Source organism: Solanum verrucosum, unplaced genomic scaffold, assembly GCF_900185275.1.
Source record: "Solanum verrucosum unplaced genomic scaffold, falcon-dt-bn FXZP01000287.1, whole genome shotgun sequence".
NCBI classification, from domain to species: domain Eukaryota; kingdom Viridiplantae; phylum Streptophyta; class Magnoliopsida; order Solanales; family Solanaceae; genus Solanum; species Solanum verrucosum.
Genome location: NW_026020292.1, coordinates 1,491,316 through 1,555,671, shown reverse-complemented (window position 1 = coordinate 1,555,671; position 64,356 = coordinate 1,491,316). Strand labels below are relative to the sequence as shown.

At 34.1% G+C, this 64,356-nt stretch overlaps 4 protein-coding genes across 4 annotated transcripts; 2 read left to right on the top strand and 2 right to left on the bottom strand.

Annotated features, from left to right (window-relative positions):
• The first annotated feature begins 3,620 nt into the window (after positions 1-3,620).
• LOC125834572 (WRKY transcription factor 6-like) lies at positions 3,621-5,839 on the top strand. The gene is made up of 5 exons (XM_049513713.1): positions 3,621-3,897; positions 4,142-4,237; positions 4,351-4,824; positions 4,922-5,035; positions 5,152-5,839. The coding sequence occupies exons 1-5, from the start codon at positions 3,679-3,681 to the stop codon at positions 5,743-5,745; spliced, it is 1,497 nt and encodes a 498-aa protein (XP_049369670.1). The 5' UTR covers positions 3,621-3,678; the 3' UTR covers positions 5,746-5,839.
• Positions 5,840-18,087: 12,248 nt separating this feature from the next.
• Positions 18,088-24,305, top strand: LOC125834570 (aspartic proteinase-like). The gene is made up of 14 exons (XM_049513710.1): positions 18,088-18,167; positions 19,041-19,409; positions 19,509-19,569; positions 20,714-20,808; positions 20,886-20,998; positions 21,191-21,359; positions 21,443-21,482; positions 21,609-21,673; positions 22,319-22,432; positions 22,548-22,612; positions 22,716-22,869; positions 22,934-23,053; positions 23,802-23,890; positions 23,975-24,305. Exons 2-14 carry the CDS (start codon positions 19,047-19,049, stop codon positions 24,057-24,059), a joined length of 1,533 nt encoding a protein of 510 aa, XP_049369667.1. The 5' UTR covers positions 18,088-18,167; positions 19,041-19,046; the 3' UTR covers positions 24,060-24,305.
• A 610-nt stretch (positions 24,306-24,915) lies between these two features.
• On the bottom strand, positions 24,916-36,346 carry LOC125834585 (uncharacterized). The gene is made up of 2 exons (XM_049513725.1): positions 35,958-36,346; positions 24,916-25,645 (listed from the first exon to the last, which is right to left on the bottom strand). Exons 1-2 carry the CDS (start codon positions 36,241-36,243, stop codon positions 25,263-25,265), a joined length of 669 nt encoding a protein of 222 aa, XP_049369682.1. The 5' UTR covers positions 36,244-36,346; the 3' UTR covers positions 24,916-25,262.
• A 6,107-nt stretch (positions 36,347-42,453) lies between these two features.
• On the bottom strand, positions 42,454-48,901 carry LOC125834557 (uncharacterized). Its single transcript, XM_049513698.1, has 6 exons — positions 48,390-48,901; positions 46,966-47,622; positions 45,821-46,276; positions 44,551-44,723; positions 43,801-43,984; positions 42,454-43,015 (listed from the first exon to the last, which is right to left on the bottom strand). Exons 1-6 carry the CDS (start codon positions 48,783-48,785, stop codon positions 42,923-42,925), a joined length of 1,959 nt encoding a protein of 652 aa, XP_049369655.1. The 5' UTR covers positions 48,786-48,901; the 3' UTR covers positions 42,454-42,922.
• Positions 48,902-64,356: the final 15,455 nt, after the last annotated feature.

The window sequence follows — 64,356 nt, the reverse complement described above, 5'->3', positions numbered from 1 at the left end:
GCCGTGGTCTGACCTACGGTCCGTGGATGGTGACCGTAAGTTGCACCTGCAACTTCTCAAAATCTGCATTTTTGTCTATTTTGAATATGGGGTGTTACATTGAATATTTGTTCACTTTTTTCAGCCTTTTAAATTTTATTTTTTATCCCTTCACCAACAATTATACCCCAGGTTGATGTTCATTTGATTCCCCAAAAAAATCACATAGTAACACTTTCTGGAAGCAAAAGGATAAATTATAAAATCAAATTAAAGATGATTGATTGAAGGATAAATGATAAGATGTTATAATTATCATTTTCCTTTACATTATTAATGTTCGCTACTACGTAATCTTGTATGTAAGATAATATAGTGTTTTAGCTTTAATGACTGATAGGTTGTAAGATAATACAATGTCTTAGTTTTAATGACCAATAGGTTAAGTATTATTTTATAAACTCTGTAATATCAAATTCCCGCGCGAGGCGCGGATAATTTTACTAGTTTAACATATTTGTGATTGTTTGCTTCGGGTGTCGAAGAGTTAACTTTAAGATGATTTTTGAATTACCTTTTAGAAAATATTATTTATTTTAATTTATGTGAAAGTGTTTGATTGTGTACAAAATTCAAAAAAAAGAAAAAGAAAATTTAAAAAAAATTGTGATATAAAAAAGTACTCTCTTTAATTCATATTAAGTGAATTATTTTGATTTTTTCAAAAATCAAACTAATTGAATTATTCAAAATTCAAGAGAATTGTTACAAAAGATTTAAATATATTTATCCTTCATTAATTGATGAGGTTCTTAACTACTTTTCAGCTTCAAGAATAATAATATCAAAATAATTAAAAGGATAATAGTGAAAAGTAGTACTACCTCCATCCACTTTTAATTGTCATAGTTTTCTTTTTAGAGTCAAACTATAAAAACTTTGACTAACATTTTGTGATGTATTTTTTCATCATATTGTTATGCAAAAAATTGTAATTTATAGTACTTTTCATATAGTTTTTGAATATCTAATTTTTTTTGTTTAAAATATCGAATTAATGTAATCTAATTTAACTTTAAAAATTAGTCAAATTGACTTTCGAAAAGTGTAATTTGACAAATAAAAATAGACGGAGGGAGTATTTGATTTATGTCATTAAATAGATTTGTTAAAGAGGTATCTCATCTCTCAATAATTCACTAAATATAAGCTAGAAAGAGTAATATTAAGTATGTGTGTAGTTAAAAATTATCTCACTGAAATTAGAATGAACATTTTAAATTTAGATTATTCCTAAATATAAGAAATTATTATAGACTAAATATAAAATTGTCACTAAAACTAGAATGAACATTTTAACATTAGATTATTTCTAAATATAAGAAATTATTATAGACTAAATATTAAAGTGTCACTAAAACTAGAATGAACATTTTAACATTAGATTATTCCTAAATATAAGCAATTATTATAGACTAAATATAAAAGTTTCACACGAATTAGAACAGAGTATTTATAAAAAGTTTATTTTGGAGCACCATCCTAATAGAGAAAAAGAGTCAACAAATGGTCCCCTCTAACGTGATCGGTGTACTGCTCTTTTGTTGGCTTTGTGTAGAAACCGTGGCTCCTCGGGAAGTTTCCTACTCTGTAGGAACATGTGTTCCTTATAACTCCACAAACCCTCCAAACCAAATTATTCCAAAACTAAAAATAGATTTCAACGTGTTCACTTTTATTTTTAAATGATAAAAACTTTGCATTCGATTATGTTAAATGTCCCGTAACAAAAAATAAATGGATACCGTATTAAAAACAAATAATAATATAATAAAATTTATATAGTAATCTTTTTTTTCCAATTTATGTAATTCATTTTTTGGTAGTCCGTCCAAAAAGAATGCCATATTTTTGGCGGTTCAAGTTAATTAGTAGCCTAAAGCCAAAAATAAATTAGAGGTCTAAGTTTTAATTATTTTTTGTTTATAAGTTGCAAAGTTGTTTCTTTCGTTTTAATTAAAAAAAACTTTATTTTTGTATGGCCTTAAACTAAAAGATATATATATATATATCTTTTAGTTTAAACCTAGTTTCTAAAATAATGGTACTAGACAGAAATCTAGTAAAACCTTTATGGTATATAGAATATGAAACTTTAGTGACGATACTAAAGGTAATAAAAAATTTAGATGAAGATCTAAAAAGAAAAATAGTGTCTATAATCGCTCTTAGAATAAGGAAAGAGGAAGAAAGACAAGAATTAATATACAATTCTTATAGTTTTCATAGTGAAACTAATATGATGGATACTTCTGATTATTACTATTCAGAATAATGAGTTTAAAAGAAGTTTCTGAACTTCTAAAAGACTTATATATATATATATATATATATACCGAAATATTTTTTAATCTTATGGTCTTAAATATATCATGTGGAAGTAAAATTGAAAATTGACAAAAAAGAAAAAGTAATATTTAATATTTTGAAACAAACTAAAAAAGGACAAATAAATTAAAAAATATAGTATAACTTTTTGTTAAAAAGGCTTATAATAATTTTATTATTACTAAAAAAAATTGGGCCCTTCAAATTTTGGGGCCTAAGGCAAATGTCTCAGTTTTAAAGGGATTGAGTCGTCTCTGCATATTTTTATATTTAGTCTTTCGGAGCGACTCAATTAGTTTGGAGGGTGGTCATCCACATGAATGATCCCTTAATGCACTCTGAGTCGAGTCTGTCGCATATGTCCCACTTAGTGTGGTTTACATCCACTGTGTTGTTTGCAGTCTATTATACAGTGGGGAGTGCGCAGATAGTGGCTCACCACAGAGTGCCCACCCAAAGGACAAAGATTGTGGCAGAGGTTGTCACAGTTGCGATTTATCATGGGTGTGGAGGGGGGGCTGGTAGGGGGTGGGGTGATAAAAAAATTTTAAAAAAAAATTAATGAAAAAATCGAAATTTTTTTTTTGGGATGGGGTGTGGGGGGAGGGGCTGATAATTTTTTAAAACAAAAAATTAAAAAATTTTAATGAAAAAATTTAAAATTTTGTTAATTTTTTTTTGGATGGGGTGTGGAGGGGTGGGGTGGTAATTTTTTTAATTTTTCAAATTTTAATGAAAAAATTGAAATTGTTAATTATTTTTTTTGGGATGGGGTGTGGGTGGAGTGGTAATTTTTTTTTTTACATTTTTTTGGGATATTTATTTCAGACTATAAATTTGAAAAATCATTATTTCCTTCTAAAATTTTATATGAATTTAAACTAATTTATATAAATTGAAACGGGTGGATAAATTAGGTAATAACCAAGTCGTAAGTGAGGTGAGAAATTTGTGCTTAAAACTAGTTGACTTTGTTGTCACTACTAGCTACCTTTTCATTTTCATTTTCATCACGCCTTACTAGTCGGGCCGGTGGGTTTCATCTTCTTCTTCTTTCTCTTTCTCTTTACTTTAATGCGAACAAGTCAATCTCAGTCTTGACAATTTTTTATACTTGGTCCCACTTGCCCACCCTTGACGCACCACCTTACGTTATTATTTTATCAAAATCTGCTCTTTGACCACACTTTTTTTTTAGTCTTCATCTCAACCTTTTATATACCTCTTTCCATTTCATCTCTCAAAAAAAAAAGTCTTCACAATCATCTTTTTTTTTCTCTTCAATATTGTTTCATAATTAATTGGTTTCTTATGGATAAAGGATGGGGACTTACACTTGAGAATAAGCCATTTTTCGGGTTTAATCATATGATGAACCGTAGAGAAGAGCAATTAGTAGCTGATCATCATGACAAAAAAGAAGTTGATTTCTTCTCTCATCATAACAGAAAGCCTATACATCATGATTTTATAAAGAAGGAAGATTCGAATGCTACTACTATTACTACGCCATCTGAATTCATCGTAAATGTAAGTAAACCACAGTCATTTAATCTTTGATGAATCTTGTATTTATATTATGGACCCTTCCTTTGCCATATGAACTTCTGAACCCATCGTATGCTCAGTAAAATGTTGTTTCGATGAGTTCAGATGATAAATGGATATATACAAGGGTCCATCAGACCATTTTGCATTAATCTTTGTACTTGACAGCTTGTAAACTAATTAAAATTGTTCCTAATGATCTAATGTATGGCTATATTATATATAGACTGGTTTGCAGCTTGTGACTGCAAGTGATCAATCAACGGTAGATGATGGGATTTCGTCGGAGATAATACTAGAAGAAGAAAGAGCCAAAAATGAGGTAAAGGACTGGACTATAAATTAAATTATGGCTTCAATTCATTTTCTTATTGAATTTATTATATATATATATATATATATATCTAATTTCAGTTTCTCTTAATAATAAAACAGTTAGCACAACTACAAGTTGAATTGAGAAGGATGAACGCCGAAAATCAACGTTTGAGAGGGATGCTTACCCAAGTCACCAACAATTATACGGCACTTCAGATGCATCTTGCTACACTCATGCAACAACAGCAGATTTCAACAACTCAAAATACACATGACCAGATTGTGGAAGCAAAGTTTGATCAAGAAAACATAGTTCCAAGAAGATTCTTGGAATTAGGTCGAAGTGGTAACGATCTATCTCATAATTCCCATTCTTCATCAGAAGAAAGAACAGTTTCTAAATCACCTCGAAACGATACACAAGTTACAAGGCATAATAAGGCCGCCGGCAGAGAAGAAAGCCCAGAATCTGAAAGTTGGGTACCTAACAAGGTCCCCAAATTGAATTCCTCAATGCCAATTGATCAAACAACAGATGCAACCATGAGGAAAACTCGTGTCTCCGTTCGTGCCCGATCAGAAGCTCCCATGGTATATATATCACTTTACTATAAAGAATTTTTACAATATTCCATATGTATGTTATTGGAAACAAAAATTAATGTAATAGTTGCAATATTAATTACAGATTAGTGATGGATGCCAATGGAGAAAATACGGGCAAAAAATGGCGAAAGGCAATCCATGTCCCCGAGCTTATTATCGCTGCACCATGGCTGTTGGTTGCCCCGTGCGCAAACAGGTAACTAGTAATTAATGATGTTCATATATATCAAGCCTGAGATGAAAAATAATGCGATAATTAACTTGGTATACATATATAATCTAAAAAGTTGCATTCTTTGTATTATTCTTAAGGTTCAAAGGTGTGCTGAGGATCGGACAATTTTGAATACAACTTATGAAGGTACACACAACCACCCCCTACCACCAGCAGCGATGGCCATGGCATCAACTACATCAGCTGCAGCAAATATGTTGCTATCAGGTTCGATGTCAAGTGCAGATGAGACGTTAATGAATCCGAATTTCCTAGCAAGGACTATGCTTCCATGTTCGTCAAGTATGGCGACTATTTCAGCATCAGCTCCATTTCCCACTATAACATTGGACCTAACTCAAAACCAAAACTCATTGACTTATAATCAAAGAAGTACTCCAATTTCTCAATTTCAAATTCCTTTCCAATCAAGCCCTCAACATCCGAACTTTATTACATCAATGCCGCCACCACCAATGCCTCAGGTTTTACATAACCAGTCAAAGTTTTCAGGCCTACAAATTTCTCAAGACATTCATCAACCTCAACAATTACAACATGTTCAAAACAACCGATCATTTTCCGACACGCTCACGGCCGCCACTGCTGCCATCACCGCCGATCCCAATTTCACTGCCGCTCTGGCAGCGGCCATCTCGTCCATAATTACTGGTCCTGGAAAAGAACAGTAGTTTTGATATCATCTTTGTAAAATTGTTAATTAAATAATTAGTACTGTAATATTAGTAATTTTCTTCCTTCTTTGATTTACGAGGCTATTTTGGGCTGAAACTTGAGATTGAATATATACATGTTCATATCTTTATTATTTTTTGGTAAAAGGGTTTGAGGAGATGAAGAAGAGTATATATTTTCATTCTTTCATATTTTGTTACCATCAAAATAATATGGTATTGTATAGGTAAAGAAATGAATCTCGAGTTTAACTAACTCCAAAACTAGTTTAAGAGGTTAGGATTTCTAAGTCATATTAAAGAGATTGAGCACCAACATGGGTTGTGGTGCATTGGTGGGAGTGCTTCACCCTTAACCTGTAGGGAGCGCCACCCCCAAATGGGCCCTGCAGTGCGCGATCCGAATTAGTTGAAGCTCCAACGTGGGCTCCAGACACTGAGTGGAAAACCAAAAAAAAAAAAAAAGATTTAGCATCAATTAGGGCGTTCTAAAATCGAACCAAATTCAATATTTCAAATCGAAAAAAAGTTATTAGTTTATATATAATTACTAATGAGTTGTTGGTTTAACGATTTTGATAACAATTTTGATTTTTTTTTATATTGGGTTATCAGTACGTACTTAACGATTTGAGGTTTTCCCTTAATAGGTTAATCAGTAACTCGATAGTAAATTAATCAATTATACTTCTATTTTTCAGTATATAAAGTCCTTGACAACTTAGAATTTAGTTTCATACTTTCAGTTCTGAGTATCTCAAACTCTCGATTATTCTACAAGGTGTCAATATTTCTTTTGAGCAAGATGCAATCTATCAACTCAGGTACATGATTCATTTAAAATGTTACAACATTCAACTTTGAGATCTCTATCAATGATAAATTTGATATTTCATCTATCCAACCACGTAGACGCCCTTAGTCTTTAAATTGGAGCACTCAAATAGGTCATTCAATATTATATCAGTTTTAAATTTCTTGATCGAACGTGTAAGTTGTGACTTTGTGGTCACCGTACTTATTACACCTTATAACAACGTTTACCAACTACCTTATAGTTCCACATGCTTCATGTGATGATTAGCTGCTCGTAAATATTTATTTATATTGGGTGATATAAAGTCATGCAACTTTATTATAAGTAATTTCATAACGTGAAAATATATACTAATAATATTATTTAAATATGATAATGCGGTAAAAGATATGTAAAAATGTATGTCATGTATCTGTTAATTTGATATAAACACTCGAGGGGTATAAAATTCTACTTTTTCCTTTGATTTTCTGTTTTCTTAAAATATCTAAGTATTTATTTCAGTTGAAAATAATTCGCTTATGAATATGAATAAAATTTGGTATAATTATATAGTTTCATCTATTTGTTTGACCCAATTACTGCCTTCGTTTTGTTTGATTCATATTGACTTGATTTTCTTCTTAAAATTTTACTAAATAATATCTTTATTCATTATGCTTTAAAAATCTAAGTTTGAGTAGTACTATTGTATAGTACAGTTATTTAATAATAACTGATAATAGTGTGAAAAATAACAATCTCTGTTAATTTGCTAAAATGGACAAATTAAAAAAAATCTCATTCATATACTAGATAAGTATGAACTAGATTGCTATTTTAAAGTATCCATTATTGACCACAGGAGCCTTAGCAGTGTATATTTATATTATTTCGATCGTGATGCTTTTAATTAGCAGTAATTGATATCCAACGTGTCTATCTAGCAGTTGATGATATATTGAGCATGTCTAACTAGCATAGTTCTTGATATTTAAAATATTTTGATTTAACAGTTGTGATACTTTCTATGAATTTGCATTGTGTAATTACATTTCTCTCGATAAAATATTGGAATAACTATTTCATACTATTGAGAGCTTATCGAGTAAGATGAGTGGTTTTTTTATGACAAGGGAAATCTGCAGCCCTACCAACACACAGGGTAAAAACTCCGTTCCTATGCAATAGCTCACAAACTACATAGGAGAGGTAACCCGCACTAGGCAAGTCCGGTGCGATGAGCTCGATCCAGAAGGCATGCAAACTCCTTGCTTTCGCTTGTAAGGGATTTCAAACTTGAGACCTCCAACATGGAAGTCCCAAGCCCAAACCACTTGGCCACCCCGAAGGGTAAGATGTGAATAATGCATGTGAACTAACGCTATCTCCAGATGTTTTAGTAACTTTATAATAGCTTTAAGTGTCCGATTTGAATCTGACAAAATCTGGTAAATTTTTAGTTTTGTGGAGGATGAAGACTAAGAGCGTAAACTTCTCTGTCAAAAAGGATGGCCCACAAGAGAAGAATAATTCATGCATATTATTGGAAAAAGATTAGGCCCACATCATTGAATGAAAAAGCTCTTAGTCTACACTAATAAATGTGAAAGAAATGAAGTGCAATAACAATGTAATGTCAAATTTATTTCAAGACCAAGTTGCCATTTGTTGGGCCCAATTTTCTTAATTGTTCTTTTGGATAGAGGACCCCATTATTGACTCTAGCCATTTTTGAACTTCTTTGTGTTTTTGGACTAAATCTCATTGTTGAATTTTGCTATAATTAATGGAGGATTCACATTGACTTGTAGTCAATAGGAGGCCATTGCAAGTCTTTGGCATAATTATTTGGATGGTTGGATTGGATAGCCCATTCAATTTGCTATTTATATAGTTATTCAGGGCTATAAACTTTGAACAAAATATCTACTTTATAATAATGTACTAAAAGATTAGAATTGGCTTTGTAGGTTGGTTGCAATTTCTTTTTAGTTTTATATCATTTATACAAGAAATCTTCATTTTTATAATAAGAGATCTAGAAATGTCTTTTTTTTTTTCAATTTATTTTATAAAAGTGGTCAAAAGATCATAATTTCTCAACTTTTTGTTAGAGAGACTTCACATTAACGGTTCTTCGATCCTAATAGCCATAGGAGTTCAAAACGTAAATGACGTCTAAAAACAAAAATTGCAAATTGTTGTGAACTCTCTCCTACTCAGGCTAGTGCTTATCCTGAGATGAATGTTTATGAAGACATTCTTTAATTTAACCAAAAAAAAAAAAAAAAGACATTCTTTAAGGGTTAAATTTCAATTAAAGCATTATAACTACTACTATTACTACTATACTTCACCTAAAAGGCTCGCAAAATACTCGGTAACAAGGCAAGTTGAACTTTTTGTATGTAGTGAATGTTGAACTTTTTTTTTTTATTTCGTTGTGTATTAATTTTTGTATTTTAAAAATTTTAGTGATAAATTCTTTCATATATATATAAATTTTACAAAAATTTACTTATGATAATTTTACAAAAGAGTAGTGAAAAGATAAATTTGACTAAAATAATAAATTCAAGTTAGCCGTTGATTCAAAAAATCCAGAAAAATATGTGTAAGAAGGATAAAAAAAATAGGCCTTCATGAATTTTTTTGATTTTTTTTTTTTAAAAAATTTATAATTGTTTTTTTTTTTTACGGAAAAATGGTATATTTGAGCCATTTGTGTATAAGTGGGAGTATATATGAGTCACTTTTATAACGAGGGATATATCATGTCTAAATGACAAAGTTGAGAATATATTAGACCCTTTTTCCTTAAATTAAAGTACTATATATATCACTAAAGTAGCATCAAGTTTGCAAGATTTTCTAACCTTAGCTTACAGGTTGTCCTATTTTGTATGTTTTGATTTTTATTTTATATCATAGAGACAGTCCAATAATATATGTACCATTTAAGATTTATCATTTTTGCAATATCAAATTTGTGTCAAGTTGTCATGACCTAACCCACCGGGCCGTGTGAGCATCTACTCTAACACCTAGATATATAAGAGAACTCTTCCACCCAATTTAAAAATGGGCAATGTGAAAATTAACTAATTTACTATAGAATTTCTTTAACACTTTAAAACTCATGAAAACATCAATCTTTAAATAAAACTTTTTACATTTGACCGAAAAACCTCTCTTAAGGAACTAGTCTGAACATGTACAAGAGCTACTAAAGAAGTACAGTTTATACAAGAAAATAAGACACAACTCCCACCATAAGGAAAACAAATGAAAGTTGCTGGAGATCATCCTTGTCTAGACCTATGAAACATCACTGACCATACAACTAGACTATGACAAGTGACATAGCAAGAATAGTATTAGTACAAACACGCATACTGGTAGACATCATCGATCGACCTGAACCTACCACATAATATAATATATATAGATAATCATATAAGAAACATGCAATATGAAGGTTCCACCACCCAAGTTTATATCCACTTGTTTCCACTCTTCCAGGTATAATACTCATAGCTAATGCAACTTGATCCCAACCTCCTACCTCATTTCATTGTCAACTCTACCATTAAATATTCAATCGATCTTCTTGCCACTTTAACCTTCCCAAGCCCACTTGTATGCAACCCTCATATCAGATCATAATCTAACCCCTCTATCACGTAGAGATTCCCGAATACAAAACCATCACTAACTCTGTTAACCAACCTACTATCTTGGTCCTTTCATACCAATACTTGTAATTGACACCTTAGATCAACTCGGCCATCTTGACTCAAATCCCCCTCTCAGGTGTGTTCTAACCACCGAACAACCATAACCAGTCCCCTAGTATAACATTGCCTAAACTCTTAGTTTTCACCTTGGATTCATATGCACAATGGCAGATCCAGGATTTTACGGCTATGGGTGCTCACTATTTTTAACATAAACTTGTATCAATCAAAGAGCGTAATTGCGAGCTAAAATTCTTCAACATAGGCGTTATTTTTTTTCAATTCAATGTAATAGACATACGGACTCTTTGGATTGGTTCAAGAAAAAAAGGAGGCAAAACAATATGCCTTCACATACAATAGTAATTACCAAAAAGGCAAACCAGCGAGAAGGAGGACTTTTGCTGTTGAATTGGAGAACTGAAATGAAGGCACTAGAGCAAATTATTTTTTTCCTTACCTTTTCATTTTTCCTAATTATACTAATGAGAAAGAAGGAGTAAATAGACATGGAAGATCATGAATTGTTTATATTTGGGAGACTAAGTTGCACAATAGACATGAACAATGACCGATTCAAGATTTTAAGATCGTGGTTACTTTTTAAGCTATCAATCATAAAATATAAATGTACAATTTAACACTTGTCATAAGAAAGACAATTATATTTAATATGAGAGCCAAAAAAAATCAATAAGAAACACTAACTAGAATAGAAATTATCTTGAAAAAGACATTTTGTTTAAGAAAAGTTAGAAAGTTTAGTGAAAAGATAATTATATTTAAATATGAGAGCCAAAAAAATCAATACAAAAAATTAGAATAAAAATTATCTTGAAAAAGAAATTTTGTTTAAGAAAAGTTAGAAAAAGACAGTTGGTGAAAAGAAAAAAAAAAAAAAAGGTAGAAAAAAAAAGTTGGATTTTAAAATAAAAGAATCGGCCCTGCAAGAAATCAAACTTGGGAATACACAAGCAATTTATGACCTTCAGCACCCACTTACAACCACTGCATAAACTAAGTCATTTGTTCATTGCGTGCTCGTCTTTTCTGTATACGATACTGTCATAATTTCAATATAAGTATATATAGTTCGATAAGAGGTTAATGGGTGCTCGAGCACCCAGATAGCCCCATGTGGGTCAGCTCCTGCATATGCACAATTTCCAATACCGTAAAAATATGCCAGTCACATATAACAACAATCACGAATACATAGACTCCTAGTCACAATATCATGAAACCAACCAATTCTTAGAACCAACCAATTAATGCATGAAACATGTCCCACATGATAAAATGCACATATCTGGTACTCTTATGGAACCAACACACAAAATGTTAGTTTACCGGCGTGATACCCAAAGCCAACCATTATTTGTGTACTAATATGATACCCGAGCCAACCAAAGTTAGTACTCATATCAAATGTGGTATCCGATTCAATCATTAGTATTCATATACCAACATGCATGGTATCTGAATCAATCAACAATCACAATGAACAATACTTAAAACCACAAGTGACATAAACAGATTCATCGCATGAAATTATCAGCATGATGTCATTACATATCCTCCCCTATGATTTCCCCATTATACATTACACAAGTGATAAAAAAAAGTAGTAAACATGCAAACATATATCAATTGGACAACCCCAAACATCACTAATATATCAGTGACCCAAATACTAGTGTCACGCCCCGAACCTACACCCTGGGCGGGACCGGCACCCGGAGACCATTTCTGGCCCCAAGCGAACCCTTGGCCTGGCTTTATTAACTCAGCGAAAACTTAACTCAACAGAATAGATCAATGCAAATGCAAGGTTACAAAACAACTTAACTTATAAAAACTGGCCACAAAGGCAGCTCAAATCTCAAAATAGAATATTTACATATATACATAGATGAGAGACTCAAAACTAACTGACTAACTGTCTATGAAGCCTCTAAAATACTGAGATGGATGTTGGGACAAACACCGCAACACCCTAATAAAACAAAACTAAGAACACAAAATGATTGAGTCCTCCAGAATGCAAGGAGGCTCACCACTGACTCTGGAGTGCTCAGTTGGATCAACGACGTGCAGGATGCTGATCTGGGGTACCTGAATCTGCATCATCATAAGATGCAGGCCAACTGGCATCAGTACATTGAATGTACGAGTATGCGAGATGGAAAGCTAAACTGCAACTTAAACTTGAAAATAGTGCAAGAGAACACTTACCTTGGCTCTGTTCGACTTATGAATAACTGAACTCAATATATAAAGCAATAAGACATATGCAATATATAAAGGTTGCAAAAATAGTGTAAACAACTTAACTCGTTAATGATAAAACAATAACACACTCAACTTTACTTAAATAAAAGTAATATAACTTTAGTGGGAGATTCTTTAACCAACAATCATCACCATGAGCCCTAGTGGTGATACAAAGTTTTACCTCACGTTGCCCAAGGACCATCCTATACCTGACCGTGGTATAGGAAGCTATCTTTACTAAGTAGATCCACTAGCTTAACTTTCGTGATCATCTAAAAAGTATGACCCGAGAAAATCCCATGTTGGCCGCATGGTTCTTAAGGAGAGTTGAGTTAATATGAACTCGTGTCCCCAACTCGGTGCTCAAGACTACTCCCAACAAAATATACTTTATCTCATAAGTGTTTTAAAAACATCTTTCTTTAGTTTGAGATAATTGCTCAAAAACTAGCCCAAAGGCTTTCTTGGAATTGATGTTCCTTTCTTACTCAAATGTAAAAACATTTAGAAACTTCTTTGGGAAATACATAGTTCCCTAATAACTTTTGAGAAATGGACTCGACTTAACTTGAAACTTGAGACTCTTCACTTGGCTTGAACTCTATACTCTTTACTCGACTTGAACTTGAACCTTAAACAAAGATAAAACGTTCAATAACGACTCTTGAAAAGCTTCAGAGACTTGCTTCTTAACTTTGCTTGACTTGACTCTAACTTCCCTTAACTTCAATCCTAACTTGCCTTGAACTGAACTATGGATTCAAGGTATATGATCACATGTTTATGGATGAGTTCGGGATGTCTAAATGTACCTTAGAGTGTTGGAAACAACTATAAAACATAGGTACAATACCAAGGAACATGCATGCGAAAGTGTGTAAAGGATGGGGGAACTTGGCGTCCTTGGCGCTCTGCAAGGCACGGAGCGCCAACCCTTGAAGCTCAAAAGGGACCTGCTGGCGCTCTGCTAGGCGCGCCGCCCCAAAGGCTGGACTTCAAAGTCCCCTTTGGGGCGCGCTGGCAGGCGCAACGCGCCAGCTCCTTGCCCAGAAAATCTGACTTTTCTCCCTCTTTTTCCCAACTCTACACCACCCTAACTTCAATGGATTCAACCCCAAACACTAGGGATCATAAAATCCCTCAACATACAAGAGATTCAACTCAAACACACAACCAAATCATGTCCCACAACCAACAAGAACTTCAACAACACAATCAACAACATCAACAACACAACCCAACAAAATCAACAATATAACCAATCTTTTCTCGAAAACAAAACGAGTTTGGTGTGTGGGGGAAAGGATCAACCCAACACTATGAACTCACATACCTAGTAGGGATCACCCCCGACGATATCCACAACGATCCTTGACGGAAACTTGCTTGATCTCCTCTTGCTTCTCTTCTTCTCCTCTTCACTCTCAAGCCCTAGCTCTCACTCTTTAAAATGGGACAAAAATGATCCAAAAATCAGCCTAACACACAATATAACCCCAAAAGAAATAGCTAGGGAAAAGACCAAAATGCCCTTAAAATTTCCGGACGGATTCCCTGCCAACTGCCCAACTTTCAAAGGGCATAACTCGCTCATACGAACTCGAAATCGAGCAAACTCGGTGGCGTTGGAAATATCATTCCACAAGATTTACAATCATAACTGGAACTACTCCTAACTCATCCGGAGCTAGGAGTTATGACTCCTCAAAGTTGGCCAAAACTCACTGATTTCCCACACTTAAACCAAATTTCCAGATTTAGAATTTTGTTCCAAAAATGACTATTTCCAATTTCAAGCTTTTTCATAGTTATTTCAACTTACCAGATGTTACAACTAGGCCCCATTATGAGTACACAATAGTCCCCCCCCCCCCCCCGCTCCCCCCTAAATTAGCACAAGTCCCCTTATTTAAATTATCATTCGCCACTAACTTACAATCATAATTATGTGGCCCACGTTCAGAATTTGTATAATTCGATTCTTAATTATATAAATTCAAAATTTGTATAGTTCGGTTCCTAATTAATGTATAGATCCTGAATTTTTCTAATTGTATAAATATAGAATTTGTATATGATTACCCTAGCTTGTATATAATTATCATGTTGATACATTTGATTTGTATAAGTTCTGAAAATTCTTAAATGTATAAATACAAAATTTATATATACTTAACCCTACTTGTATATTGGTAAGTCAATTATACAAATAAAAATACCCATTACAAATGAAACTATAGCTATAGAGAGTAATTAAACAATATAGCTAAGGAAGCTTATTATATTTAATCTCTTTGCTATTTATGAAATTCCCTCGTTATTTGAATACAAGTTTCTTTGTTTGGTGCCCCTTTCATTCAACCTATTTATGTAAACATTGTTAAATGTTTTCAAGAACATTTTTGCTTATTATTTTAATAAAACTTTATTCCTAAATAGTTGTTTATGTGCAAGGATGAGAGTATCTTCATACACGTGTCTACTACATATTGGTTGGTTTCTACATTATATTGTTTATCACATTGACAACTTCTTCAAACGAGTTCTAAGAAATCTTTTCCCCAGTAATTAACAAAAATATGTTGCCTATTTTGTTAAGAATTGTACTTAAATAGAAAAAAATAATTTTATGTAAACATTGCCTCTTTAATTAATTTAAGTTCATAGCATTTAAGTGTACGTTGTTTTAGTTTTGTCTTTAACCTAATTTTTTGATTTGTTTTGTTTGCTTTCATTGAACTTTTAGCCCTACATTAAAAATCTTTACCATAGATAAAATTGTCATTTACTATTTTTAAAAATTTATTATTTAATTGTCTTTATATTTAGGACTTTGAGATCAGCTAAAATTTAAATTATCAAACTTTTTCTTTCTTATTTGAACTATGTAGGAAGTCATTTAATAAAAGCACTTCAAAATAAAATAACATTTTACCTTATAAGAATCATTTTCTAAAATTTAAGACTTTAAAGTGTTATTGCCGTACAGTTTTTATCTTTTACTGTAATTTGTTGTAGTTCCATTTCAAGTTCTCTAAGTCTATTAGGAGTTTTGGTATACGTCCTAACATTGGTAATTTGAAATAAAATAAACTTTTATAAATTAAACACATTAGTTTGGACTTTACCATTTTTAGTTCTTTTACCTTTCCACAAATGTTCTACTATAGAGAACTTTTAATATAAATGAATTATCTTTCTATAGTCGTTTTTTCTTTTAAAAAATCAAATAATAATCAGTGTCGTAAAGAAATGAGTTCATTTCTAATCATTTTTCCACTCTAAAATTTATGAGAAAAAAAGAATAATTTGGGGCTCTTATGTTTTACAATAGTCATTTTATCAAGAAATATTGCTTTAGAACAAGGTTAATCAAAGAGTCCGGAGCCTAAAGGGCAAAAAAATTGACAAAAATTTCAAAAGGGCACATCAATTTTTTTTTTTTAATCAAAGGGGCAAAATCGCTACTGGGGTAGCGATTTTGTTTTAATGTCGTTACTCCGTTAAACAATCAAAATCGCTGACCTACCAAAGGAATGAAATATCAATAGATTAACAAAATCAATCATGTATATAGAAAGTACCAAGAACAACGTAAATGCAAATATTATACCATTCAATTCCTAGATTATACAATTAACTTAATTTTCTATCTTGGTTACGTTCTACCGACAAATAAAATTCTTGATGATCCATTTCATTCAACCTTTTTACAATAATTATTTTGTGAATTGTGTGGTTAGATGTTAGAGAAAATGGTCATAAACCTCTTTCTTTGAGCTAATAAAGATGGTAAAAATAGTGAATTTTGTAAGTTATGTGGGCCCCACAGTTATATTTAACAGTTTTTAGGGATAAATTGTTAAGTTTAGGATAAAAGACTAAATTGAACACATTTTGTTATACATGAAGGACTATTTCAATCACCTAAAATATATTAAGAACCAAAATAAAGTAACCGCAATACATCAAGGACTATTTTGATCATTTTCTCAAATTTGGGCCATCATTTATTTCTTTATTATTGACTAATCCTAATCTTGATAATGATTATACAATCAAAATGGCAGAGGAAAACATAAACCTACAAACATTGTTTTTCACTTTTTTTTTCCTATTTATGCGATTTATTAAAAAATCTAAAAATTATTTTTTAATAATTTTTTTCTTCAATTTAGAAAGTAAAAAAAAGAATCATTGTCGTTATTATGAAATAAAATAATATAACATAAATATATCATATGTTTTTTTTCCCTTTTTGTGTTTTTTTCTAATTTTATCTCTGATTATTAACACTTTGGAGTCATAAATAAAAATTGACCTGTTTTCTTTGCCTAACAAATCTCAAATACTAATAAAGGTCGATACCTTTTTCTTTTTTTTCCCTTTAAGAGTTAAATAAGCATTTGTTTATGTTGACGTAGCAATTGTTGTTCTTAAATCCATTAGTTATCATTTCCTTCTTTATTTGTTTTAGAAGTTTTATTTTCCTAACTCATACCTAATTACATATTAAATTTCTACTCTTCATAATTTTCATATATTTTAAATATTTATAACCTATAAATATTTAATTTATAAATTTGAGATACTTTATGATATTCTTTTAACTTTTTGTCTATATCTATTTTTTTTAATTGCATAAGACTATTTAAGATTATTTTTTTCATTTTTTATTTGAAACAATAATGTCTTTATATTATTATTGCAATATTAGATTCATGCGTTTGTTTAACTCAACGAAGAAGGTTCTTGATGTTCATCGGTTTAGAGCTTAGGAAATTATGCATTGAATATTAATGCTTTAGGCATAATACATAAATATGCACTTTAACTTGGTTTCAGTTGTCATTTATGCTCTCCAATTTTGGGTGTGCATACTTAAACTTATATAAAATTGAACAAATAGACACGCGTGTCCTACATGACATTCTATGCGTGACAATTCTCACAACCTACATAACATCTATGTCATGTTGAACGTGTGAGTTTATTTATACAATTTTATATAAGTTTATGTGTCTACTTATGCACATCCAAATTAAAGTCGGAGAACATAGATGACAATTGAATTCAAATTAAATGGTATATTTATGATATGCCTTTAAAATAAATCATTTGCACTACATAACTTATCTTAAATATTTTGAGATGAACTTTCAATGCACGTTTCTAAAAATTAATTAAATTAAATAAAAAAGAAGAAACATGGAAAAAGAAAAATAGTGAGGTGAAAAGGCAAAAGTGCTGCATGCATCTCCTCCAACACGTAAGCTTTCTGTTATATTATTCCCCCATAAACCCCGTCCTTTTTCGTCACGTTATTCCATCCTTGTTCCCCATTATTTTCTCATCGGGACCGTCGATTCACAATCTAACGGTTCAGATCAAATTACTAATTGTTCTTTGCTTTCTCAAAACAAAAATCTCGTGAAAGCGAATTTTGATCTAAAAACGAAATCAACGGTCCAATTTTAATTCTAAGATTTAACGGCTAAGATCAAAGGAGTAGCTGATCTCGATTTTTTTTCTTTCTCTTGTTCCTATTTATACATGCAGGAATTTTTCTTGTCATTCACCCTTTTTCCTATCTTTGCTTCATCAATCTGGTTAGTATTTTCTGTTATCCTTTTTCAATTTTTGTGTTATCTACATTCAGATTATATGGTTTTTGAGGGGGTTAGCTTTATACACATTTGTTTTCTTTGGTCAGGAATGGAAGAGTTATTTCTGTTTTTTTTATTTCCATTTTGGATTTCTGCTTCAATTTTTATGGTAATGGGCAGTGACAGATCTACATGGGGGTTTGTGGGTTCAGACGAACTCAATAACTTTTTCGTAGATCTTGTATTTGTACTAATAAATTAATTAAATATATATGTATATTAATTTGTGAACTAAAACTCCCAAACTCTTAATCTTGGCTCCACCTCTGGTGGTAATAGGGGAGTTTAGGATTATATATTTTGCTGTTTAGTCAATTTTTTCATGTTTCAGGTCTAATGACATTTATCTATGTTTATGCTTTGCATGGTGTGAGGGGTTTTGTCTCCAAGTGTTTTTTAGGTGATAATATGTAGTACTAGTTGGAAGGACCAGAAATTGTACAAATTTCTGAGATGAAGGGCCTGATTTTTGTTATTCTCTGGCATTTATTTTTGAATTAATGCTGAATTGGGTACGGAACTTGGGATAGAATGGATATAGAGGAATCCTATAACTGCACCTAGCTTTTCGAATTGAGGCTTAATTGATTTATCTAGTTTCGGCTGCTGCTGTTAGTATTTAGCATTTTCCTATAATTTTTGTGCCTAAACCATGAGTTTGCAAGTGATTAGTTTGCTGAAATGTCATGATTTAGGAGGTTTTGATGGTTTATTAAGAAGAAGAATTTATTTATTTATTTGTCTTGGTTGAATGTTATCATAGTGTTTTTTTCTTGATTGATTGGCTAAAATGAATAATGATTTGAAATCTAATAGGTCAATATGGGAGCAAAAATATTTCTTGTTGCCCTGTTTCTCTCAGCACTGTTATTTCCATTAGCCTCCTCATCAAATGATGGCTTTGTTAGAATTGGGTTGAAAAAAATGAAATTTGATCATAACAACCGACTTGCTGCACGCCTTGAGTCCAAGGAGGGGGACCTTCTGAGGCCGTCTATTAGGAAGTATAACTTCCGTGGTAAACTTGGGGACTCTGAGGATACAGACATTGTAGCACTGAAGAACTATATGGATGCTCAATACTTTGGGGAGATTGGTGTCGGCACTCCACCTCAAAAGTTCACTGTGATCTTTGACACTGGTAGCTCGAATTTGTGGGTGCCATCATCCAAGTGCTATTTCTCTGTAAGCTTTTATACATGGTTATGATACAAAGCATAGTATCGAATGCTAACATTAGCCATGCATCCGTCTTGAATCTGATGATTGTCTATCTTGTTGCAGGTTCCCTGTTTCTTTCATGCCAAATACAAATCAAGCCTATCAAGTACTTATAAGAAGAATGGTATGTTATTTTACCTTTTTGTATATGGATGCAAATATTTTCTTACAGTCATTTGCTAGCTTGTTGCTGTGTGAAACATATGCTGCCTTCTAATGCCAGTTATTGAATGCTGCTAACTTTAGAATATGTGCCTTCTTGTTCATTATGGAATATGGTGGGGTGTACATGGTTTTCTCTCAGAGGGCCGGAGGTTTATCTCCCTGTACCCACCTTTCTTATTGTCCTTGTGTGTTTCTCACGGTGCATCAAGGAATTCTCTTGGAAAGGTTAAATGATGAGTGTATGTCTCAGACTGTTGGGACATAAATGGAGGCTGTTTATTTTGTATTTCTCAGTACATACCATGGTTGGATTTTGCAAAGAACATTAATGCCAGTGTGATCAAAGGTGAAAAGCGCAAAAAAGCTCTAAGGTCAATTGGTGCTTTAAGCGCGAAGTGCAAATAAAGCATGGGCTTTAATGATAAAAAGTGCAAAGGGAGAAAAAATACAAATATATGTATATATGTATATATATATATATATATGTCTTTAGTCCAAGACTAATGATTATAAACATGAATGACCAAAGAAATTGAAAAAAAATAAATTATGATAAAGTGAAATATCAATTGTATAGTGTCACTTCTTCAAAAGAAGCTCATTGGCAAGGAAAAGTTTGCCTTAAAATCTTGAATACGACAACAGAAGTGCACATAAAGCGAGGCGAAGCGCTCAACACATTTTGAGCCTCACTTCAGGGCTTAAGCGCGCCTTTGACAACACTGATAAATGCTCTCTCTGCGGTGAGCTTTTTGGTGTCTAGTTGTGATTCTAACCTCTGGTTCTTTCTGTATGGATGGAAGATCTTACTTCTTCCTTATTAACTAGGTTTTGCATCTGTGTCTTTGCAAGTTTTTCTCATAAAAAATAATTGCATAAAGAACTAGTTATTGTTGCATTTGTGTTCTATCACAATTCCATTAGCAGTTCATATATCGATCTGATACAGCCTATATAGCAGTTGACTAGGTTTACTAGATGTGTTAATTTGCTCCTACCTTGTGAATAATATAATCGATCTTGTCAAATGTTTCCACAATACCTTATTTTGCATTGTATTTCCTGGGATATAGTCCGTGATAATTCTTCAATTTGGCATACAGGGGAGTCTGCTGCAATTCAGTATGGTAGTGGAGCTATTTCTGGATTCTTCAGTGAGGATAATGTGAAAGTTGGTGATCTTGTGGTAACAGATCAGGTAACTACAATCACCCCTCACTTGCTTTAAATTGTCTTGAAGTATAAATCTCATATCTCAAGGTGTTAATGTATTAGGAATTTATTGAGGCAACCCGAGAACCAAGCGTCACATTTTTGGTAGCCAAATTTGATGGTATATTGGGTCTTGGATTCCAGGAGATTTCTGTTGGAAATGCTGTTCCAGTTTGGTACGTGGATGATGCTTTGTTTCCTCTCTTTCTTTCCCATAGACCAAATTCATGCTCTACACCGGTTCTTTTCCAGATGTTGCTTAACACGTTAAGGACTAAATTTTCATGAATGTAGGATATGCTGGATGTCTTTTTTTGGTTAAATTCACTTTGATAATTAACCTGGGCAGCATCTTCTGTCTCTTCCAGGTACAACATGGTCAAACAGGGCCTTATCAAGGAGCCTGTCTTCTCATTTTGGCTCAACCGAAACACAGAGGAAGAGCAAGGGGGAGAAATCGTGTTTGGTGGTGTTGATCCTAATCACTTTAAGGGAGAAATCACTTATGTCCCAGTCACGAGGAAAGGTTATTGGCAGGTGGGTTATTCCATCAATTGGATACTGTCTGCATGTTTATGTTTTGCATAACTGCTATCTTATCTTAGTAATATGATTGGCAGTTTGACATGGGTGATGTTCTGATCGATGGTAAAGCTACCGGTATGTTTTGCTTCTGTACCTTTTGAATTGGATTGCCAAATTAGGAGCTATTGCTGAAAGTCAGTCTCTACCTGGATATAGAATCTGCACTTCATTTGAGTTTTCTAACATGAACATATTATGTAGGATACTGTAAAAGTGGGTGCTCTGCTATAGCAGATTCAGGGACTTCTCTCTTGGCTGGTCCAACGGTAATATATATAGCCCTCATTTTGGAACATTAAACAAGTCAATATTTTTTGTTAGTAGTATTTTCTTAATTGTTTCCACCATCAGTACCAGGAATTGCATTGTCGATTTCCTTTTTCTCTGAACCTTCCACAGCTTGTTCCGCTACAAAAGTGATGTATTCCTAAGATTTATGAGTTATTAACAAGTTCATTTCTGTTTTGTGTTTTAATTTTTCATTCACATAGAGGACAGTACTGAAATTGATTATGTCTTTGGATATACCATCTTTTAGCTTTATTAGCTGGGTTGGGCCAAGTTCTGTAAATCTTCTTATTTCTTTGGCTTGTTCTGTTTAATGGCCAAAGCTGCCACAGTAGGTACTGTTGTTTTTTGCTTCTTGCTGATGGTCTTGCTTTTATGATATTTTCAATGAGTGTGATGCTTCTTATTTTGCCTTCATCGTTCTCTCTATTTATTTGTTTACGCTTCTTCTATTTGAGAAGAAAATTACCCAACTTGAAAACTGTAGCCAGTTTTATCTTGTTAACTTTATAAATGTCATCAATATAATCTAACGAGAAAAAACTGCAATTGTTTGTCTTGGCAATTGTACACCTGAAATGCTTCCAAGGCTGAGCAGTCTCAAAACGTCCCTTTTCTTGCAGACTGTAATTACTATGATAAATCAAGCTATTGGAGCCTCTGGAGTTGCAAGCCAACAATGCAAAGCTGTAATTCAGCAGTACGGGCAAACAATCATGGATTTGCTGTTAGCAGAGGTGAGGATTCAACTGTTTAACTGCATTTTCATTTGTTTGATGTGCAATTACTGCAGAATAGCAGTTGGCATCTATTTGTCTTTCCCGATTATCTCATTGGTCAGTTTTTAAGTAGGCACATCCAAAGAAGGTCTGCTCACAGGTTGGAGTATGCACTTTTGATGGAACTCATGGAGTTAGGTTAGTCTTCAGGCTCTATCTGCCCTGCGGGGACCATATAGTGCATTAGTTAATCCATCATATTGATATAAATGCTGGATCTTTCTGTGGCCTTCTTCTGCAGTATGGGAATTGAGAGTGTTGTGAATGAGAAAGCTGGCAGATCAGCAGGACCACACGATGGTATGTGCTCTGCTTGTGAAATGGCAGTCATATGGATGGAGAATCAACTGAGACAAAACCAGACTCAAGATCGCATATTGGACTATGTGAACGAGGTAAAAAGTCCTGTCGCTATAATTTTCTCCTTTTGTTCGATACAGATTGCTGACTGACTGACAGCTTTGCGAGCGTCTCCCAAGCCCAATGGGAGAATCAGCTGTTGACTGTGGCAAGCTTTCTTCCATGCCTACAGTCTCCTTCACAATTGGTGGCAAAGTGTTTGACCTCTCCCCCAATGAGGTATGCTTTAAAATGGTTTTTAACTGTAATACTTAGCTATGCCTCTCTAGAGCAACATGTGTCAAAACATGAAAGAAAAAAAACAAGAAGTACTTCTATATTTGAGATTGTGAGTAGTTGGATTTTTACGTCAATTTACATATCATATTTTCCAACTTAGATATCTAAGAAAATCTGCATATGATCTTTGTGCTTTGTAAAGGTACTTGTTTTTGTGGAAGTATATTACTTGACAACCTTGCTAAGGCATACAGCTTGAGAGAAGGTCCAAGGAATCCAGATTAGATACTGTCTTCCTACACATACACATACACACACACCTCACCCCCTGACCACCCCCTAACAAAAAGTTAGGTCTGATTCAGCATAGAACTAATCATTCAAAGAAGAAAACTCATCAAGTGCACACCAAATCACTTGATCATATTCGATTTTTTTTCTAAATTTGTTTGTTGTATGGTTTAGTAAAGAGGGTGAGCTTTGAAGAATTTAGGGTAGACCTTATCTTACAAAGAAAAAGGAGTTCAGGTACTACACAAAATCACTATGACCATATGCAACTTTTCTTTACCAGACCACCTCTCCCGAGTCTTCCCTGTCCTTCCAATGAATATTTTCCACCATTAAATGTGTAAAGTTTCAAGTCGATGTGTGGATCCTTTTCAGTTTGTTCCAGTTGTGTTCCTTTTAACTTGCTGTCTTAGATATGAATGTATGTACTGATTTTGGATTCTTTTCCTGCTATCAGTACATACTCAAGGTTGGCGAGGGTGATAAAGCACAATGTATTAGTGGCTTCATTGGCTTGGATATTCCTCCTCCCCGTGGACCTCTCTGGTAAATTTATCTTCATATGTTTTCTCTTTCGAAGCTTATAAATAGCCAACGATCCTTTTAATGCTGTACTGTATATGGTTACAGGATCTTGGGTGATATTTTCATGGGTCGATATCACACCGTCTTCGATTATGGCAAACTCAGAGTTGGATTTGCTGAAGCAGCTTAATGTAACTAATGCCTCTACATTCACCCCTCTTAAATATATATAGAGAGATATAACAAATGGGATTGAATGTATGAACACTCCAAGGCGTTAGAAAAACCATACTTGTAAATATTTGCCTTTTCTCTTCGACTGCGTGATGTAGCACTGCTACTATATACTGTGTGTTTTACTGATATTTGTGAAGAGAGCTTTTCATCAATTGTTCCTTGTGTGTGCAAGAATAATATAAGTTCATTTTCTTTCTCTAATTTAGCTACAGAAATCAGTTATTGTATCATCTTTAAGGCCGGTGTGTTTGGTATGGAAGAAAACATTTTCTGAAATGACTTTATTTTCTGATTATTTTCATGTTGGACTGGTCAAAATTTTTGAGAAACAATTTCTCTAAGAAAATGAGTTCCCTAATGAAATATGATTTTAGGATAATATTTTGTGTTTGTGTATTGAACGCAGTATACTTTTCGTGGAAAAAACATTTCCAATCATATCGAACACACTCTAAGATTTCATAATCATTTAGGACTAGGTCGCTGTAAACTGAATATGAAGAACAAGATCATCTGACTTTTGAAGTTGTGTTTGATAGGCATGCTCAAAATGATGATAGCAGTTGAGTGCTGTAAGACCAAATTAGTTGCACCTTGCCACTGAGAGGAACTGTTTGAATGTTGTCCATGTGAATTGTAACTTGTTCTGCCTCCACGACCTCGATCTCGTCCATATCTTCCACCAGAGAGTTTTTAATGTTAAGGTCTAATTGAAATTAATTGTCAACTATAGTCTTGGATTTCCTAAATTGACAGTTAATTTAGGACAACTTTTTTGAGCTAAAGTGATAGTAGTTAAAATAAGAGAATTCAACAAGAATGGGCAAAAGTGCATTTAAAGGAACCCTTTAACAAAGCTACAGAAATGTCATCACCAAATTTACGCCTACTTTCTGGAAAGCCGTCTTAGTGGACGAAGTTGGCAACGACGGATCACATTTCCTGATGATAGAGTATACTATACTATATGTTGAAAGAAGAAAATTCTAGTATTCATAATGTTTAAACCCCTTTTGCATCGCAGAATTCTTTACGACATGAAGACTATGATAAGAGAAAAATGAAAAACACTCTCAGAGCTTGTCATCCAGCTTTTGAGCAGGGACGTTACGACAAAATCATTGCAGGTCTTTTCACACGGCTGGGACATGGTTCTTTATGAAACCTTCTTGCTATCAGAACGTGACAATGTACGATCCAGTGATTGCAATTGAGAACGAAGATTTTGGTTTTCCTCAAGTAAGCGGTCATATTCAAGAAGAAATCCCTCTGACTGCTTTTTTAGAGCACCTGCATTGGCTTCAGCACTGCTTGCTTCTTTGGCCTTCTCCTCCAGTTCTAACTCCAGCTGCCTAATTTTTTCACGCAATGCACTTGCCTCTCCCTCCAAAGTTTTGATCTCCTCTGAAGCTCCACTCTTTCCATCCTCAAAGGCTCTGTTTTGCTTTTTCACAGCTTCCATGGTCTTCCTCCTTATACTAAGTTCTCTTATATAATGATGTAGTTTATCAATCATAAAGGCGAGGAAGAGGGAGAATCCTGCACACAAGGTTAATTGTGAAATCCAAAAGTCAAACAACACCAAAAGAAACTGGGAACAAAAGACAGGGATAAAGTGCAATACATCTCCCTCAAATCAGATGTCTTTCTAGACACTAAAAAAAGCCTAGAAAGGTTACATGCCATACAATTGCCAGCATTAATCCATAAATACAAAGCAAATTCTCTAGTAAATAACTTTAAGTTTACTATAAGACCAGGCTGTAGATAAACCTCAAAAGGAAAACATATCAAGTTGATTGCAAGTGAGAAAGAATTTGTGAACCACATTTTACAAATACTTACTAATACACATCTAAATATACTTAGCATTACAATATGGGAAAAAGAGAGTATCACTTGCTAGCTCCTTTTACATCTCATAGCAGTAAAAGTGGAAACATAGCCATCATTAGTAACATTTATGCATCACTGTGACAAGATGACTTGAAAAGAATCAATAGCTTGCACAAAACTATGTCCATGCAGGACTGTTCTTCCAATTTCTCTATCTTTGATCCATGAGCATTTCCCTTGAATGATTTTTTTTTAATAATCAATAAATCCACAAGAGCCAGTGGCACACGGTTTCAATTCAATGACTAATGGGCTTGCCCCTCTACCCTTCCCCACTTAAATACCAAACTTCAGTCGGCGGCAGGTTCAAACCCATGACATGTTCCTAACCCACACACTATACGTTATGTTCTTACCACTAGATCAAAGCCCTATTAGCCCATTTCCTTGAGATTCTTCCTAGTCTTAACTTCTATTCCTTTTGATTGAAAAAACTTCCAAAACCAAACCAAGGGAAGAATCGAGCAATACTCTTATCTGTTAAACACCCATATAACCACTCCACAGTGACATAACTCTCTTTATGGGCATCACTCTAAAAGGGGGCTAGCAGCAGCACGGATCTATGTAGAAGGGTGGGGGTGCCACACCACCTGAAAGCCTCGGTTTAGACTTTGTATGAATACGTGTATAAGAAATAGAATAACTAATGATCGTGCCACCAGGAGAAATGATAGACCGAAAGGTCCAGTGGTGGAGGGTCAAGTTTTATTCTCAAGGACTTGTGTTTGATTCCTATCTGGTGCACTTCACAAAACATTTTTAGTAAGCTGCATTTAGGGCATACATCAATATGATATCTTAATTATAGAACTTTTTAACTTAATCTTTGTTGATCTTTGTTCTTTTATGAAATTTTACCGACTTGAGTTTTCTTCTCTTTATTTTAACCATAAAAGATAAATAATTTCCCTCTTCTAAGTTGTATGCCATGTGCCAAATTATCATAATTATTACATTTTTCCATTCAGTCATTTGTCTATATAAATAAAAAGAAAACTAACACAAACCGAAACCCAAAGTTGGTCAAACAGACCAAATGTTTACTCTATTTGGATAGAGTAAATAGCAACATGCCTACGTTCAAGATAGTGTGCAACCAGAACCTCCAAGTTCTAGATCTGCCTCTGCTGGCAAAAACGAGGGAGAACAAGGGTAGGAGGACAACGTAGTTCATCTAGACAGTAAGCACAAATGTGACTTCACAGATGCAAGTTTCAGAACTATCTCAGTGACAATGCCCTGATTCAAGAATCTGGCAGAATGCCTATTGAAGCATCTCAACTAAAAGAAAAACTCTAGCTTAGAAATAAACAGCCAGAAAGACCAACACCAGGCCATGACATGTTTGAATGTGTACCTTTTACTTCCTTCTCATAAGAGTTGAATAATCTGTTAATTAGAACAGTAGAAGGCAGAGTAGTGGCGGCGAGAACATAAAAGTAGATTGAATTTGTGGTTGGACTCAAATCATCCATTCTCATATTGAGTAGTTGCTAAATGCTCACTTAAGAAGAAATTAAAGACATTGTATTGAATGAAAACTAAATTGCCTTTCCAAAGAACCCTCGGAATGTCTATGTAAAGAATTAATAAAATAAATTATGGTATACGAACGTATAACATATAATTAAATACAAAAACCAACAGATGAGGCTATCACAGATATAGATTAACCCCTCCCCCAAAAGGAAAAAGGAAAAAAAGAATCAAAGTGAAGGAGAATGGTTGAGATGCAGACAGTAAGAACAGATCAAATAGAGTTTGATCAAGCAAGTATAATCCATAGATCATTATTTCAGTACACTCTTCTACGGCTAAGATATGAACTTTTGGTCGGAAGTAATTTGTAGAGGAAAGCAGAAAGTAAAGCCAGAGCATATTCACCTAGCCGTTCATATTCAACTGCAGTACCCACATAGTACTCCCTCCATTAAGGTGGTTGCTAGGCAGGGAGTTAAAAATTTGAAGAATAATTTTGACATATAAGCCAAATATATGGAAGTACCAAAGTTATCTTTTAAATGAGTGGTGGTGAGAGTTTTAGATGTCTTTTTATTTTGTCTCCTCGTATAAAGGAAAGAAAATTTTATACAAGTGAGTACTAAGAAATCCTGTCATTAATGGTAAAATGGGAATGACAAGCTTATATAGTTTCTGTTAGAATAGAAATATGTACATATACTCCTACTTAGAATAGGAAGAAGAATAGGAATAGGAATCCTAGTTAGAAAAGGATTTCAATGTATTGTCTATAAATAGGGTCTCAATGTAACAATTTAGATACACAATTCAACAATATCTTCGCCATATATTTCTCACATGGTATCAGAGCATTGGTGAGAAATTTTAAGTCATCGTGTCAAATTCCGGCGACGACGGTTGGGACTGATTTGTGTCATCTTTCGTTCTGAAGGTGTTGTGCGAAAGACAACACCATCACGAGGCCCGGGAAGCTCAGGCGACCGGACCCCAATCAGATCCACCGAAAAACAACCCTCCACGCGCCCCCACGCGCCGGTCGGAGGTGGAAACTTTCCGACGAGATCTGTTCACGCGCTGGCGCGTGACTGCTGCTCCGGTCATCTTTTTTTGAGTTGTTTTCTTCTGTTGAGGTCGCCCAGTATTTCCGACCAGATTCCATTCAGTTTTCTCTAGATCTGATCACCGGAATTAGGGTTCTGGTGATTTTCAGGCAGTTTCCGGCGAGTTCCCGGTGAAATCAGATTTTTCAGGCCACTGTGGGTAGATTCCGGCAGTTTCCAGCTCTTTTCAAGTCAAATTTCGAAAAATGTCTTTCGAATGTGATGTTTTTGGCTCCAAAAATACGGGGATTGGAAGTTCAAGCCTTACAATCACTTCAGAACCATTAATGGGAAGTTCAAACTATTTAGCTTGGGCTTCTTCAGTTACGTTGTGGTGCAAAGGTCAAGGTATTCACGATCACTTAACAAACAATGCTTGGGTTGAAGATGAAAAGACAAAGTCTAGTGACGAAGGTGCAAAAGCCAAAGCACAATGGGAGAAAGTGGATGCCCAATTATGTAGTCTCCTTTGGCGCTCTATTGATTCTAAGTTGATGCCCTTGTTTCGCCCATCCCAGACATGCTATTTAGTTTGGGAAAAGGCACGTGCTTTATACACTAATGACATATCTCGATTCTATGATGTGATATCTCGGATGACCAACTTAAAGAAACAAGAATCCGATATGTCTACTTACTTGGGACAAGTGCAGGCAGTCATGGAGGAATTTGAAACATTGATGCCTATCACTACAAACGTGGAAAAGCAACAAGAGCAAAGGCATACATTGTTTCTAGTTCTTACACTTGCTGGACTTGCTACTGACCATAACTGTGCGTGACCAGATTCTAGCCAGTCCTACAGTTCCCTCAATTGATGAATTATTCTCTCGTCTGCTTCGTCTTGCTGCACCTTCCAGTCACAAAGTGGACTCCTCTATTCTTGCATCTCAAACCACAGAAAAGCGTACATACCAGTCTATGGAGAATCGGCGAGGGGGAGGGCGTTTGGGAAAACCTCGATCCAAGTGTAGTCATTGTCATAAACCTGGACACACTCGTGATATATGTTATATTTTGCATGGTCCACCACCCAGTTATGATCCTATTGTTCTTAAGGAATATAATGAGTTCCTTCGAAATCGCGCAAGTAAACAGACATCTCCACCAGTAGCATATGGTGCTCAACCTAATCAACCATCCAATAATGCTCATATTGCTCAGACAAAATATGATGAGTTCCTTCAGTATCGTGCAAATAAACAAACGTCTCCACAAGTAGTTTCGGTTGCACAACCTGATGTTTTTGTTGCGGGTAATTCTTTTGCTTGTGTGTCACAGTCTAGTGCTCTTGGATCATGGGTCATGGACTCAAGGGCTTCTGATCATATCTCTGGTAATAAATCACTTTTGTCCGATATTGTTTATTCACAATCTCTTCCTGCTATTACTTTAGCTAATGGGATCCAAACAAAACCAAAAGAGGTTGGAAAAGCCAAACCCTTATCTTCTGTCACCCTAGACTCTGTTCTTTATGTCTCTGGTTCTCCTTTTAATCTAGCATCTGTTAGTCGTTTGACGAAGGCTCTACATTGTAGCATAACTTTTTTTGATGACTTTTTTCTCATGCAGGACCGCAGTACGGGACAGACGATTGGAACAGGACATGAATCACAAGGCCTTTACTACCTTGCCTCTCCAAATTCCTTGAAAGCATGCTTCGTTACAAATTCCCCAGATCTAATTCACAAACGTTTGGGACATCCGAGTCTATCCAAACTGCAAAAGATAGTGTCTAGTTTGTCTAGTTTATCCAAATTAGATTGTGAGTTGTGTCAACTTGGGAAACACACTCGTGCTACATTTTCACGTAGTACTGAGGGTCGTTCAGAGCCTATTTTTTCATTAGTTCATTCTGATATTTGGGGTCCTAGTAGAGTCAATTCCACCTTAGGATTTCATTATTTTGTTAGTTTCATTGATGACTATTCAAGATGTACTTGGGTTTTCTTAATGAAAGATCGTTCCGAGTTATTTTCTATATTTAAAAGTTTTTTTGCTGAAATAAAAAATCAATTTGGTGTTTCTATTCGTACTTTTCGTAGTGATAATGCCTTAGAATACTTATCCTCCCAATTTCAGGAGTTTATGACTCACCAAGGCATTATTCACCAGACTACTTGTCCATACACCCCTCAACAAAACGGTGTAGCAGAAAGGAAAAATAGGCATCTTATTGAGACTGCTCGTACTTTTCTCCTTGAATCCCATGTTCCGCTGCGTTTTTGGGGAGATGCAGTTCTTACGTCTTGTTATTTAATAAATAGAATGCCCTCATCTTCTCTTCAGAATCAGGTTCCACATTCCATACTGTTTCCTGAGTCACATCTCTATCCTATCCCCCCTCGTGTCTTTGGGAGCACATGCTTTGTTCATAACTTAGCCCCAGGGAAAGATAAATTAGCCCCTCGTGCCCTCAAATGTGTCTTTCTTGGTTACTCTCGAGTTCAAAAAGGGTATCATTGTTATTCACATGATCTTCATCGTTACCTTATGTCCGCTGATGTTACATTCTTTGAGTCTCAGCCTTACTATACTTCTTCTGATCATCCTGATGTTTCTATGGTCTTACCCATACCTCAGGTTTTACCTGTACCAACTTTTGAGGAATCTGCGATTACTTCTACATCTCCAGATGTAGTGCCACCACTCCTAACTTATCATCGCCGTCCGCGTCCAGCACTAGTACCAGATGATTCATGTCTTGCGCCAGACCCTGCTCGTACTGCGGACTTGCCTCCTCCTAGCCAACCACTTGCACTTCAAAAAGGTATACGATCCACTCGAAATACTAACCCTCATTATACCTTCTTGAGTTATCATCGTCTATCATCACCCCATTATGCCTTTGTATCATCTTTGTCTTCTATTTCCATTCCTAAGACTACAGGTGAAGCACTTTCTCATTCTGGATAGAGGCAGGCTATGGTTGATGAGATGTCTGCTTTGCATAAGAGTGGTACTTGGGAGCTTGTCTCTCTTCCTGTAGGTAAATCTACTGTTGGTTGTCGTTGGGTTTATGCAGTCAAAATTGGTCCAGACAGTCAGGTTGATCGGCTTAAGGCTCGCTTTGTTGCCAAAGGGTATACTCAGATATTTGGGCTAGATTATAGCGACACTTTCGCCCCTGTGGCTAAAATAGCATTTGTCCGTCTTTTTCTATCTATGGCTGCCGTTCGTCATTGGCCTCTTCATCAGTTGGACATTAAGAATGCTTTTTTGCATGGTGATCTTGAGGAGGAAGTCTATATGGAGCAACCACCTGGTTAAGTTGCTCAGGGGGAGTCTAGTAGCCTTGTATGTCGATTGCGTAGGTCACTCTATGGTCTGAAGCAGTCTCCTAGAGCTTGGTTTGGGAAGTTCAGCACAGTTATTCAACAATTTGGCATGACTCGTAGTGGAGCTGATCACTCTATGTTTTATCGACATTCTGCACCAAATCAGTGTATCTATTTGGTTGTGTACGTTGATGATATTGTTATCACCGGTAATGATCAAGATGGTATCACCAAATTGAAGCAACATCTCTTTAAGCACTTCCAGACTAAAGACCTTGGCAGATTGAAGTATTTTCTAGGTATTGAGGTTGCTCAGTCTAGATCAGGTATTGTTATTTCTCAACGCAAGTATGCCTTAGACATTCTTGAGGAGACGGGAATGATGGGATGTAGACCTATTGACACTCCTATGGATCCGAATGTATAGACGACTCGTTGGAAAATTGAATTATCTCACAGTAACTAGACCTGACATCTCTTTTCCTGTGAGTGTTGTAAGTCAGTTTATGACTTCCCCTTGTAATAGTCATTGGGAAGCAGTTGTTCGTATCTTGCGATATATAAAGTCAGCTCCTGGTAAAGGACTACTCTATGAGGATCAAGGTCATGAGCATATCACTGGATATACAGACGCTGATTGGGCAGGATCACCCTCTGATAGACGTTCGACATCCGGATATTGTGTTTTAGTAGGAGGTAATTTGGTGTCGTGGAAGAGTAAGAAACAAAGTGTGGTTGCTCGATCTAGTGCAGAATCAGAATATCGAGCAATGGCAGCAGCAACTTGTGAGCTAGTCTGGATCAAACAGTTGTTGGGAGAACTAAAATTTGGTGAAATTGATCAGATGGAACTTCTGTGTGACAATCAAGCAGCTCTTCATATTGCATCAAATCCAGTGTTTCATGAAAGGACTAAGCACATTGAGATTGACTGTCACTTTGTCAGAGAAAAGATACTCTCAGGAGATATTGTTATGAAATTTGTGAAGTCAAATGATCAGCTTGCAGATATCTTCACCAAGTCCCTCACAAGTCCTCGTATTAATTACATCTGTAACAAGCTAGGTACATATGATTTGTATGCACCAGCTTGAGGGGGAGTGTTAGAATAGAAATATGTACATATACTCCTACTTAGAATAGGAAGAAGAATAGGAATAGGAATCCTAGTTAGAAAAGGATTTCAATGTATTGTCTATAAATAGGGTCTCAATGTAACAATTTAGATACACAATTCAATAATATCTTCGCCATATATTTCTCACATAAAAAGAAAAATGAATCATTATTTGGGACAAACTAAAAAAAGGAAAACGGGATAAAGGAAGTGATTTTTTATCTAGTATTCACAATATGCACTGACTGGCCTATAGCCCGATGCCACGGGTGGAGAAAACCATGCATAAGTTTGCAAAGTTGACTGTATAAGGCAAGATCTCCACCACTCCATCCTAACCCAAAGTTTTACCAAAATAAATGAGGTAATGAGGTTTCCTCCTTTTTTAAGAGCACTAAAACTATGCATTCTTATTAGTTTTTGTAACACCATTATGCTTAAAGAAGTGAAGATTGAATGATGTTATATAGCAATGGATAATAAGGACAACAACAGTTCTTGTGCAAAAAGAAGTGTGTCACTAGCATCTACAGTTTTGTAGCATGCCCCATTCAATCATTAATACACAGATAGTCCTGAACTATTCATAAGTATGTCACTTATCAAGATTCAAGAGTAATAGAACAATGTTTAGCGAGGACTGAATAGAACCACTATCATATAATAAGATTCTCAAACAGAACTAGAGAATCAAACTTTAATTTGACACTTAAGCTAACAAACCGAAAAGTCAACATTATTCAGATCAATTAGACCTAATTAGTATAGACTACATACAAAATGAAATAAAAGGTAAAAGCTTCACTGTGAATAAATAAACCATAAAATCTGTAATACCAAGTAAATCACTGATTTTTGCTCATACTTCAGAAGCAGTATACATATGAACAATAATTCAAATCATTTAGTTAAAAAGTTGCAGGGATAAAGGAAGAGAAAGTTTTGCGGTTTATAAATGCAGCAATTCAGACAACAATGCAGCAAAACAGATATACCAGAAAACATAAGGAAAAAAAAAAGGATCTTAGAAGAGGCAATTGAATTTCAAAAATCCGAACAAGAGGAAGGTTTATTGTATAGATAGGTGCATTTCTACATACATTTGTGTGTGTATATTCTTATATATATGTATGTATGTATAGAGTTTTGAGTCTGAGATGGTAGTGCAAGTGAACCCACTGTTTGTATGCCGGAGAGCTGATCCTGCATACAAGCAGTGGATGCACGTGCACAGCATGTGTTAATAAAGCCATTGGTTCATTGCATATAGTGATGAAGCGATGTAAATTTAGGAGTTATAGCTTTATGCATTAAGCCATACGCTTAAGAGAAGCATACACTTCCAACGCTGATGCAAAAAGTGATCCCAACTAGAGGAGGTCGGTTCTCCAAATCACAACTTTTGAGGAGTTCGATTATATCTTTATGGTATTTTTAATTTTCTGTGAACTGTGTGTTTCACTTCAAAGAAGCATGCACTTTGCTTCACCCCATTTGCTTCAAGGCCCATGAACCTTATAGTTTTTTTTACACCTTTGCCCCATTTGTTTGCATTAAGATTAAGACATTTGAATATTTGAATGCAAATTTAAATGATTAAGATGTTGTCAATATCTGAATGAGCATAATTTATTTATTTTTAAATATAATAAATGTATAATTCAAATAAAAAGTAATTAAAATATTAGAAAAAACATAAATTTAATAAAATAAATCATTATTTGATATAAAGAATGTAGATTTATGTTTGCTAGTGATGGTGGTGATAGTTAGTGTTAATGGCTAGTAATGGTGAGTGTGATAAGTGTGATGGTAGAGGTGGTTGATGTAGTAGTGAGTAACGCGATGATGGCGGTTGGTAGTGGCGGTAATGTTAATGGCAATTGTGATGGTGGAGGTGGTTAGTGTTGTAGTGACTGCCGCGATGGTGGCAATTGATAGTGGTGGTTGTGATAGACTGATAGTGGAGTTGGTTGATGTTAGTAGTTGGCCGTGTTGGTAGTGGTGGTGGAGTTGGTTGATGTTGCCAGTTGGCGGTATTGGTAGTGGTGGTTGATGATGGTGTTGGTGGTTGTGCTAAATGTGATGGTTGAGGTGGTTAGTAGAAGGGATTAGTCACGGTGGTGGTAGCAATTGATAGTGTTGTCGGAGGCGGTGATGGCGGCAATGAATATAATAATGACGGAGGTGGTAGGTGTGGCAGCGAGTGACAAGTGACAATACTGGTTGAGATAGTGGTTGTGATGGCAGAGGTGGTGGATGGTGGTGGTAGTGGTTGAGATGACAAAGGTAATTGGTGGTGGTTATGAATATAGTGGTGGTGAAAATTATCCATACAAAAATATCTCTGAATTATATTTAGACTTTGTTCACAATGATCAAGATCTATTAGACCAAGTAAGTGTTTAAATTTTAATATAAAAAATGCACTTAATGACCTAAGGTCTAAACCATTCAGATTTAGACCCAAGTACAAACAAATGAGGCCTCAAACTATGTTGTATATGCATACAACAAATATGAAGGAACATTTGAGAATCTGTATGTACATTGAGAGGACTCTGTACCTACTAACTCCGAATCCGGAATCTACCTCTACTCCGTGCACGCACACATATTTTATATAAATTTATTCATCTATTTAGTAATTAATTAATTAATTTGCATCCATAAGTTTCAGAAATACAAGTACTTCCTCTGTCAAATTGTGGCGCTTTTGGATATCAATAGTCTAATTTTTAGTTTTGACCATTAATTCGGACAAGAAATTAAGTTTTTAGAAATAAAATTTACATATTTGAAAAGTATTAAATATTTAAAACATCTTAAGTTTTGACTATCAAATCCAAAGGTGCCGAATAAATTGGAACGGTGCAAATAGTATAATTGGAGGTAGTCTAATCACATCGGATATACAAGTCAATATCAAAACTGGTAAACTAAATTAGAGAGACAGAAGATGAGAGTTCAGTTACCCATAAGAGAAGCTTCTAGAAGATGTTGAGCCAAAAGAATCTGATCAGTTGGAGTAATATCACCACCTTCATCAACCCACCTTGTGTGGATCGATGCAACACTGTAGATGGTAGACATCATAACCACGAAGACAGTTCCAGCAACAGTTTTCACAATGATTGGGCATCGTCCTCTCTTCAACCGATCAAGCCCCATTATAACAAGTTTCCTTAATGGCGTCTTGAAGACGAAGATGATGATTAATGCCATTTCAGCAAAAATCAAAGTGAAAAGTAACTGAATCATAATTCAAATCGATTTCTACGGATGGATTTCAGAGCAGGAGAGTCAGCTGAGAAGGGCGACCACGACGAAGAAAAGAGAAGAAGAAGAAGAAAGAATTTGATTTGGAAAGGTTTTTGCATCTTCAATTGCATTTTATGTACAGGGCTCTTAATTACAATCAGGTCCCTCAATATTTTAGAAATGTAAATTTGGTGTTCTTGGTTGGTGTACTGGGTTGGGGGCTTCTTTAGTTACTTCCATTTTCATTTTATTTATTTATTTTAGTAAATTAAGAAGAAAAAATATTACTGATAATAAGTATTATTTATTATTAATTAATTATATAAAGTGTTATTAGTCAAATTTATATTTTTAACATATAATTTATAAGATTAATTTAGTAAAATAAATTTCTAATAGATACTTTTTAAAAATAAGGGAAAAAGGTCTGAAATATATCCGAATTTTGACTGAAATTGTTGTAACACTACCAAACTTTGGAAAGGACATTTTACCCATGCACTAATTAATAGTGTATTTTAAAGGTATGTATGTGCCCACGTGAACATCATAAATATTGCATTATTATAAATAGTAACGTATCCACGTGGGCACATATATACCTTTAAAATACATTTTTAAATAGTGCAGGGGTAAAAAGATCCTCCATAAAGTTTGGTATCGTAATAGCAATTTCGGCCAAAGTTAGAGTATTTTTCAGGCCATTTTCCCTTAAAATAAATATCAAGTCAACATGGGTCAAGTAAAATTAAAATGAAAGGCATAGTTATCATATTTCTCTTTTGATTTTGCATGCTTCTTAAGAAATAAAACAAAAAAAAAAAGTTGTTTATTAATTTACCCTTATGTCTTTTCAATAAATATTTTCTTTATTTAAAAATAAAATTAAGTTAAACTCAGTGTTATTTGAACAATCCTAATATCAATCAATAATCACTTATTTGAACTCTTCAAATTTATAATTTTCATACTAAGTAATTAATATCGGTTCCTTTTTTAAAATACTTAAGGTTTGTTTGGACATGTGATATGAATTCATCTTATGAAATCAAATTAATGTGAAGTCCAAGTTTTGTTTGTACATGTAATTGAAGAATTCATAAGTTATGATCTCATGTTCCTTTTATAAATAAATAATTGTGATTATAAATTTTCAAATTGGTGCACGAAATCTTATAAAGATCTACTATAAGATTATTTTTGTCCTTTTATAAATAGTAGTAACTAGTTGTTTTTGTTTAATATAAATAAAAATGTACATATTACTAACAATATTTTCACGCTAAGCATGAGTTTTTCAAAATTAAAATGACGAATCTTCTTCTTCTTCTTTTCAAAATATAAATTCATGGTCAAGTTTTAGATTTTAAAAACATTTGAAATCATGATTTGAAATCTCAAATCATGTTTATTTTTTTGAGAAAATGAGATTTGTAATCATGATCCCAAATCACATCTGCTAATTTGAAATCATAATTTTATATCGCATGTCTAAATAAAAGTTCAATATTAAAGGCAAAATAACACAAAATTAGTTAATTTTATAAAATAATAATTATTTTGAAATGAAAACTTTTACTAACCTTGCCAATTAAAATGTGACAGCTAGTATAACATAAGCCTAAAGTGACTTGTAAACGAGGCTCATAAATCCTTTGGACATGTGATTGCTTTACTTTTTATGAATAAAAGAAATTAAATTCCTAAAATAAGTAATTTGTTTGTTTGTTCTGATTTGGAATAAATTATATCAAATGATAGAAACTTCCATAAGATTAAAAGTAAACAGAATTTTGTTTTCACATTATTAAACAAATGAGTGAAGAAGTTCAATCGTTCAACAATAGTCAAATTTGTAACGGATTCAAATTTATGGTACTCAAGTTAGAATTGTTGTTCCCCTTACAAAAGAAAAAATAAATTATTTTTTTATACTTGTATAGGCAGAACGTAGCAATGAAGGCTACAAAAAAATTAAATAAAAAATTAAGAGAGTATTATTTTATATTATTTTTATTATTAAGTAATTACATAGAATATTAATAGTTAAACTCCACGGCCTATTTTAATGGCTATCTTTTTATAATTTATTAAGTTATTTTTATTTAACAGAAGCAAATTGTTTTTTTTTTCTTTTTAAATACTCCCTCCACTCAACTATAGTTGTCCATTATACTATTTTGGGATGTCTAACAATATTTGTCCATTTTATGAAATCAATAGATAATTTTACATTTAGTTCCTAATTTATCTTTATTATTAATTATAGTCATTTTCTTATTACATTTTTCAAAATACTGTATTTATTATATTTAAAGAATAAAATAGTAAAATTATTCTTTTATTTATAATTTCTTAAGAGCGTACAAAGTCAATAGTAGAAAAATATTGTTGAAGAGACAAAGATGAAGTAATATTTTCAATCAAAGATAAGTGAATTGAGGATAAGGGGTGTGGAGTATTTATTACCTTAATTTTGTGATAGGCATTCATGCCTTGGGAATATCAATAATAAAATTTCAACAGAGTTTAATGTTTCTACATACTCCAACAGAATTTTTTTCTATTGGAAATTTGTTACCATTACAAGAAGAAGTCAGATTACAAGTTTCTTTTTTCTTATTTTATTACTCTCCCGTTCCAATTTATATATCGTTCTTATTAAAAATAAATAATTTTTAATATTTATCATTTTATAAAAGTAATATATAAATAATTTTATTTTTTTATTTTACCCTTAAAGTTATTATTGGTGTATATACATTTTATTATTAATAAAATATTAAATGCATATGTTAGTGGATATAAATTGTGGTAGAAGATGACTATTGATTCTTGTAACTTATATGACCATTAGTTCTTGTAACTCTTGTGGTCATTATTTTGTTATAACTCATATAACCATTAGTTTCTTGTAACTTATTTAATATCTATCATATTTATCTATCCTACCCTCATTCTACCTATTGATTATATGAAAGACTTCTTCACCTATAAATAGTGGTGTTTCTGTTGGGTTCGAAAGTGATTAGAGCGTCATGCAGAAGCTTACAATTGCAAATCATGACATTGATAAATCAGATGACAAAAACTTATACTAAAGAATCAAAATATTATTATATGAAATTTGACCAACTGGCCTACATATTAAAAACTAATAAAAAAACATTAAAATTGTAGAGAGAAAATCTCCCCATAAACCAAAGTCTCTAAACGACTACATTGTGGATGATATTGTTGTTTTGTTATGAGAATAGGGATCTTCAATTCATAGATCTCTAAAAATTTTCTCTAAGGAAAGAATAAACCAAATATGGAAGAAAGATATATTTTCATTTCAAGAAAAGTTAAAGCATTTATGGTAATATTTTGATTTTCCTTCAAGAGAAAAATAAATTTCAAATAAGGTAAGAAAATCAGGGCAAAACCCTAACAATTTCTTCCTTCGTGAAGGATGTCAAGAAAGATGAGAAGTGTGAAATAATATTATAGTATGCAATAGTGAAAGAGAGAGTTGAGACAAAGAAAATATTCTAAGTCTTCAACTATATTCACTATACAAAAGAGAATAATTATATGTTGAAGGAATGTGTTCTTATGTGGAGCTTTGGACTCTTCAATAATCCGAAGTTATTTGAGTTGTACACGTTGTTGGGCTATTGTATCCTGGAGAGGACAAGTCAAGAGTATTATTGCTGGATCGATGTAAATTATGACACAGTGGGCTTGAATCTCCTTAAAGAGAGCGAGATATCAGCACCTCAACCTAAAGATTTGCTTATTCATTTTTTTCATTTTATTTTCAATTGTAATTTATATTATTTGTGGTATATTACACCAACAATCATTGATCTATGGATTTGATCAACATAGGAAAACTAAATGATTAATTCATGTTTATTGGTCAATTTAATTGATCAATTTAATTAATTTATTGAAAACTTGACTTCAAGAGAACACTAAATAATAATGCAATAGTAAACTTACCTAATTTTTTAAGGAACGTGAAATCTAAAATGGTGACATAGAAAGAAGAACGGAAGAGTAATAACATATGTGATAGTGTAAGAGTAAGATAAGCATATGGTGAAAAAGAAGTATCTGCACCAGCAAGGGTTGTGGTGGAATGGTAAATACTTTTTCATTCTTAATCAATGGTCTTGGGTTCGAAGCTTCTTGAATACGGAATTGTCATTGTTAGTGAAATTCAAATTTAGTCGGACTCTAATGTAGATATCGAATATCAAATGAAGAAAAAAAAACATCTGCCATAGCTAACTTGTACCTAATTGTGGAACTAATGTATACACACTAGCTTCCAACTACAATTCATTTTGGCTCATCGAATTGAAAATACTACTGCTGTGCCTACTTTACTACTAATATGAATATATATTTTTTCTAATAGACTAGTTAGGCACATAACTAAATATTAAAGACTAGACTGAAATTTGATTTAATACAAGTACAACTATACAAGCTCGATTTTACTTTTACAAAGTTAGATTGCTTTTGGCTTAAGACTCTGTAGCAGGGGCACAAAATTAAATTGAAAATCAAATTGAATCGTAAATCGAGTTAAAGCGAAAAAAGAATCTAATTAATGGTTTGGTTTGACTTGATTTGATATTGGAAAAAAAAAACATGACTATACTTGGGTTGGTTTGATTTTAACTAAAAAAAGTCAACCCAAGATCAAACCAATGCAATATTATATATATAAAAAAAAATTAAATTATACATAAAAGTGTTTATTTTGATGTAATTTCTAAATATTACTTATACGCTTTCATAATTTTTATCTTTTAACATATTTTTTCAAGTTTTTTTTTAGATTTAGAATTTTGCATGATCCAATAAAGGTTATAGTCCATAGATATTAGTAATTCTAATAAAGCTCAATTCAAAGTCAAATGAATACTAATGCTAACAAAATAAATTAATTCAACACTAAGAATGATAATAATGTTGAATAATTTTTCAATTTTACATTGGTTTAGACATTTAAAATACATAACCTAATTTTAATTTTTCTGTAATGTTTAATCATGTAATTAATACTTATTAGACTTATTTTAGCATGATTTAGTACTTTTAAATTATGATCATTTTCATTATGACTTATCAATTTGTAATATTTATTTTATACGATTTCATTATTATTTTTTATTGAATATTTTAGTGTCATCACCCATCTCATAGTTGTGTTATTTTCTTAAGAAATACCTTAGATAGTTGTATTTTGATTGGACTTATAAATAAATATTTGGAGCACAAGTTAATTATATATCTGTATGATTACTTTACCGGAAAATCCAAAAACCTAAAAAAACCTGAGGTTTATTAATTTGGATTGATTTAAAAATTTAAAAATCCGATACAAATGGTTTGGTTTGGTATTTGAAAATCCCGAACCAACCCAAGGTTAAAAAACTCAAAAAAAAAAACCCGAGTTTTATTAGTTTGGTTTGATTTATAAATTTAAAACTTTTACACAAATAATTTGGTTTGATATTTGAAAAACCCGAACCAACTCGATCGTGTACCCCTAATATAAATAATAAAATCTAGAAGGTTTGAATTTTAATTGTTGATACAATTATTTATTCAAATACAAAGTTAAAAACATTTTGTCCAGTACTTGATTAATAAAATTAGTATAGTAAGACAAATCATCTTAAAGAATATTGCGTATTTCTTTAAGAGGAAATATTTGTGTCAAAGTACTACTATATGTCGTTTAAAAGCAACCTTAAACGACGTTCCAAGTATTTTTTTTTTTTATTCAAACATGGTGTTCATTATTTTTATTTTATTTTTCACGTTTCGTTCATGAATTGATGTCATTTTGTAGCAGAAGTCTATAATTGTGTCTTTAACCGTTTTACTTTTATTATTTTTTGAGCTATGTTGAATTCAAAGTTTTGATGATGGATAAATATTGTACAAAAATGAAATTCTTAACATGTCATAAATAAGAAACTATAGTGTTTATGATTGACAAACGACTAGATATGAATCAACGCTTTATCATGTCTAATAGAGAAACTGGGTTGCAGAAGTTTTATGCACAAAATGAAAGATTTAAGTCCTTCACAGACAACTAGAGACGCCTATTGATCAATGAGTTTGAAGCGGATTTCAAGTGCAAGAAGGATTTATTGAGAAATTTAGTTTATGGCATAAACTCGTGGATCAAAGAACTAGAACTCAACATGAAAATATTACTATATTTGAACAAAAAGAAAAGAGTCTTGAAATAATGAAATTAGAAGAAACCATATGAAGGCTTTCTTGATAGAAATGGTACATTGTCTGTTTGACACACAAAGCTAAAGGTACTCGTCTACAAAATTTTGTCGTTCCAAGTAGTTTGAGAGGTCAAGAAAATTGACAATAGCTCTCTCCTAAAGGCTTTATATCACAGTTGCTGCCAAAGTCCTGCCTAAGAATATAGCAAGGCTCCTTTAACAGTGACTCAGATCACATAAGATGTCCTCAAAAGAGAACCAATACTGCAAATTGTGATGTAGATTAAGATTGGCAGCTCAATGATATATGAGATGGTGCACCACATAAGAAATCACATTAGCCAGACCTCCACAGAGAGCTTTGGTTAATATTACTTGCTCAAAGTATTCCCAAGTCAAATTTTGACGGTATTCACACATGAGATTGATCACATATCCAGTGAGGGTACAAGGGAAATACTCTTCTTGAGGGTTTTCCGTGCTCGCCAGTGAACAGCTGCTGCAGTTTCTGATGTTCCCATCTGAACAGTAGTTTTAAAAAAAAAAAATCAGCACTAGATGATTACTCATTTATCCATAGTCCATGACCATGACTAACAAAAATCTCCACAAAGTTGGAACATAATAAATAGCAGCAGCAAATACTTCCACCCCCCACGCCCATTTAAGAAACCTCCCCACTACCTTCAACAATCGCTGGATCATAATCTTTTACAAAAGCATAGGTAAATAATTAGTGGCACAACACACATCATTACTTAAACTAATGAGAGTCAATTAAACAATGCCTTAAAATACTACAAATGCTACTCGACTCCAAAGGCAAAGGAGGATAATTCTTGAATATGTCACTATTAGTAGATCATATAACAACAAATATATTGCCTCATCATATATATATATATATATATATATATATATATATAAGGAAACAAATTTGCAACCAAATACAAATTCCAAATATATCTAAAATATAAAATATTAGAGAGAGGACATCAGTATTTTTTTTAATTTTATGCTCATCGGCATGATTCTTTACCATGAACCAATCGAAAATAACTGCTGTTGCGCTGACAATAAGACTTAAGAACTCATGACTTATAACCACGCCAAGATGTGTGATCATTTAAAAGCTTAAATTGTAAGAGAGAAGGCACTTGTTCATTTTAGGTTTACAATTGGAGTTGAAACAGCGCACACCTTTTTCCTCTAATTCCCAGCATATCTCTGAACATTTTCTGCTATTTGTTTTAGTGAGAAAAATAATGTGTTCCCCAAAGGAGGAGGAGAAGGAAATATCGTGTACCTTGATTTCCATATTATAATAGTCTTGCCACAATCTGACATCTTGATCATAAGTTGTAAGTGCAGTTTCAAATAGTTTTCGGACATTTCCAAGACTAATCTTATCTCCACTAGACGCAAGGTTCAATTCCAGCTCAATGCAATTCCTGTATAAAGAAAGTCCTGGATGCGGTAAAGCAAGAAATCTGCACAAGGCAGTCAATGTCAGTCAACATGTATCTATTGCTCTTTAAAGAACAAATGAAACATCATCTATCATCTCAGCACCCCTAAATTTGATCTCACACATCTGAAGAAGTTTTGATTAAATAATACTGGATAACAAAGTCTAAAGACTGGAGAAAACCCTTATATCTCTCAACACCTGGAAGTCCTTGAATTTTAAAGGACCCAATATCAAGTAAGAGTTGCACCAGGTTAATCTTTTTGATACTAGTAAGCAAGTGAACAAACATGGTACCTAATTACCTAAACTAACTTCAGAAAACGACTGATTAGCTAATGCAATAATGAAGGACTATGATTTGTTCATAAAATGATCCAGTTGGAAGAGGGTTCATTTTATAGACTGTATTCCCTTAACCTAAAAAAAGTGGGCTAAAGATAGATGTCAGCACATTCTTACCATGCTCTTAAACAAATCTTTCTTCAGGTTAACGTACAGGAGCACATTCACTATAACAGAACAGTTTATCAAACATAGATGTTTGCACTATATATACATGACTATAATCAATCAGCAGTAGCATACCTCTTATACAACTCTCTAGCACTCCCAAGTCCATCCCTTTGCAGAACAAAATTGACGATGGTAGTAGAGAGGGAAAAACCATCATCACTTCCACCATCTTTGGCCAGTAAAGATATAGAAGTCTCAACCAACTTGTCAAAGAATTTCTTATGAGTGGAAAAATATTTGAGCGCCTGCATAATATGTAATGTAAATGGATCTTAAGAATTTTTTTGGAGTAAATGGATCTATGAAGTTCAAGCTTATAAACATTCCATTCATTCGACACTAGTAAAACTAAAGCATAGAAAGAGATCAGACAGAATGGCATGTAACAATATTGCTTGAAAGAAAAATTAAAATGATAAACAAAGAAAATTCTTGTGCTTGATCAAAATACCATGGAACTGGCTCAAGAGGTCCTATTTTTATTTTATTTTGGCTCAGAGACCTTCCATCCTAACAACTACTGAGAAAATAATGTTTCTGTTGGGTAATATTAGTTTAGTTTCACATAGACAAGGACAAATCCCGCACTTCTTATGAATGCAACTCTATCCCCAAAAGCATACACAACCAATAGTGAAACTGTGATGCCTCATGCATCCATCATTTACTTGTACATCTCTAACATGCTAACATGCTCAACAATGTAACATGCACTGAACTCAATGGGATCTGCCAACAAATAAGCACTCCTCAGACTTGCATTACATATGTAATCACATGAAGCACTCAACAGATGCTTCCCTATTCTAAAAAAGCAAAAAGCAAAAAGCAAATAGCAAATTAAAAGCATAACACAAATGACAGTGAAATGGTGTAGCCATGTGCATGTCTCAACCACTGATACATCTCTAACATACTCAACATAATGCGCACTGAATGGAATCTGCTGAAATATAAGCACTGCCCTGACTTGCATCTTATATGTAGTATTGTATCAAGCCTCAATGCTCGCAAAAGGAATCTATTCAAATAGCAGAAGTGTTCTTTTAAAGAAACACTATATTAATCATCAGTACAAAGATAGTGAATTTACATGTTCAAAAAGAAGCACAAGATGTATCCTTGGTCAGCTTACAAGTACTCTATAATATCTAGTAAGGATTCAGCTTCATCTATAGAAGTACGCCAAAAATGTAATAGCAGAAGAAATATTGATATATGCAACTGGAAAACAAGATCTCATATGTCACAGCTAAGTCAGAAGGAGCAATACAGTTTCTATCACCATCTTATAATGCATGAAAAAGACTCTAAACAGGGAAAGGTTTAAGCTTTGGCCTACCATAAGCCATATAGTTTCTGCTTCTAATATGGGAAGTTTCAACAAAACACTTCTCAGGGGTTCAAAGATAGAAGACAGAGCTGCCTTATTTGGAGTACAGTTCTTCTGGATAAATCTCATTTCTATTGAGAACCGTAAAGCCCATAGCTGCACTGCTTCTGAAAATTTTCCAGAACACAATTTCTCCGCCAAAGTCTTAGCTTCATCTACTTTCCCAAGTTGCAGTAGAAAAGAAACATGCTGGCAAGCAAGATCTTCTGTGATGCACCCCATGGTTTCAGCCTTTTCATATACTACCAGGAGATGTGAAATAGGATCCATAACATGACTAGCTGTACTGAAGAGCTCAGAAGATTGACTTCCCTTATTTTTAAAACGGATGACATCCATCAGGAACTTTGCATAACAATCAAACATTGAAGCTGAAGGCACAATTTTTAAACCCTCCTCATAAACCTACAGAATCAATGTGGGTAGTCTTGTCAGCAGGGTACAGATATACACCATAAAAAGAGAACTGCAGATAATGAAATCTCCAACCCCCCCACCCCCACTCGAACCCACAAAAAGAGTATCAGAATTTGTCACTCAAGAACATACAGTTGCCTGCACCTGCTAATGAACGAAGAAAGTTATACAGGATATTCTGTAAAACAGTGATTTACTACCAGTGCACTGAAAGAGTGAATCAAATCATAAAACTAAAGGAAAGGAAGATCTCAAACAGTAAAGCACAAGCCTCGTAATGTTTCATGTGCAACCAAAGACTTTTGGTATATGTCATCTGATTTAGGCATTGGAGAAGTATAACATTGTCCAAACAGTAAAGTTCAAATAGCCGCTCTGCTGCACATGAAGGAACAATCTTCCAACCAAACTAGAAGACAGACTCTCAGAAGGGGTAATTCCAGAATTCATGCCACTTTTTCCTTAGACTGGAAAATTGGAGTAAACAATGATTGAGGATTATTAAGGAATTAAGAACCTTCATTTATAAATAGCTTTCCTAAGTTTCTGGCAAACATATGTCCTTTTCACGTGATCTTAGACATGAAAGATCCAGAAATTATCACATTACAGGCAATACAGGAATTAGATTATAACATCAAAATCGAACAGGTGGATCAACAAAGGTTTAGTATTACCTGAATTGCTCTGCTTAACTGATCAGCTGTCATTGCTTCAGTAGTCTCTGGATTATTAAGATCAATCACTTCCTGTCTTGCAAGCCAATCCCAATATTTTGGTTCTTTTGAGAAGTCCCGTTTCATATCAGCAAGTATTTCATTTCGCATATCTTCTGAATGACCTAAATCTGTTGCTTCTAGTATGTCAAGAAACTTTGTTCTTAAACTGAAACTGGAAGGGAGGGCTTTAATAGAACCACCGTAAACTGTCTGAAGAACACTTAAACCTTGTTCCCTAAATAAATCTAATTTCTCCTTCGAGTCTCCGTCGTGAAGGTTGGATAATTTGTCTTCCTCTCTTTTATCATCAAGGACAATAAATAATTCCTTGTTCTCATCTCTCCACTGTTCCTCTTTAGCACTTTTGCCAGAACGAGCTAGTGTTCCCTCATCCTCTCCTAGCACAACTTTGCGGGCCTTTAATTTATTCAGGTATGTAAGCTCCATTCGGAGATATTCTACCCACAAATCCTCAGAAGTTGGACATGCTCTCAAGCCGCTATGCATTAGGGCACGAGCAGCAGCAGCATTTAAGTTGCTATCGAATTCCCAAGCTGCAGCATATATCCATACTCCAGGCACCTTAGGGTGAAACCTGATTACCTGTGCAAGGGCCTATTGAAGAACAAAAGGCATAAGAACAGCATAAGACACCCGAGAGCACAGTTTCTCAACATTTAATGATTTTCATAAATATAGGAGGGAAATCAACACCAGATAGATTTTGCCATTTTACCATGTTGCAAATGATCATATGCAAGTGCATAAATACAGGTAAGAGAACCAAGGATTAAGAAATATATACTGTTTGTTAAATCCTAAGAGAAGTTAAAGAGTTGAAAACTAGAAACTTGACCACAGAACAGACTTAGTAAACCAACTTAGTAATCAAGGTTTAGTGTGTTGACTGCCTTGATTTACAATTATATTCAAAATACACATTTAAAGCCTGCAGCTTTGGATTTTTATGTAGAAAATAAGTTCATCAAATTCACTGGTTTGCAGAAGGGGCAAAACTAATACTCTAAGGACAACCCTCAATGCTTAAAAAATGGAACTTTGTCAAATAAAAGACATTTTAACATAATAAGAGAAAAATTAACTGCCCTTCCATTATACTAATTATCTTATCTTAAGTTTTTTTATTCCCAATGTTTTAGAACTAGTTTGCTCTCTAATAATATATTAATCTCATCAATAATCAACTATGCCTCAATGCCAAATAACTTTGTTATATCATTCCATTAGTAAAGAATTACACACATTTTTAGACAATTTAGGAACTCTCTAAATGACTGGATTATAAAATAATACCTACGTTTAAGTATAAAACACGAAAATTGAGCTTCCAATTAAACAAGTTTCTGCAAAGGTAAACGTACCTTCTTCATTCGACCATTCCTTCGCTCCCTACAGAACTCCAAATACTGAAACCAAAGCTCTATATCTCCCTTAAACCTAGTGGTGGCGAGCCGATAAATCTCAATAATCCTGGAAACTCCAGCATAATCTGAAACAGACTTTTTCAACTTTCTATCGCCGGTTGTTTTCATCTGAGCTTTTTTACGTAGAAGTCGTAGAGAATCGAGACTTTTCTCATAGTCAATGTATGCTACAAAATCCTGCTTCAATGGACTAGGTCTCTTCAGCCTGTACTCAAATTTCCGGCGCTGTTTCACTATTTCCGCTATTTCCTGGCGGCTAAATAGACCACGTTTTTCAAGGTCGTCGAGCTCAGGGAGCATACGCTCCAGCTTGAACTGTACAACATCCGCCATAGATTTTCTTCTTCTTTCCTTTGTTTCCTCTTCTTCTTAGTCAGTTGAAGGAGTTTGTAGTAGAAACAGAGAGAGAGAGAAAAGAGAAACAAGCGGAGGGTTTGGGAAGAAAGAAGTTCGGAATACATTTGTTTGATTTCTAATCCGGCCCATTAAAGATGAATATGGGCTTGGCAATCCTGTTGATGGATCTAAGTACTTTTTGATTCCCTAACCAACGTGTAGGGGTGTTCACGGATCGGTTTTGGATCAGTTATTGATTAAAATTAAAATCAAATTAACTTAATCGGTTTTTAAATTATCAAAATCAAACTAAATCAAACATAATATACATTTATCAATTTGGTTATTATCGGTTTCAGTTCGGTTTGGTTCGGTTATTTGGTTATTAACTATACTCAAAAATAAAAGTAATGGAAAAAAGTGATAACAATTCATTCAAAATGAAAAAATAGTTAGCAACTGACATTTTAAAACTTTCAATCTCTAAATTTACTGTGAAAAAAACTTCAAAATTCACCATTTTGGCCTAGAAGGAAGAGACATTGATATTTCTAGTCCCACAAAGAATTGTCATAGACACATATCTACATGAAACCAATAAGATAAATATTTTTGTCTTGGACATTTTTGCTTTTATAAATAGATTAAAATAAATTTTGATGAAAACGTATGTAAGATCCTTAAAATTGTTTGTAAAAATATTATATTATCTATGTATAATAATAAAATATATGTATATAATTTATCAGTTCGGTTCGGTTATTTTTTCGAATAAAATCAACCCCAAACAAAATAATAGAGGTTTTTAACAATCTAAAACCAAACCAATCTCAAATAAAAATGGTTTGTTCAATTTTACGATTTAAATTGGTCTTTATCCAACCCATGAACACCCCTACTAACATCGATTGTGCTGCAATGATGAAACTGTTTTACCCTTAATCAGATGTCTCGAATTCGAACTCTGGGTATAGAAAAAATCTTATTTGGAGCGTCACTCCCAAATGGACCGTGCATTGCACGATTTGGATTTAATCGGAGTCGGACACCAGGTGGAATCCCCCCCTCCCCCTTCCCCCCACCCCCAAAAAAAAGAGTTTTTATTTTATTTTTTAAAATGAAAAATTAAAAGGAATAATGACCATTAGTTCATTCGACTAACAAAAATTAACCAAATTATTAGTTTACTATTCATTCAAACATTGTACTAACCAAATTCACCCCAATTATTAGTTCATCGTGTGATCTAGCTTCGCCCAATGTCGGTAGGATTTTGATATTCTTTTCATAGTTAAGGCATGACTATCTTTATTTGGATTTTATATAAGACTTTAATCATTTCAAAATTAAGTAATTAATTCACAATATATGTTGTTTGTTTGTGAGTATGGTTGGGGTGAATCTTTCCATTTTATTTCTAGGTAGGTACTTTAATTTTTTTCTCTTCTTTTCAAATGGAGCTTATGGTTAGAAGAAGCCCATAATAATCAGCAAAAGAGTACTAGCAATTATCATAGTTTCTTTCTTATAACAGATGAAAAGAGGAATCACTTCGATAAAGTATTAAACGATATGAACACTTTCTTGCTCTACAAATTTAGCTTGGTCTCCGTCCCCTTTTTCTCATTTACGTGATTCTAACTCTTTCAAATTTGTATTTTTTCATACCCTATAAAAGATTTCTTAGATCATTTCGATGACGATAAGTAAGAGTTCGCAAATGAGTTGTTCCATGGAACTCACCTCTAGTGGGGAAGCATAAAAAATAATAATAATAATAGTTTTTGCTTATTTGATGATAACTAACTTCTTGAAGCAATATTTGTCTTTTTAATGAAATGTACGTGTAATGATTATCATGAAAATCACCTTTATAAAAGTTTGTCGATTCATGATTTAAAAATTCTCACATCGTGCATAATTAACAAACAAATCGCGAGCTAAATTTGCCACAAACATGAATCGTTTTGAGTGAATAATATATTAAAAGAATTGAAATGTTGAGAGGATCTTATATCTAAATTTTAAGACTATTTAAAGGAGATTTGAGTTGGCTGAGATTGAAAAAATTGATCTGTAATATATATTTTACTGTATCAATAATGTATATATATATATACACATCTTTTATATATAGGCATATAGCTAATCATCTATACATATCCATACTTTATATATACATATCGATACATTATCTATACATATGACCATTTTATTGAAAATAACTTTTATTTGCATGTATTGCTAATTTTGAGCAATTTTTTGTGCAAATGAAAATTTGTCCTTTTAAAAAAAGCATCTTACACAAATATGCCGCAACAAAAAAAAAACCAAATTCAGCTAAATAGCCATATATAAACAAAATATCTATATTGTATAAATAATATACAATCATGTATATATAACGTATAATTATGTACGAGAGATGAATATATATTTATATAAAGTGTTATACAATATCAATACATTCATATACAATATTTAAATACTCATTTATGCATTCTAGTGAGATTTATAGAACAATTGCCTCAAATAACCTCAAACATCATGGAAAACTTTCGATTTTGATTTTTGAAATCCATTTTCTCAGGTTTCAGATCTAAACTTTACCCTCTTTTGGGATATCTAGGTAACGTGAAAGAGAGAGAGAAATACAAAAAAAGAAGAAGATAAAAAGCAAAGTAATGAGGATAGGAGAAAGGCAACTAATTGAACTATTTTTTTATAATTAGCTGAATGTCAAAATAAACGTACCATTTAATTTTCTCCAAAGGGATAGGAGAAAGACAACTAATTGAGTCAAATTTGATATTAGCTTAATGTCCAAAAAAAGCTTCGATATTAGTAATCTTTAGCTTAAAACAACAAAGAATGAAAGAAGAAAGCATATACCGGTAATGGAGATTAATAGATTCAAAGAGGAGAGTTGTATAACGATTTTATGGGTTCGACAGTACTTTGAGTTCAAAATCCCCTAATTGTACTTTAATGGGGAAGGGGGTATGCGTGTAAATAGATTGGGTAAGGGGTCCATTAAGGGTAAATAGCTTGGGTAGGGTTTAATTTGGGTAAATAGTTCCATTAATTATTGGTCGTATTTGTATAGTTTTCCCTTTTTTAAATATGCAGGCCAATTGCGTATCATATAATAATATATGTTTCTTTTAGTATAGTTTTATGTGTCGTCTAATTTATCGTTATATGATTTGCAATGGTAAGTGAACAAATCTGAATCTGGAAATTAGAGAATACAAGAACTCAAGAAAGGAAGAAGAACAGAGAGTATTGATTTGGGAATTTTTATCTGTATTGAAATTGTATTGAAGTTAATTTGCTTAAGTTACTTACAAGTATATATATACACTATTCATCTAACTAACTATGCTGCCAGCTGGCTAACTAACTTTACAACTCATTATCTAACTAACTTTACATATCACTAACCAACTAACTTGTACTGCTCTATAGCTAACTTGTACTGCTCTATAGCTAATTTGTACTGCTCTATTGTTTATGTTACACTAGAATTCTCAATAGTAAGCTTCCACGTAATACTCTGATTCTTTCAAACCCAACACTAGGGGTGTTCACAGGTTGGTTTGGATCGGTTATTGGTCAAAACCAAAACCAAACCAACTTAATCGGTTTTAAAATTATCAAAACCAAACCAAACCAAATATAATATACATTTATCAGTTTAGTGATTATCGGTTTCGGTTTGGTTTGGTTCGGTTATTCGGTTATTAACCATACACAAAAATAAAAGAAATAATTCATTTAAAATGTGAAAAAAGTGACAACAATCCATTCAAAACGAAAAATAGTTAGAATGACTTAAATTACTAAACTTTCAATCACTAAATTTACTATCAATAAAGCTTTAAAATTCACTATATTGGCCTAGAAGGAAGAGACAATAACATTTTCAGTTCCACAAAGAATTGACATAGACACTCATATACATGAAATAAATAAGATAAATGTTTCATTTTGGGCATTTTTGCTTTCAATAAGTAAATTATAAAGAAATTTTAATGAAAATATGTATACGATCTTTAAAATTGTTTATAAAAATAATATATTAAGTATGTATATTAATAAAATATATGTATATAATTCATCGGTTCGGTTCGGTTATTTCTTCGGGTTTTTTCAAATAAAACCATAACCAAACCAAATACTATCGGTTTTCAAAAATCCAAAACCAAACCAAACCAAACCCAAATAAAATTGGTTTTATTTTACCGGTTTGGTTTGGTTTTTCGGTTTGGATCGGTTTTTATCCAAACCGTGAACACCCCTACCCAACACTTGACCACCTATAAATTCAACAATACCAATTTTAGGGTAAACAATCATTTTAATGTTATATTTGATATTTTGATGATAATTGTTTTATTAGGAAAATATTTTTTTATTGGTTTTAAGAGTCGCAACTTAATTTTAAAGTAAAATTAAGAAAACTATTGTTTTCAAAAGACTTTACAGAGAACCTAATAAAAACTTAAAAGGGGTTCGGGTTCTTATTAGCATTTCGGAAAGGGTTTGAAAGCACCCGAAATGCCCGCTAATACGCGGTTATCCGGTAATTAATTATTTGACTAAAATAATTTAACTTAACTTGAATTGTAAAATTGAACTTTTTTAGTTAAGACCATTTTAAAAAGGGATAAGGAGAAGTATTGCGATATTATCTAAGTTAAACATTTTGATAGATTATGTTTCAATATTATAGGGAGCGAGTATTTAATTAGTTAATTTTTAGAAGATTAGTTTAGAATGACTATCTTTCGGGGAATTAAACCGTAGTAACCTTAAGACTAACAACAAATATCGACAGATAAACATATATAAAATAATCAGTAAAGAAGGAAATTTGGGCCCAAGTCTGGTTTACTGTTCGCCTGGGCCAGTACTTGGGCCTAATCTTGTTTTGGGTCGAAGGTCCATTCGAATCACCTACACCTGTCTTAGTCTAACATAACAAAAAATATTGTTCTTTGGGCCTTAGGCCCAATTTTTCCATCTGTCCTAATAATTAACAAAATAATAATAAGCAAGACAAAGGAGGGGCTTAGGCCCAAAGTAACAAAATACAGTTCATGAGGAAGAGTGGGCCTCTTTAAGCCCGTTTTCTCATTTTTCGTATACACTAGGTGTATACTAGTGTATAAAATCTCGTATCAACTCCAAATCTTGTTTGTCAATTTTTTAAGGACTTGTTCTTCGATTTTAATGATCGGCTAACTCGAATAAAAATTTGAATATAGGCCTCCGTGGCCCAAAGAAAAATGCGAGGATAAAGTCCGCAAGAACCCGGGTAGATTTCACATGCAAATGAAGAGAACGAATTAGCAAAAGAGGAAAGTGACATGGAATAAAGAATGAACTGGCAAAAGAAATTAAAAATAAGACCAATGAAGTTACCATCCCACAACTTGAATTAGCCAAGAAAAAGGACATAAATGTGTATATATAAAAAAAAGAAAAGGGTCAATGATAAAAATTCATTCACTAACTTCAAATAATGAAAGTGAAAGTTACAACTTGTCTCTACGTAGCAAACGACAAGAGTGGACCACCTCGAAATTTAAAAGCAACAATGGACATTATACCTTATAATGCTCCAAGAATAACTATTAAACAATCAACTCAAGTCATTTCTGGAGAAACATGATAATTTATAAAAAAAAAATTCAGCTTCCGGTTGCTTCCCGAATTAAAGACAAAGCATGTTTGAGTGAATTTCGACAATGCAATTTAACTTATCTCTAATAACCGACTAATCTGTCAAAATTAAACCGAAGATAACGACCAACTAAGACAAGTACATTTTTCTTGAATATTTAATTATGGCATTAGATTCACACAATTTGCTATTTACAAGGTAAACATGCTCATAATTCGATCGAATCAATTGGTTTAAATCAATCACCGTAAAGATGCTCAATTATAGATTACATAAACATGCATATCCTAAATTTGTGGGTCCAGATAGTTGACAATATGGTGAAGTTGTCTTACATTTCAACTTTTAACAAGTAAAACATATTGCCTATTATTTCAACGTGAATTTCTAGTTTCCAGTGAACAGCCATAAGCATCAAAAAGGTGGAGACTCTTTTAACGCATTCAAACTTGTTCCAACATCAAATATTAAGAGAAACAACAGTAGGGGAGGTGATGACAAAATTTATATCAATCTATCATTGGTCCCCATCTTTGTATCAAGTTTAACAAATAAGTTCAACACAGATTCTAAAAATGCTATCAACCAACATGCTGATAGGAGTAGGAAAATAATGCATACATCTCAATGGAGATTCAATGAAAGTAACAAATAAAGAGATAAAACGAGTAGTAACCAAAATACGACCTTCGAACTCAATATAATAGTAAATGCAACACGCGTACTTGGAATGTAGTCCCCTTATTTCATTCGTCCAACTAGAGGTGAAGGAATGAAAGATAGGGTGTCAAATATTTAGCAATAAAACAGATTTATCGATATTCGAGAAGCAAAAATGGGAAAATAAAACTTCGGGTAGGATAGCAGAGAAAATGCCAATACATTTCCAAAGCTTAACTCGATACTATGACTAATCTCAGGGAAAACCAACCAAGAATATAAGTCTTGTACATTAGTTTAACAACAGCTAAGAGCCAATAACCACCAGAATAGTAATTTCCCAATATTAACAAAACAAAATAGAGAAAAGTCATCAGAGGAAATGGTACCTTTTTCGGGCAGCGAGCTGAGACGAGAACGAGCAAGGCGGCAACGACCTCTTCCACACGAGCTCCGACTCGAGTAGCAACCAAGAAATCCAAATGAAACCAAACGAAGAAAATTTCCCAAAATTTAAGACTTAGAGAATTTATCCAAGGATTTCTTTAAAATGTAAAATCGACTATTCAAGACCTTTAGTAAGCTATTAAAATGTGACCAATTTTCTATGCCCTTTCTCAATTTTCTTCCCACCCTTTTCAATTTTTTACCCCCTCCAACAGTGAACAGAAGCAAATATATAGCAAGGAACTAGGGTTCAAAAATTTTAGGGGGGAAAAGGGATAAAAAAATATGAATAGAAAAGGCCTATCTCGAAATTCAAATTCGAAAAACCTTTCACCATTTTGGCTAAACATCCTTTTTCTCACATTTCGTCCCATTTCGGAAGGGGAAAGGGGATGGATGGACTCGATCCTTACAATCGTCCTGGACGAGCAACGTGGAGCGATCTCACGCTAGGAGGACGATTCACGTTGCTGCTACAGATGTTTTTTGCAGCAAAACTCGGCTAGAAACAGTACTATCAAGAGGGATGGGAGGAAGAAGACAAAGGAGACGCAGTACTACCCTCTGTTGCTGCTTTTCCGTCTATCTATGTTGCTTTGTTGTGTATTTTCACGCTGCGTGCTTTTCCATTTACTTCACTGTTTGGATTGTTGTTGGAATGTTTGGATCTCTTTGTGAAGAAGAGAGCTGGGCCGGGTCGGTAGAAAGGGCTGTTAGCAATTGGGATTTGGAACGTATGCCTGTACGTATTGCTGTTAGTTTGAATTTGGAAGAATTGGTGGGCCAGGGGTTAATTACATTGGGCTTGGATAAATTTGGAAATTATTTGGGTTGCTGGGTTTAAGGGGAGGTTAAAAGGGTTAGATTAGGAATGGTTAAATGAGTTTAGATTATAGCCAATTGAATTAAGCCATTTCGAATTTAATTAATAAAATTGGCTACAACTCAAATAAGATAAATTAATATTAATTAATTAACGAGCTTCTTAATCTTAACGAAATAAAATAATCAATTTAATTATAAACTAAATGATTTTAAAATATAAACTATTATATAACTAAACTACTTTTAATAGAATATTTAAAATAAAATCTTTTCGAGGTGATTTCCAAATATTTATAAAATATACTAATTATAAATATATAAAATTACATGAAATATATATTATTTATAAATTATGAAAATCGACCAAAATCACTTAAGATGACTTTGCAAAGTATTTGAATTTTATAAAACTAATTATTCTAAATCGTTTGGAAATTAAGAAGCTCGTGAATTAATTCCTATCGGGGAGGGTCAAAATTGGGTGTCAACAACTGTCCCTCATTTTACTTGGATTGATGCAAGGAATCCGAGAAAAATGAAATTGACTAATCCAATTTTTGACCGACCACATCTTCATCTTTTGGAAAAGGAATTTGGTGCGGACTTTAAGAATTATGGCCAAACCCCAGAAGTGAGTTTCCTACATATCTCAGGCTATATGAGAATTCAGGCCACTTGTAATTCGATACGCTTGATTTGATGCACAATTTTGAAAGAACTCAAAAACCATCCCGATACCGTATTATGAAGGGACCAAAATGCTCGAGAATAAGATTTAAGAGCGAATGTCGGAGTACAACCAAGTTTTCAATACTGACCCGCCTACATATCCCTCAACTTAGGGAATCAGGCTGCTTGTAGTTCGACTCTATCGGTTGAAGAGGAAATCTATCATGCGAGATAACCTTTGGTTCTGAAAAATGACAAAGTAAGTCGAGTATCAAAAAGAGGCTTGCAACCTCTTAGTCATGAATGTGGTGCACTTCGCACCCATAATTAAGAATTTACACGGACATAATTCCCAAAACTCTTGGTGCATTTTGTCACTCAGATTGGAAAGATGCTTCCGGTAGAGACAAAAAAACACCGGATGCAAAACTGAAATCGATAGACCCAAAAATAAACCCACATGCCTTCTGATAGGGGTGTGGTGTGATTGTGGTGGAAGTCGCTCATTTTCTCGTGTCCTAAGAGTTTGACACTCCTCTTTGGACTATGTCCCAGTTCACTACTAAGAAAAAATGTTCCACGTTATGCTGCAACCTAATTGATGTCGTCCGCACCTGTGGTTTGTTTTGAGAATTCATCCTCTTGGATGCTCTCGACAAAGATTGAGATAAAACTCATTAGCATAAAATGCAATTCAAATGTAGGGATAATGTCTTTTACCATGTTGACACTTAATTGCTCTCCTTGAACATTTGGCGTCAACTCCATCGGGTTCGACGCAAAGCAAATAAAGCTAGTGTTTCATATTTGCAATATAATCTCCAATGTACTCTTCCTTTGATTAATAAAATAGGCTGATGTAATATGTTGACAGTTCTCTTGACGTCGTTGTTGCTAATTCTCTTGATGTAACTTTGTAAAGAAAAAATGATGCAGTCGATGTTGATCTTCTTGTGATGTGTAAATCTTTCTCTTGCAATGCATAACTTCTTTTCCGCGATGCATGAATCCTTTTCTTGCTATGCATGAATCTCTTTCCCGCGATGCATGACTTTTCTCTTGCTATGCATGTTTTCTTCTTCTTGTTATGCATAAATCTCTTTCCCGCGATGCATGACTTCTTTTGCTATGCATGATTTCTTCTTCTTGCTATGCATAAATCTCTTTGTCGCGATGCATGACTTCTTTTCCGCGATGCATGACTTCTTTCTCTTGCTATGCATGATTTCTTTTCTCGCGATGCATGACTACTTTTTCTTACTATGCATGACTTATCCGCGATGCATGACTTCTTTCTCTTGCAATGCATGATTTCTTTTGATGACGCCGTCCTCGGTACCAAACGGAGATAATGCTTACCGAGCAACATAGGTGATCTTCTGGTGTATTTTTTGGGTGGCGGTATTGCCTCAATCGACAATATAAATAAAAATGACCCTCAGAGTAGTGGTATTATCTCATTTGATAATACGATATAAATGACTCTCCGAGTAGTGGTATCGTCTCGTTCGACAATAGAAATAAAAATGACCCTCGGAGTAGTGGTATCATCTCATTTGACAATACGATATAAATGACTCTCGGAGTAGTGGTATTATCTCATTTGATAATACGATATAAATGTCTCTCCGGGTAGTGATATCGTCTCGTTCGACAATATAAATAAAAATGACCCTCGAAATAGTGGTATCATCTCATTTGACAATACGATATAAATAACTCTTCGGGTAGTGGTATCGTCTCATTCGACAATACGATATAATAACCTTCAGGGTAGGAATATTATCATATCTGATAATATAACGCAGATAAACGTCTTCCATGTATCTCTAGTTGCTGGGAAATAATAATATTGCTCTCTTCGTGGTTTCATTTGTCCCATCTCTGAACATAGTTGCACGTTCATTATGGACTTCACCTTGTTGGGAATTGAATGAAATAATGTTATTTATATTCCAAAATCTTTGATATAAGCAACATAAAATATTTCCTGCATCCACAAAAAAAATGTCAATTTTGGGGAGCTCTTTGCCCCTTTGACTTCTCCATATCCATTGAATGGTGGAATATGTTGATCTTGAGGTAAGCTTGTAGACCTGCATTCACAGAAAAATTGTTAGTTTTTTTAAAAAAAAAATGAACTGATCTGTGTCGATCTGTTCGGTTGTCTGCTCCTTGTCTTGCTATCTTCGGTTGATTTCTCCAATCTCCCACTTCTTGATAGATAAGGCAAAACCTTTTTTTATGCAAATATAATTGAAACATGAAGGAAGAGTTTTATAAGGAAAATAGACTTTCAAAAGTAATGTTTTGGAAAAAGTCACTGTCAAGTGTCATGTCACGTCACGTTTAATGAACGTCATTTGGAGTTGATGTTTCGAAATCTATCTGATTACTTGCTGGGAAGTATTCAAAGTTGCTCTAAACTGCCGATGAACCTTGTTGAAATTTTGAGGCCATCCTCAAAATTTCTGTCCCAGTTAACTGTCTTGGCTTATCTCGAACCGTTGGTGAGTGAATCACGGAATTTTTGAGATCTTCCCAAAAATTCCGTCCCAGTTGCAAATTTAAGAGTAACTTCAGTCTCGACATTGTTGGAGAGGCCTTCTTCTTGCGAATGAACTCAAAAATTCTGTCCCAATTTTTATTGTAAGAAAAATAGAAATCTTACGGGAGATATGACCGAGCCCTTATGGCACCTACGTATCCCATTGAGGCAGGAATCATGTCAAACGTAGTTCCCCCTCTCGAGGATTAACAAAAATAAAGAATTTACAAAGAAATCGACCGAGGCCGACATAGGCCACCTATGTATCTCATTCTTGAGAATTCAGGTCGAACATAGTTGAAATACAAAGAAACATTAAAAGGGGATAAAAGGGGTGCCCGAGGCCGACATAGGCCGCCTACATATCTCATTTTTGAGAATTCAGGTCAGACGTAGTTCGTTCCAAAAGGATAAAATTTTAAACAAAGCGTTTACAAGCAAATAGAATAATTACAAGGAAATGATAGAAATACAAACTGAAACTTCACACATAGTATCTCTTGACAGCATCTGAGTTGATTGGTTTCGACCATTCGGTGTCATTCATCTCCGATAGGACCAAAGCACCTCCAGATAACACTTTGCGAACCATGTAGGGTCCTTGCCAATTTGATGCAAATTTCCCTTTATATTCATCCTGGTGAAGGAAAATATGTTTGAGAACCAACTGACCAACCTCAAACATTCTGGCTCTTACTTTCTTGTGGAAAGCACGAATCATTCTCTGTCGATACAATTGACCATGACAAACAACAATCATTCTCTTTTCATCAATCAATATTAGCTGATCAATCCGCTTACGAACCCATTCAACATCACTCAATTCAGCTTCTTAGATGATGCTCAATGAAGGTATTTCAACTTACGCAGGTATAACTGCTTCTGTTCCATATACTAGCAAATATGGAGTAGCTTCAACTGATGTTCTGACAGTTGTTCGGTAACCCAACAAAGCATATTGCAACATCTCGTGCCAACCTCTGCGATTATCAATTATTTTCCTCAAAATCTGCTTTATGTTCTTGTTGGCGGCTTCTACGGCTCCATTCATTTGGGGACGATAGGCGGTTGAGTTTCGGTGAATAATCTTGAATTGTTCACATATCTCTCTCATCAAGTGACTGTTGAGATTTGCTTCATTATCAGTAATGATGGATTCTGGAACTCCAAACCTACATATCAAATTGTTGCAAACGAAATCAACTACAACTTTCTTGGTCACGGACTTATACGAAGCTGCTTCCACCCACTTGGTGAAGTAGTCAATGGCAACCAAAATGAATCTGTATCCGTTAGAGGCGGCTGGCTCTATCGGACCAATGACATCCATACCCCAAGCTATAAATGGCCAAGGTGAACTCATAGCATTGAGTTCATGAGGCGGGACACGAATCAAATCTCCATACGCTTGACATTTATGACATTTCTGCACAAACTTGCAACAATCGTGTTCTATAGTCATCCAAAAATAATCGGCTCGAAGGATCTTCCTTGCCAAAGTGAGTCCATTCATGTGAGTACCACAAACTTCGGCATGTATTTGTTTTAGAAGCTTTGCAGCTTCACCAACATCAACACATTTGAGAAGACCTAAATCTGGAGTCCTCCTATAAAGGATTTCCCCGCTTGCAAAGAAACTGAGGGCCATACGACGTATCAACTTCTTTTGGTTGAATGTTGCATTCTCAGGATAAGTCTCGTCCTCTAAATACTTTTTGATGTCAAATTACCAAGGCAAATCACCTGGTTCTGCTTCAATGTGTGAACAATGAACAGACTGTTCTTTTACCTCTATATCCACTGGATCAATATAACTTGTATCTAGATGCTTAATCATTGATGCGATGGTGGCAAGAGCATCGGCCAACTCATTATGTGTCCTGGGAGTGTGTCTGAACTCAATCTTGTGAAATCTCTTGCACAACTTCCGTATATACCGCACATACGGTGTGATCTTTGGGTTTTTCACGGCCCATTCCTCTTGAACCTGATGAATCAGCAAATCTGAATCTCCAATAACCAGCAACTAGTGAACATTCATATCAATTGTCATTTTCAGACCGAGGATGCAAGCTTCATACTCAGTCATGTTGTTCGTGCATTCAAATTGGAATTTAGCCGCCATAGGATAGTGTTGACCGGTTTCTGACACTAAGACCGCTCCGATTCCTTTCCCTTGATGATTCGCCCCTCCATTAAAGAATACTCTCCAACCAGGGTACACTTCAAAAATATCCTCACCCACAAATGCTATTTCTTCATCGGGAAAATAAGTTTTGAGCGGTTCATACTCTTCATCAACTGGATTCTCTGCAAGATGATCAGCCAAGGTTTGTGCCTTTATCGCCTTATGAGTCATATACACAATGTCAAACTCACTCAAAAGCATTTGCCATTTAACTAACTTCCCGGTCGGCATTGCTTTCTGGAAAATATACTTCAACGGGTCCATCCTGGAAATAAGGTATGTAGTATAAGAAGACAAATAATGTCTCAACTTTTGAGCGATCTAAGTCAAAGCACAACATGTTCTCTCCAAAAAAGTGTAACAAGCCTCATATGGAGTGAACTTTTTGCTCAAGTAATAAATGACTCGCTTTTTCTTCCCAGTTTCGTCATGTTGACCAAGCACGCATCCTAATGCGTTATCTGAGATAGACAAATATAACAATAACAGACTCCCTTCTCGCGGAGGGACCAATACCAGCAGATTAGACAAATAGTTCTTGATGGCATCAAAAGCAGTTTGACATTCTCCGGTCCACTTAGTCGAGACATCTTTTTATCAATAACTTAAAGATGGGCTCACATACCACGGTGGATTAAGCTATGAACCGGCTGATATAGTTCAACCTTCCTAAAAAAACTCATCACCTCATTCTTGGTCTTCGGAGGAGGTAATTCCTGGATCGTCTTGATCTTGGAAGGGTCAAGCTCAATGCCCTTCCTGCTGACTATAAATCCCAACAACTTGCCAGCTGACACTCTAAAAGCATATTTGGTGGGATTTAACTTCAAATTGTATCGGCGTAAGCGATCAAATAATTTTCTCAAGTGAGTCAAGTGGTCCGAACTCTCGCGGGACTTGATTATGACATCATCTACATACACCTCGATCTCCTTGTGAATCATATCGTGAAAGATGGTCGTCATAGCCCTCATGTAATTAGCACCGGCATTTTTGAGACCAAAAGGCATCACCCGATAATGATATACGCTCTGGGGCGTGATGAAAGCTGTCTTTTCTGCATCTTCTTCATCCATCAAGATCTGGTGATAACCCGCATAACAAACCACGAACGACTGCATCTCATGGTTAGCACAATTATCAATAAGAATGTGAATGTTTGGCAATGGAAAATTATCTTTCGGGCTAGCTTTGTTGAGATCTCTGTAGTCGACACAAATTCTAATATTTCTGTCTTTCTTGGCAACCGGAACAACATTGGCTAACCAAGTCGGATATTGTGTCACTTCCATTACTTGAGACTCGATCTATTTTGTAATCTCCTCTTTGATCTTCAAATTCAACTCAGGCTTGAACTTCCGAGTCTTTTGTTTTACTGGACTGAAATCTGGATTGATCGGCAACTTGTGGGACACCATATTCGTGCTCAGCCCTGGCATGCCTTTATAAGACTAGGCAAATACATCAATGTACTCCCTGAGCAAATAAACCTGGTCTCTTCTTTGAGCTTCCGTTCGATGGACACTGATTCTTACTTCTTTAACACATTCTTCATCTGCGAGATTCACAGTTTCGGTTTCTTCCAAATTTGACTTGTGTTGATTCTCGAATTGTCGAAACTCCTCAGCAATATGTTCGGGTACCCCATTTTCTTCTTCATATTCCTCACACTCATCATCACCTACCTCATTTTGTTCACTCGGTTCATGACATGACATGACATGACATTGACAGGTTTTAAATTAATATCACTGAAATAAACAAACAAAGTTAGGAAAATAAAATATAAACAGATAAGCAAACAAACAAATTTTGATAAAAGAGGCTTTTCATTTAAATTGAAAGACAAGCATAAACTTTGGCCATGGCCGATGGTCATTTTGCCTTTTTAAACATCACAAGGGAATTTAAAAACTTCAAACAAATAAAACTGCATAAAGGGTGGGTCTCGGGCCTCTTCCGGACTACCACTGATTTTAAAAAAACAAACAAAGACACATGTTTTTTCTACCAAGCTGCACGGGAAATCAGGAGCGGTGTGGAGGTCCAATTCTGCAATTGCTCCTCAGGTTCTGCATCATGAATGCTTGATGTCCCAGTTTCTTCTTCGATGACTGCATCAATCTCCTAAAAAAGGCCCAAAATTCCTTCCCCGAGACCATCATCATTGACATATCCTCGCACCGAGAATGACTGGTACAGATGAGGAATTGGCGTAGCCAATGCTTGATCAACATTCTTGTTCTTCATCTCTGCTTCGTCATCTGTTGGGACATATCCCAAACCAAACTTTGCTCCCTTGGTGGAATTTAGATAGGCTCGACGATTTCTTGGAAAAATGCTTCCCTAATCCAAAACCTGGTTGAAACCATTCTGGAGCATGACAGTAGCATCATCTTGTACACTCCAGGCATAAGAGGTTGTGGAGCCAAGTCATCACTGGTGGCATTTACCAGCTCCACCGTATAGAAATAACAACCTCGAGAGGCATCATCAACGATCGGTGCATACCTATTGGAATGACCCCCTTCACCATAAATGA

Bases quoted from the DNA above. Each gene is read 5' to 3' on its own strand.
- LOC125834572 (XM_049513713.1), top strand. From the start codon at position 3,679: ATGGATAAAGGATGGGGACTTACACTTGAGAATAAGCCATTTTTCGGG. The intron at 3,898-4,141 runs GTAAGTAAACCA...TATTATATATAG, and splicing joins CATCTGAATTCATCGTAAAT to ACTGGTTTGCAGCTTGTGAC. The intron at 4,238-4,350 runs GTAAAGGACTGG...ATAATAAAACAG, and splicing joins AAGAAAGAGCCAAAAATGAG to TTAGCACAACTACAAGTTGA.
- LOC125834570 (XM_049513710.1), top strand. From the start codon at position 19,047: ATGGGAGCAAAAATATTTCTTGTTGCCCTGTTTCTCTCAGCACTGTTA. The intron at 19,410-19,508 runs GTAAGCTTTTAT...ATCTTGTTGCAG, and splicing joins CATCCAAGTGCTATTTCTCT to GTTCCCTGTTTCTTTCATGC. The intron at 21,360-21,442 runs GTGGGTTATTCC...TATGATTGGCAG, and splicing joins CGAGGAAAGGTTATTGGCAG to TTTGACATGGGTGATGTTCT.
- LOC125834585 (XM_049513725.1), bottom strand. From the start codon at position 36,243: ATGATTCAGTTACTTTTCACTTTGATTTTTGCTGAAATGGCATTAATC. The intron at 25,646-35,957 runs GTAACTGAACTC...CCTTGTGTGCAG, and splicing joins TCTAGAAGCTTCTCTTATGG to GATTCTCCCTCTTCCTCGCC.
- LOC125834557 (XM_049513698.1), bottom strand. From the start codon at position 48,785: ATGGCGGATGTTGTACAGTTCAAGCTGGAGCGTATGCTCCCTGAGCTC. The intron at 44,724-45,820 runs GTAGGCCAAAGC...CATATTATGCAG, and splicing joins CAGAAACTATATGGCTTATG to GCGCTCAAATATTTTTCCAC. The intron at 43,016-43,800 runs GTACACGATATT...ACTACTGTTCAG, and splicing joins ATTATAATATGGAAATCAAG to ATGGGAACATCAGAAACTGC.